The sequence below is a fragment of the Helianthus annuus genome, chromosome 4 (assembly GCF_002127325.2).
Source record: "Helianthus annuus cultivar XRQ/B chromosome 4, HanXRQr2.0-SUNRISE, whole genome shotgun sequence".
Taxonomy (NCBI): domain Eukaryota; kingdom Viridiplantae; phylum Streptophyta; class Magnoliopsida; order Asterales; family Asteraceae; genus Helianthus; species Helianthus annuus.
The window spans coordinates 149533712-149605800 of NC_035436.2; the positions used below are offsets into that span (position 1 = coordinate 149533712).

The window sequence follows — 72089 nt, forward strand, 5'->3', positions numbered from 1 at the left end:
TCGATTCGGTTATGGTGGTTATGGAAACACTGATAATCATAACCGGCCCACTACTTTTGGTTTTTAAAAAACCATTAACCGACCCACCGGCTTTTGATTTATTTCGGTTTTTTCGATTCAGTTTTGTCATTTAATTCGGTTATAGTTCGATTAATTCGGTTTTTTACACATCCCAAATAACAAGAAATGACCAAAATCCTATGTAATTTTCTATTTACTTTTTTTTATCATATGATTTCCTCATAATTTATTTGGATTTCTTTTAAAGTGTGTCTAACAGCAGTGACGGAACTAGCTCATTAAATCAGGGGTATCCAAAAAAAAAACCGTGCAATCATACATATTAAAAAAACGACAATAAATAAATAAAGTAAAACAAATACCAAATAGATATGTCCTCTCTTTTTTCATAGTTTGAAATCGTTCCATCACTTCGTCGACTTTTACTCTATGAAAAAAAATTATTTTTCAACCGCACAAACATTTAAAGAACTTCACATAAACATAAACCTATTGATTTTCATTAACAAAAAACTTACAAACAATAAGTGAAACGTAGGTGCACGTACAAACAATAACAAAAAAACATAAACTTACTGATTTTCAACGATTTCACTAGCAATAGCATCAAGAAAATGCAACGAGTTCAGGGCTTCAGGGACGAATCAAAACGCAGGTGAGGTGCGACCGTGTGAGTTCAGAGCTGCAAGATGTGAGATCGCTGGCTGCCTGGCTCTTGTTCTTTCTTTGTTCGAACTTCGACCTTTGGTTTTTCTATGTTGTTATCGTTCCACTGCCGCCCCCATAATCAGCATATAAATGGGACTGTTTTATTATTATTTTGTGTCTTGGACTAATGGTCTAGCTTAATAGGCTATTAACAATTATCTTTGTGCTTGTAAAAATAATTTGATTTACACTTTATACTATCCTATTTTTATAGTTAGGCGTATTTTTAGGGGTATCCTTTATATAAAAACGAAATTAAAAAAAATATTGCGAATACATGATTGAGCCGTATCCCATACTACGGCTACTTATTTGGTGGTTCCGCCCCTGTCTAATAGTGTCCTATTATGGTATCACTGTATCAGAAAAAACAAATCTTGATTGTGTTTTAGTTGACAAAGTCTTGAAAATATAATTTATACAAATTTTCCATACCTTTTATAACACTATAAAATTATATTATATTATATTATTATATTATACATTATATTATACATTATACATTATACAACATATACATTTCCCGTAAGGAGAATAGTGGTCTTATTTGATTGGCTAAAGTGCTGGCAATTAATTCAATTTTTTTTTTAAAATTAGTAATATAAGTTTGGGGAATAGTGTCAGGCAGCTATCTGGCACTCCCCCATAATACCAACCAGTTTATTATTTTATACCTACTTAAAATTATGTTTTTGCCCCCGATTTAAAATTACGTTCTTGTCACAAGTTAAAAATATATTTACCCTTTTGCCCCCAGCTTAAAATTACGATTGTGCCCTCGGTAAAAAAATACGACTTCACCCTCAGCCACAATTACGTTTTTGCCCCACTTCAAAATAAAAATATGTTTTCCCCTAACTAAAAATTACGATTTTACACATGTTTATTATTTTACACCCACTTTAAAATTACGTTTTTCACCTCCGGTTTAAATTTATGTTTTCGCCTCCAGTTAAAAATAAAAATAGGCTTTTGCCCCAGCTCAAAATTACAATTTTGCCCTTGGTTCAAAATTACGATTTTACCCTCCTTTCAACATTACGTTTTCGCCCGCAGTTAAAAATAAAAATATGGTTTTCCCTCGCTCAAAATTACGATTTTACTCTCGGTTAAAAATTATGATTTTACCCCCAGTTCAAAATAAAATATAGTACTGTTTTTCTAATTGATTAAGAATTATTTGGCTATCGCCCCGCAACGCGGGCGGGGCATCAACTAGTTGTATATAAAAATAGCAATAGCAATAGTAATTTTCAACATATACATTTGACGTGGCAGGGAATAGTGCTTCCCTACCATTGGTCGAAATGGGCGGATGCTCTTCTTCTATTGGACCAACCATTTTATTATTTTATATCCACGTTAAAATTACAGTTTTGTCCCCAGTTTAAAATTACGCTTTTCTCCCAACTAAAAAATACAATAACCCTTTTTGCCAGCAGCTCAAAATTACGATTTTGCCATCGGTTCAAAAATTACGATTTTACCCTCAGCTTTTTATTTTATACCCGCTTTAAAATTACGGTTTTGCCACCAGATTAAAATTACGTCTTCGCCTCCAATTCAAAATAAAATTATGTTTTTCACCCTACTCAAAATTACGATTTTTCCCTCGGTGCAAAATTACGATTTCACCCTCAGTTTAAATTTATTTTTTTGCCCCCAGCTAAAAATAAAATTATGGTTTTCCCCTACCTCAAAATTACTATTTTACCCTCGGTTGAAAATTATCATTTTCCTCCCGTTCAAAATAAAAATATAACTTTACACCTACCTAAACCGAAAATACGATTTCGCCTTCGGTAAAAAAAAATACGTTTTCACCCTCAGCCAAAATTACGTTTTCGCCCCAGTTAAAAATAAATTTTTTTCCCCGGCTCAAAATTACGATTTTACACCAGTTTAAAATTACGTCTTTGCCCCCAGTTCAAAATAAAATTATCCTTTTGCCCCCAGCTAAAATTTACGATTTTCCCCTTGGTTCAAAATTACGATATCACCCTCAATTCAAACTTACGTTTTTTGCCCCCAATGCAAAATAAAAATATGGTTTTCCCCTAGCTAAAAATTAGGATTTTACCCTCGGGAAAAAATTTTGATTTTCCCCCAAGTAAAACTAAAAATATGTCTTTGCCAACAGCTAAAAATCGTGTCAATGAGCTGTTTAACACTCTTTTTTACTTTTTCTTTCTAGCAAACGATGGTAGTTTTTTTTTAATTGATTGAGAATTATTCTGTTATCGCCCCGCAACGCGGACGGGGCAACACCTAGTTTACTTACATATACAAATTACATGAGGGCAATAGTTCACCCACCACATTGGTGAAAATGGGCGGCTGCCCATCTTTCTTTCTTTTTTTTTCATTTTTAATATTATTTTGCCCCGGTTCAAATTAAACTTATGCTTTTACCCCCAACTTAAAATTACGAATTTGCCCTCGGTTTAAAATTATGAGTTTGCTCTCGCTTAAAAAAATCATAATTTTGCCCCAGCTAAAATTTGTAGTATTTCCGTCGTTTTAGTTTTTTCCCTAGCTCAAAATTACGATTTGGCTCTCAGTTGAAAAATATGATTTTGCCCCCTTTTCAAAAATTATGATTTCGCCCTGAGTTTAAAATTACGCTTTTGCCCTTAATTCAAAATAAAATTATGCTTTTGTCCCCGGCTAAAAAATTACGATTTTACCATTCGTTCAAAATACTTACATAAACAAGTTACATGAGGGCAATAGTTCACCCACTACATTGGTGAAAATGGGCGGCTGCCCATCTTTCTTTTTTTTTTTTTTTTTTTTTTTCATTTTTAATATGATTTTGCCCCGGTTTAAATTAAACTTATGCTTTTACCCCCAACTTAAAATTACGAATTTGCCCTCGGTTTAAAATTATGAGTTTGCTCTCATTTAAAAAATCATAATTTTGCCCCAGCTAAAATTTGTAATATTTTCGTCGTTTTAGTTTTTCCCCTAGCTCAAAATTACGATTTGGCTCTCAGTTGAAAAATATGATTTTGCCCCCTTTTCAAAAATTATGATTTCGCCCTGAGTTTAAAATTACGCTTTTGACCTCAATTCAAAATAAAATTATGCTTTTGTCCCCAGCTAAAAAATTACGATTTTGCCATTCGTTCAAAACTATGATTTTGCCCCGGTTCAAAACAAAATTTTGGTTTTGCCTTCTTTTAAAAACTTCTGATTTGCCCCCAGTTAAAATCTGTAGTCTTGCCATCGTGGTTTTTTTTTTTTTTTTTTTTTTTGCAAAACTATAGTAGTTTTTATTTACTTGGTTGACTCAATCTAACTTTTTTGTCAACCAGGTGTCCAACACTCGCTCATTGTTTCTGACAATTTACTATTTTGCCCCCAGCTCATGCTTGCTATCTTTTTTTTAGCAAAACTATGACAGTGTTTTGGTTTAATTGATTGACTCGATGTAATTTTTTTGAGATCGTGTTATGAGTAATATGCACAACTAACTAAAATACATGCGTACATGTTATGAAACTAAGAAATATTTGGTTTAACGCCCCGCAACGCGGACGGGGCATCCAACTAGTTTGTATACATATGTGACATCATAGGCAGTTATTTTGTAGCAAGTAGGTGGCAGGAATAGAATTGAATAGATATGGGGTATCCTCATCATGTTAGGCGTTAGCCCCACGGAATCTGGTTTTGCGCAATCACCGGCTTCATTTTCCATATGTGTTTTAAATTATTGTGAACGTCGACTTAAGTTTTAAATAATATATAGTTTTTAGAATTTAGTGTGACAATAAGTTTCTTCCTGTGTTTATGAACATGGATAGCAGAATCGGAGATGCGTTTAATACATATAATCAATTTTAAGTAGAGAATTGTGATAATCGTGTAAACACTTTCTTGTAGTGCAAGAAAGATAATCATATGTATTTAACAAACTAAGGGTCGCAATTTCCAACAAAATCCGAAAATAATTAGGTTTTGGGTTGTGATGTCTTTTTTTGAACGACGGTGAAGAGTATATTATAAACGAACTAGCAAGCAACTAGAAAGATAAATACAAACAAAACAAGTTTAAAGTAGAGCAAAATTAAAATTACATCATTTTGACCAGTCTACATATATTTCTTTGTTTTTTTTACCAATAAAAGACAGTTCGTCGTTATCTCTTTGCTTATACTTTCTAAAGACGGTTGTTGGTTATTAAAACCTTACAATTGTGTGCTCTCCAAAGTGCCAACGTGTGACTAGGAACAATGTGTGTAGTATCTTCTTTTGAAGAGGCGAAACTGGATAATTCAAAAGAGAGCTCAACAATTCCGAGGTCGAGTTGCAGGAGGGAGAGGCAAATTTGCCCAAGAATGGATTATAGCCCGAACTACCTTTGCAAAAACCCACTAGTAAATGATCCACTGTTTTGGGCTATAACATGAAAAACATACACAATTTGGAGGGAATGCCAACCCCTCTTATCGCTAGAGCCTCTAGTGTAGAAATCTTATTCATTGATGCACGCCAAGCATAGAAATTGATCTTCATGGGACCCATTTTAACTGATGAGATTGTTGGATATTGTGGATAGTAGACACATGATCCATTGCCAACCCGAGTCTTCACTCATCCATGCCCATTTATCCTCCCGATTGTTTATCTCCACTTGATTGAGTAGGGGCAATACAATTTTGAAGTTGTTAAAAGTATAAACTATATACACTTTAAGTTTTATATTTGTATTGTTAAAATGTTATAAAGTCTTTATTTCACTTTTATAACTTTCATTATTTTTATCAATACTTATACACTTTATGTTTTGTATTCTTTTCATGTTATGGGCTCGAGAAAGTCAAACATTTGAAGCAGTGTTAGGGGCGTAAGTTTGTTGATGGTTCAAAAGAAGCTGGGCTAATTGTAATAGGCTGAGAAGAAAGCAAATGGTGGCTGATGGACTTGGGACAAGATGATGTCTTGTGGTGTATTGGTGCTATTAAAGCAAGATAACAAATCAAAAACGTCATGTACCTATTTTTAGGGTTTCTCTTATTTTGTTTGCAGTCTCTTTCTCATATCGTGTCCGTGTCTAGGGTTTGAACATATAATGTTCTGTTTTCCTGTTAGATTGATAGTTTTATGAGAGTAGATCATTATATTAATGTTCTATATGTGAGTTGTGTGTTGTTATTAAGACTTATAATTTGTTTTTGATTAGGTAAATTCTTATAAGTGTTTAGATTTGTTTGATTCTATAAAGATACCATAAATTTGACAGAAGTTCTTTAAATTTTTTATCGACCGACGGTTCCCTCATCCAATTCCATTTATATGTTAATAGTTGTTTTGATGATTAGTGTGTTACCCGATTAACCTGAAACCAAACAAGATGGAACCCTAAACTCGAAAGTAGCATTCGGTCGGTAATTAGATTAAAAAATGTTTATCAACCCGAATTTACATAAAAAATGGCAATTAGATTAATAGATACATAGTGAATAGAAAAAGTCTAGATTTCCTCTCATATGTTTTGTTTCGTTGGTTGTTTGAGTGACTAAAAGGTTTGGTATGCAGTTAACAAAAATTAAGCATTAAATGTCACAAAAAAATCCAAAAAAAATAAGTTAGAATAAAGAATTCGGAGTCGCTGGGATTAGAACCCGTGTTCTTTGTTGTTTAAGAAATGCAGTAACCACTAATACAAGGGTTCATTTGTGTTATATCTCAATTCAGTGCATATATGTTCTATCTTATATAGCGTAAATTTTATATAAAATTAATAAGATTTGAGCCCTTGGAGGGTTTGGGCCTTGTGTCATCGCCCACCCCGCACCCCGTCGGCCCGGCCCTGACAACTAGTTAGCATTGCAACCTCCACAAAGGAGGTCAAGGATTTGAACGTTGCCACATACCTCTCAACCTTTTTTTCCTTCCATTTTTTCAACCAAAAAATAAATTAATAAAAAATGACTTTTAAAATATAAAAAGCACAAAATGTCAAATACAATAAGCACAAAACCAAATACAAGTTGACATCTTCTTTTTAGCTTAAACAATTAATTAATAAGGTTTGGTTTTGTGCTTATTGGATTCAATCTCTAGAAAAAAAAAAAAAAAAAACTAATATTTTTTGTTAATATACTTGAATATCAAAAAAACTAATGTCCCAACCGTTAGACCAGTCAACTAACACCAGCAGACAACAGCTTCTCTAAGGCCCATTGGATTCAATCTCTAGAAAACAGACCCATGAACAATTACAAAGATTCGGACTTCAGGCCCAAACTTTCACCGAGCTTCCTGGATTAGAGCTTATGTGAAGCAGCTTTACCACAAAAAAAAGGGTGTCAAAGAAATAAAGTTTGACGTATTAAAAAACGTTAGTTAAAAATCATAAGATATTCATAACACTATTTTATTTTAAAGCAGATTAGGCTATGATCTTGAATTATATTGTGTTTGATTTTCTCTGTTGCGAATTTATGATTATAATAATATTTAATACAGCAAACTGCATTGAAAAGATAACTAAAAAATGTAACAGGTAGGAATGGGTCATAGGCGATTGACTTATTTATTTGAGAACACTAAAGAGATTCCCGCACGATATACAAATAAACAAAGAGGCTCAGAAGTTATTTTTCATATGTCATCATCACACACCATTCAACTACGCATACATGTTTATATTTAATTAATAATCGTATTAACAAAATTTTGTATAAATTAGAGGGTTTGTGATTAGGTTTAAACCAATAAAACTATTCAAACAAGTAATTAGTTTGGTTTCAAGACCTCCATATTTTATCTGCTTCTTTTATTTTACCTCTTCTTCTCTAAGACCGTCCGTAGTGGGACGTTATTTTTAAAAAAAATTGAAAAAAAACGCCAGGTAACGCCCCCACCACCATTACATGGGGCGTTAATAAAAAAAAATCAAAAATTGTTGTTGGGCTTTTAATAGTAACGCTGAAATGAGAATGGTTTGACCAATGGCTTTTCTTTTGCATGTGGACCAGCCAATCAGGTTGTTGTTTGCTTTTTTTTTTCTTTTTTTTAATAATTGGTAGGGGCATTATTTAGGCATTATGCCCACTACACCACTTTTGCTATAATGCCCAAGTGTGACTAGGATGCCACGTGTCGGATAATGCCCCATGGTGGGGGCATTATAAATTGTTACCACTACACATGGTCTAAGGGGTTTGTTTTTTCCCCAAAACCTCTTCTAGTCTCTTATGTCTGCGCCGGACAGACCATGCGCAGACGTTTAGCTTTTAGCAGACATTTCATTAAAAAATGTCTTCAAAGCTCTGCGTGTCTTCTTCCCCACGCAGACATGGTCTAACATCTTCTCACCTCTTCCAACCTCTTCCACAGCCACCGGTCACCACCTCCTCCTCCTCCACGCCGCCGGTCACCACCTCCACCTCCTCCACAACCACCGGCCCCCACTGCAACTCCGATTTCCTCGAAGAATTCCCCAATCACCTTCACCAACCCTAACCCTAACAGTCACGGCGATTCAGTGGTGTTGCTTTGGTTATGGGGTTTTTTTGAGGAGAGAGAAAGAGGGGGTGAGGATGAAGAAGATGATAGAGCCGTACCACCGTCCCCGCCTGCCTTCCTCGTACCTCCGACAGAATCTTCCTCGACGGATGTTTCGTTCGGTACGATAATTACAGTTTCTTTCAAGAAGTTGTGGACCCAGTTACAGATGCTAGAAATTGTAGTTCCAGTTTGGTGGGTGATAATGATAATAATAATTGGGGTGATTTTAATAGGAATGTGGGGGAATCGGTGGAGAATGTGACGAAATTAGCGATGAATAATAGTAGGTTTGCGGTTTTAGGGGTGAACGGGGTGTATGGGTTAGCACAGATTTGAAAGAGAAAGGGGAGAAGAGAAGGTTTGCAAATGTGGGGTTTTGAGATAACCAAACACTTTTTTTATTACACTTTGCAGACATTTGGTCCACCTCTTCTCGTGTAGACGTTTGCCAGTGCCGTTCCTACGTTTACGGAGGCCCTAATCGAACTACGAAGTAGTGGCCCTTTTTCTACGAGTATAAATATATTTGACATGCTGAGCCTAAATGCAGAATGTGAATGAAAGTCAAAGACAGCTAGTATAAGAAGCAAGATATGATGAGCCAAAGACTAAAAACTGATTATATCGACTTCATGTTGAAATAATCAGATCATCAGTTCCAACAAAACACTTGTTAGTTCATAATACGTAACAACTGAAAATCCTTTACTTCCGTATCATTATTTGACCCGTTAACATAACATGTTACTTTACTAACATTATCACTCTCTCTTTCGGAAACATTCATCATACTACTTTCCGATTCATTTGAAATGAATCGCTACATACCATATCTTTCACTATACTTACATCATTTGACCCGTTATGAACAAGTCAAGTTCCCAATCATTCCAATCAATCATTTTACTTATCATTCCAACCCATTAGACGGGTCATTTCAAATTTACTACAATCATGAATTATAAGGAAACTTACACTAAGTTCGTAGTACTAAATATTATCATTCATGAATCTACATGTAGAGTACATAAAGTTCATATGAACTTACCGCGATCCTGAGATGCTTGTGCCTTCGAGTGACTTGCGCCTTCTTCCTTCTTCGTGCCTATATGGCATAATCTCATACTTTAGCTTTCATAAACATTACTTTCACAATCTTTATAGTACGTTATGGCGTCTACTAATCACATACATCATTATCATAAAGAAGTTGCATCAACTTAACAAGTATTCGTGTAAAAACCATAACTAAATTCACTTAGGCATTTCATCGAACACATTGTGTGCGTAACACTAGTTTAGCACAAGTACAAGTATCCTAAACACAATTTCCATAGTTCTCTCATTGATGAACATAAACATCCTACTATTTTGAAATCTACGATTCAAATCATGACCACATATTTCTAAATCAACTATTCATAACAATTTCATCAATCAACAATCAAATTAACATATAAAACTTCACAATTGTTAAACATTACTTGACATGCAAGTGGGTTTTGTCCTAATCATGCTTATATTCGAAATTTAGCATCTATTGATGTCTAGACCTTCATAGCAACCATTAATCATACTGAATTTCGTATTACATTCACGAATTACACAAAACCCATATAATCAAACATCATCAAATCACAAATTTTCACTTACTTGAGATCAAGAACACTTAGATAATTAGGATTCTTAGTTCATGCATTCGATTCTTCAATAATTTGGCTTTCAATTGATGGGATTTTGTGATTTAGGGTTTTGAGAGGGAAGGAGTTCTCCCCCTGGACCTCACGATCGCACACACACACACACCAGACTAGTCTGGTTTATTTTTTTCTGTCATGTTCTAATTCCATATTTACATATCTAGTCCCTCATCTTTTAATCCCCATTCACTTTAGTCATTTACCTTTTAACTTAACCATCATTCTGTTACTAACTTTTATGAGAATTTGGGGTGTTACATTTTTTCACTTTTAACCCAAAGTTTTTCATCTTTTGCAATTTAATCCCAACTCTTTTTTGTCACACCCCCAAATAACCACCTAGGGCATGTCCCTATTGGAGGTGCAACGATCCAACAAAGAGCCACCAATCATATCAAACACAAGTTATAATGTATTGAAATACCCAATTGAAAGAAATGTATCGTTTGAAAAGTTAAACCAAAACCAAAGTATTGAGCGGAAGCATAAATGTATAAGTGTGTAAATATATCGAAACCAAATCAATGTAATAGTTTATCATGACCACAACCACTCCAGCAGCATCAGACGGCAAGCTCCCAAGTTCCTTCAATAATCACCTACAAGCATGTAAACAAGTGTGTCAGACTACGCTGGTGAGTTCAAGGTTTTGTTAACAAGTTATGTTACCATATGTATGTTAATGCGATTTAATGTTGCGTTACGATGTTGCTCATGTTAGATACCCTAGGGAGTGTGCCCATAAGTATCCGGGGAGTGGGTACCCCTTAACGACCGTTTGCTATGTTGCCTTCGTTAGATACCCTAGGGAGAGTGCCCATATGTATCCGAGGAGTGTGCCTCTAACAACCATAGCCATACCCAGATAATTAGTTCACGCCCGTCCTTACGGCCCGGTGTGAGGTTTCCCACCTAATAGCGCTATCAACTAATCACCCCCATTGCCCTCCAGGCAATAACCAAAACCGATTAAGTTGTTTACCCAATGTTTCCCTCCCGAATGTTTACCAGTTGTCCCAAACCACCGGGACGCATGCTTAGAGAGATGCAATGAACTCACCTTTGGTTTGCTCGGTAAGATTAAGTGCTTGTTTAACAGTTGATTAATCAAACCCTATCGTGGTTACGAAGACAGTCAGTTTACATGCACGTAAATCCCACATTCAACATTCACATTGCACAAGTAGTGTTCACATAAATCACAAATCATTATGCAGTCGTAGTAAGAGATCATGTAACACAATAATCCATAACAATGTATAACAAGTATTCGGATCTCCTGTGACGTTCACATTACACGTTCATGTTATTCACACCCCTCAAGCAAGTTATAACAGTTAACCCCATTACACATCATCCATGTTAACACAGTTTATTGTACCACATACAAACTTATTTCGCTTATCCAAGGCCCAATGTAAATTCTCTAATATATATGTGTGACCCCAAAACTAATGAAATGGTCCAAGATAATATGTGGCCCAGAGAAGTACTCGGCCCAATCCTGAATGTACAGCCTGTTACCTATCGTGTTACCCAGCCCGAACCATTACCCTGCAATTCAACCGGCCGATCTAATAACCCCAAGCCCACTCGGTTTAGCCTTAGATAAATGTGTGATTCTTTAACTAAATGGCCCAAGTAACAATCTAATGCACACAAGAATGTGGGCTTAGCTGGTGACCCGGAGTCACGCAGCCCAGCCGCATTCATGTTGCTGAACCGCCCAACAATTAAATTAATGTTACCCGTTTACCTGATTACATAATTACCATTAAATCTCATGCACTAATTCATGTTACACATAACAATTTCTATGTATAACCCTATCCTTACTCGTAACCCACTAATCAGTGAGCGGCCCATCTTAATCAGAACCGTTACCCCTTTCGACGCGGCCCACTGTCACGCCAGCCCAAACGTAAAGTGGTTACCCACACCGCCAGCCCGTTATGATGATAACCCAGTTCCCTTTTCGTGTGGCCGGTTGGGCCGTGCGATTCATTCAGCACAACAGCCCAGTTCGTGATTGTGTGAGTATATGCGGCCCATTCCTAAATCATTCTATCAAGTGTTTGTGTTAACATTATATGTTTCTCCTTATTTTTTTTCTTCAACTGTCACATGTTATCAACCAAGGTTTAATAAGGATCAATTAACATGCTACACCTAAGTCCCACTTCCAGTTCATACGTGCACCCCTTTTAACCGAGTTAGACCCTAGAACATGCAAGAACCCTAGCCCATCATTCAACTCCGTTCGTTATTAACAAACCAGCCCACAACCGATCCCTCTCCCTTAGCACATATTACGAAGCATCAACATGATCACCCACTATATAAATTCACGAACCAACATTATGATCACCAGGGTATTTAGGGTGTGTAACAAAGTCATAATAAATCAAGAATCACAATACTTATATGTTAATCAGCATCTCATAACCAATACCCATAAGTCAACAACATTGCAACTAATAAGCAGGCTAATATATACAATAATCGACAAGCATGTCCTCGGCCAGATGTGTCAAAACCTCAACTCAAAGTAACAGGTGACTATGTCACACTAATTTGATTAATTTATTTAAGCTCACAAGTAACCGCAAATATCATAATTGTTAATCAAATCGTTCACATAAGCATGAAATCTTATTAAGCATAATCCATATGTAACACAATCAAATAGTTGAGGATTTAACGAATCATGAATTCACTAACCAGAAACAATTACTGGAACGATGCTTCAAAGGAGGGAGGGGGTCTCGTCCACAGAGTTCGTGCGATCAGGGAATCAAAGATGAGGAGAGGTAGGGTTTGTTATGATTTTATACTTAATCGGAGTTTGATTTAGTTTACAATACGTGTGCCTAAATAAAAGGGGAGTTGGGCCGATTAACTAACAATAAAGAAATTGGGCCGGTTACCTTATTAACTAGACAATACAATAGGGCTTAGATTACAATACATATAGGGTGTTGGGCTGATTAGTAAATAACTAACAATAAAAGAGTCGACCTACTTACTGATATTAACAAGATGTAACATCAGGCCCATTCGAGATGCAAGTTACCAGTTTGTGACATATTTTCTATATTTTCTAATGTTAATAAGATGTAGGTTATCCAATTCTAACCGAGTTAGTTAGGTTTAACTGAGTTAAGAAAGCGATACTAACCGTGAAGGTTCGGGTTGTCACATCATCCCCAACTTGAAAGAAATTTCGTCCCGAAATTTAGCAAACGGTCACTGAGGAAGCTAGTTTTGTTAAGCGTTTTCGCGGGGTGTCACATCATCCCCAACTTGAAAGAATTTTCGTCCCGAAAATTGATCTAAAACAATGGCTTGAAGTGAACTCCGACGAACTCGATCTATAGATACTTTACAACGGTTGGGGGGGGCTAATCTTGTGATCGGTGGAAATCATGGTATAGTTGCAAGCGTTTTGTTATATCAGTTGCCAATCAAAGAAACAGGGAATTAATGAGGTTCGTACAAAGAATCGAGCGAAACAGGGGTCCATTAAACATCCGAAGGATTTGGCCAGCAAATTTGTTGTCTAGAAATAATTTCCAGTAGTGGTGCATGGCGGCATGGCACAACAGGGAGGTTCGTCACATTGCGGTCGCGCGAGTGTATCATTTGTCCAAAACAGAGTTTGGTGGGTAAAGGTTAGTGTTGCAAAACGACATACGCGTGTAACTGTGACTGCTTCACTTCTAGCGGCGATGACAAGTGAAAGTGATAAGGTTCGTTTACAGGGATGCGTGGGTATAGTTCTCCTAATCCCGTGTTCGTTCGGAAATTCCATTCTAGCGATGCCTTCACATGGTTAGCTCTATTGAGACAAGGGTGCACTGAAGGCCCTTGTGATCGGTCTAATTGCTGCCTTCGGTACCGTCCAAGCAATGCCTCCCACTTAAATCCAATGACCACGGTTCCCACCGGAGGTTGTAGGTCGTGCAGTTCCTCTCCGTAACACCATCATGGTATATCGCTGGATCATCGGTACCCTCGGATAGAAGCGATGCTTCGCGTGTTGTAGGGTTGGGTTTCAAAAGCTGTAAGGACGTTGTCCGATTTTATTTCTCAGGAATTCACAGCTCCCCGCTATGCTAAGGGGGTTGAAGCTGCAAAACCTTCTAAAATCCTATGATGAAGCTGTGATAGTATCTAGCAAACCTAAGGGATTTCTGTTTCCCATAAGGAATCTGAAATTGCATAAGGTCAATCTGAAATTCCGCCTAACGATGTGGAAGTAAACCAGCTCACTCTTCAGGAGGCATGTCAGAAAATTCATGGATAAGTGGAAGACACTCGATCTTCCTTTCTTAAAGCGGCAAATCGGTGACAAGAGTTAGTATAGCAGAGTAGCCCTTCCGTGGACACCTCTGGGCTTTTACGACTGTGACAATGCCAACAACGGCACCACTACGATGATCTTGAACAGATAAAGATTCACCACTAGCAAGGGGAATACAGACGACTTTCTCCTTGCAGAGAATTTCTGCCTGATGTTTGGATAACCAATCCATTCCTACAACTACGTCGAAGCTTCCGAGAGTGACAGGGAGTAGGTCAATGTCGAATACTTGACCCAAGAGATCTAATTTGCACCCCATGAGGACATGAGACGCTTCAATAGTTTTACCATTTGCTATTTCCACTACATGTTTCTATATATGGAAATGAACTAATTTAGGAGTCGAAAACGAGGGAAGTGTTCAGGTTCATCACATTAAGAACGATTAACTATCATGTTAATACACAACAGGGAAGAACCCCTCTTACACTCGTTAAGCCTCATTGGGATTTGCATGCACCACGCGTTATTATTATGTGTGCACCCATGATAATAAGGCGGTTTGCATGCTCCTCTCGATGCTTCTTAACTTATGTTTGAAGTTTCTCCCACCCCAATCAACACAAAGTATGCACTACCAACAAGATTAGGATTTACTAGATGCAAGCGTTATGTTACACTATCAATGTGTCATGATGTCTACCATGTCGTATAGTGTATGCTATATATATAGTTACGTTTACTAGGCATATAATGTGTAAACTAATGAGGAACGAACCTTGCAATCTGAAGCTGAGTGTCATGGTCATCATTTGGATCAATTCGGTTATAGTCTGGTTTTATGAAAACATTTTAAAACCGAGTTCTCTATAACCAGTGGCTCTGATACCAAACTGTCACACCCCCAAATAACCACCTAGGGCATGTCCCTATTGGAGGTGCAACGATCCAACAAAGAGCCACCAATCATATTAAACACAAGTTATAATGTATTGAAATACCCAATTGAAAGAAATGTATCGTTTGAAAAGTTAAACCAAAACCAAAGTATTGAGCGGAAGCATAAATGTATAAGTATGTAAATGTATCGAAACCAAATCAATGTAATAGTTTATCATGACCACAACCACTCCAGCAGCATCAGACGGCAAGCTCCCAAGTTCCTTCAATAATCACCTACAAGCATGTAAACAAGTGTGTCAGACTACGCTGGTGAGTTCAAGGTTTTGTTAACAAGTTATGTTACCATATGTATGTTAATGCGATTTAATGTTGCGTTACGATGTTGCTCATGTTAGATACCCTAGGGAGTGTGCCCATAAGTATCCGGGGAGTGGGTACCCCTTAACGACCGTTTGCTATGTTGCCTTCGTTAGATACCCTAGGGAGAGTGCCCATATGTATCCGAGGAGTGTGCCTCTAACAACCATAGCCATACCCAGATAATTAGTTCACGCCCGTCCTTACGGCCCGGTGTGAGGTTTCCCACCTAATAGCGCTATCAACTAATCACCCCCATTGCCCTCCAGGCAATAACCAAAACCGATTAAGTTGTTTACCCAATGTTTCCCTCCCGAATGTTTACCAGTTGTCCCAAACCACCGGGACGCATGCTTAGAGAGATGCAATGAACTCACCTTTGGTTTGCTCGGTAAGATTAAGTGCTTGTTTAACAGTTGATTAATCAAACCCTATCGTGGTTACGAAGACAGTCAGTTTACATGCACGTAAATCCCACATTCAACATTCACATTGCACAATTAGTGTTCACATAAATCACAAATCATTATGCAGTCGTAGTAAGAGATCATGTAACACAATAATCCATAACAATGTATAACAAGTATTCGGATCTCCTGTGACGTTCACATTACACGTTCATGTTATTCACACCCCTCAAGCAAGTTATAACAGTTAACCCCATTACACATCATCCATGTTAACACAGTTTATTGTACCACATACAAACTTATTTCGCTTATCCAAGGCCCAATGTAAATTCTCTAATATATATGTGTGACCCCAAAACTAATGAAATGGTCCAAGATAATATGTGGCCCAGAGAAGTACTCGGCCCAATCCTGAATGTACAGCCTGTTACCTATCGTGTTACCCAGCCCGAACCATTACCCTGCAATTCAACCGGCCGATCTAATAACCCCAAGCCCACTCGGTTTAGCCTTAGATAAATGTGTGATTCTTTAACTAAATGGCCCAAGTAACAATCTAATGCACACAAGAATGTGGGCTTAGCTGGTGACCCGGAGTCACGCAGCCCAGCCGCATTCATGTTGCTGAACCGCCCAACAATTAAATTAATGTTACCCGTTTACCTGATTACATAATTACCATTAAATCTCATGCACTAATTCATGTTACACATAACAATTTCTATGTATAACCCTATCCTTACTCGTAACCCACTAATCAGTGAGCGGCCCATCTTAATCAGAACCGTTACCCCTTTCGACGCGGCCCACTGTCACGCCAGCCCAAACGTAAAGTGGTTACCCACACCGCCAGCCCGTTATGATGATAACCCAGTTCCCTTTTCGTGTGGCCGGTTGGGCCGTGCGATTCATTCAGCACAACAGCCCAGTTCGTGATTGTGTGAGTATATGCGGCCCATTCCTAAATCATTCTATCAAGTGTTTGTGTTAACATTATATGTTTCTCCTTATTTTTTTTCTTCAACTGTCACATGTTATCAACCAAGGTTTAATAAGGATCAATTAACATGCTACACCTAAGTCCCACTTCCAGTTCATACGTGCACCCCTTTTAACCGAGTTAGACCCTAGAACATGCAAGAACCCTAGCCCATCATTCAACTCCGTTCGTTATTAACAAACCAGCCCACAACCGATCCCTCTCCCTTAGCACATATTACGAAGCATCAACATGATCACCCACTATATAAATTCACGAACCAACATTATGATCACCAGGGTATTTAGGGTGTGTAACAAAGTCATAATAAATCAAGAATCACAATACTTATATGTTAATCAGCATCTCATAACCAATACCCATAAGTCAACAACATTGCAACTAATAAGCAGGCTAATATATACAATAATCGACAAGCATGTCCTCGGCCAGATGTGTCAAAACCTCAACTCAAAGTAACAGGTGACTATGGCACACTAATTTGATTAATTTATTTAAGCTCACAAGTAACCGCAAATATCATAATTGTTAATCAAATCGTTCACATAAGCATGAAATCTTATTAAGCATAATCCATATGTAACACAATCAAATAGTTGAGGATTTAACGAATCATGAATTCACTAACCAGAAACAATTACTGGAACGATGCTTCAAAGGAGGGAGGGGGTCTCGTCCACAGAGTTCGTGCGATCAGGGAATCAAAGATGAGGAGAGGTAGGGTTTGTTATGATTTTATACTTAATCGGAGTTTGATTTAGTTTACAATACGTGTGCCTAAATAAAAGGGGAGTTGGGCCGATTAACTAACAATAAAGAAATTGGGCCGGTTACCTTATTAACTAGACAATACAATAGGGCTTAGATTACAATACATATAGGGTGTTGGGCTGATTAGTAAATAACTAACAATAAAAGAGTCGACCTACTTACTGATATTAACAAGATGTAACATCAGGCCCATTCGAGATGCAAGTTACCAGTTTGTGACATATTTTCTATATTTTCTAATGTTAATAAGATGTAGGTTATCCAATTCTAACCGAGTTAGTTAGGTTTAACTGAGTTAAGAAAGCGATACTAACCGTGAAGGTTCGGGTTGTCACATTTTTTATTTTCAATTTTGGTCCACCATACATTTTTCATCTTTCCCAAATTTTTCGTTTCGTTTTAAATTTTGTGAGTTAACGCACCGCAACGTGCGTGTGAGGTTCAACATTTTTCGTATATTTTTTCCCGTTTGACTGGCCCGTCGCGTCACATCTATTTTTCTTCGTTTGACAAGTTCATCCAACACGCGGTTCCTGGATGGATTTAGTTATTTTTTTTTCTATATTTTACGTTTCGGTTTAATTTCTCAGCAACGAGCGTGCGTGATTCAAAGATTTTACGTCAACTTTTCACTCGGCATTATTTTTTTCCGTTTTTATTTATTTTGTTTTTACGAGTTTTTCAAGTGTTGGTGGCCGCTGACAATGGTATACTATTGCTACTACTTAACACAGTTTTATGACAACCGCCAGCAACGTAGGGGCTTAATACTAGTACTAGTTATTAATAAATTAATAACATAAGGTTCCCTCATCCAATTCCATTTATATGTTAATAGTTGTTTTGATGATTAGTGTGTTACCCGATTAACCTGAAACCAAACAAGATGGAACCCTAAACTCGAAAGTAGCATTCGGTCGGTAATTAGATTAAAAAATGTTTATCAACCCGAATTTACATAAAAAAAATGGCAATTAGATTAATAGATACATAGTGAATAGAAAAAGTCTAGATTTCCTCTCATATGTTTTGTTTCGTTGGTTGTTTGAGTGACTAAAAGGTTTGGTATGCAGTTAACAAAAATTAAGCATTAAATGTCACAAAAAAATCCAAAAAAATAAGTTAGAATAAAGAATTCGGAGACGCTGGGATTAGAACCTGTGTTCTTTGTTGTTTAAGAAATGCAGTAACCACTAATACAAGGGTTCATTTGTGTTATATCTCAATTCAGTGCATATATGTTCTATCTTATATAGCGTAAATTTTATATAAAATTAATAAGATTTGAGCCCTCGAAGGGTTTGGGCCTTGTGTCATCGCCCACCCCGCACCCCGTCGGCCCGGCCCTGACAACTAGTTAGCATTGCAACCTCCACAAAGGAGGTCAAGGATTTGAACGTTGCCACATACCTCTCAACCTTTTTTTCCTTCCATTTTTTCAACCAAAAAATAAATTAATAAAAAATGACTTTTAAAATATAAAAAGCACAAAATGTCAAATACAATAAGCACAAAACCAAATACAAGTTGACATCTTCTTTTTAGCTTAAACAATTAATTAATAAGGTTTGGTTTTGTGCTTATTGGATTCAATCTCTAGAAAAAAAAAAAAAAACTAATATTTTTTGTTAATACTTGAATATCAAAAAAACTAATGTCCCAACCGTTAGACCAGTCAACTAACACCAGCAGACAACAGCTTCTCTAAGGCCCATTGGATTCAATCTCTAGAAAACAGACCCATGAACAATTACAAAGATTCGGACTTCAGGCCCAAACTTTCACCGAGCTTCCTGGATTAGAGCTTATGTGAAGCAGCTTTACCACAAAAAAAAGGGTGTCAAAGAAATAAAGTTTGACGTATTAAAAAACGTTAGTTAAAAATCATAAGATATTCATAACACTATTTTATTTTAAAGCAGATTAGGCTATGATCTTGAATTATATTGTGTTTGATTTTCTCTGTTGCGAATTTATGATTATAATAATATTTAATACAGCAAACTGCATTGAAAAGATAACTAAAACATGTAACAGGTAGGAATGGGTCATAGGCGATTGACTTATTTATTTGAGAACACTAAAGAGATTCCCGCACGATATACAAATAAACAAAGAGGCTCAGAAGTTATTTTTCATATGTCATCATCACACACCATTCAACTACGCATACATGTTTATATTCAATTAATAATCGTATTAACAATTGTATAAATTAGAGGGTTTGTGATTAGGTTTAAACCAATAAAACTATTCAAACAAGTAATTAGTTTGGTTTCAAGACCTCCATATTTTATCTGCTTCTTTTATTTTACCTCTTCTTCTCTAAGACCATCCGTAGTGGGCCGTTATTTTTAAAAAAAATTGAAAAAAAACGCCCGGTAACGCCCCCACCACCATTACATGGGGCGTTATTTTAAAAAAAATCAAAAATTGTTGTTGGGCGTTTTAATAGTAACGCTGAAATGAGAATGGTTTGACCAATGGCTTTTCTTTTGCATGTGGCCCAGCCAATCAGGTTGTTGTTTGCTTTTTTTTTTTTTTTTAATAATTGGTAGGGGCATTATTTAGGCATTATGCCCACTACACCACTTTTGCTATAATGCCCAAGTGTGACTAGGATGCCACGTGTCGGATAATGCCCCATGGTGGGGGCATTATAAATTGTTACAGCTACACATGGTCTAAGGGGTTTGTTTTTTCCCCAAAACCTCTTCTAGTCTCTTATGTCTGCGCCGGGCAGACCATGCGCAGACGTTTAGCTTTTAGCAGACATTTCATTAAAAAATGTCTTCAAAGCTCTGCGTGTCTTCTTCCCCACGCAGACATGGTCTAACATCTTCTCACCTCTTCCAACCTCTTCCACAGCCACCGGTCACCACCTCCTCCTCCTCCACGCCGCCGGTCACCACCTCCACCTCTTCCACAACCACCGGCCCCCACTGCAACTCCGATTTCCTCGAAGAATTCCCCAATCACCTTCACCAACCCTAACCCTAACAGTCACGGCGATTCAGTGGTGTTGCTTTGGTTATGGGGTTTTTTTAAGGAGAGAGAAAGAGGGGGTGAGGATGAAGAAGATGAGAGAGCCGTACCACCGTCCCCGCCTGCCTTCCTCGTACCTCCGACATAATCTTCCTCGACGGATGTTTCGTTCGGTACGATAATTACAGTTTCTTTCAAGAAGCTGTGGACCCAGTTACAGATGCTAGAAATTGTAGTTCCAGTTTGTTGGTGGGTGATAATGATAATAATAATTGGGGTGATTTTAATAGGAATGTGGGGGAATCGGTGGAGAATGTGACGAAATTAGCGATGAATAATAGTAGGTTTGCGGTTTTAGGGGTGAACGGGGTGTATGGGTTAGCACAGATTTGAAAGAGAAAGGGGAGAAGAGAAGGTTTGCAAATGTGGGGTTTTGAGATAACCAAACACTTTTTTTACTACACTTTGCAGACATTTGGTCCACCTCTTCTCGTGTAGACGTTTGCCAGTGCCGTTCCTACGTTTACGGAGGCCCTAATCGAACTACGAAGTAGTGGCCCTTTTTCTACGAGTATAAATATATTTGACATGCTGAGCCTAAATGCGGAATGTGAATGAAAGTCAAAGACAGCTAGTATAAGAAGCAAGATATGATGAGCCAAAGACTAAAAACTGATTATATCGACTTCATGTTGAAATAATCAGATCATCAGTTCCAACAAAACACTTGTTAGTTCATACTACGTAACAACTGAAAATCCTTTACTTCCGTATCATTATTCGACCCGTTAACATAACATGTTACTTTACTAACATTATCACTCTCTCTTTCGGAAACATTCATCATACTACTTTCCGATTCATTTGAAATGAATCGCTACATACCATATCTTTCACTATACTTACATCATTTGACCCGTTATGAACAAGTCAAGTTCCCAATCATTCCAATCAATCATTTTACTTATCATTCCAACCCATTAGACGGGTCATTTCAAATTTGCTACAACATCATCTTTTGGACATTTCTCCATATAACTCTTTGCATCTATTCAATCATGATTTATAAGGAAACTTACACTAAGTTCGTAGTACTAAATATTATCATTCATGAATCTACATGTAGAGTACATAAAGTTCATATGAACTTACCGCGATCCTGAGATGCTTGTGCCTTCGAGTGACTTGCGCCTTCTTCCTTCTTCGTGCCTATATGTCATAATCTCATACTTTAGCTTTCATAAACATTACTTTCACAATCCTTATAGTACGTTATGGCGTCTACTAATCACATACATCATTATCATAAAGAAGTTGCATCAATTTAACAAGTATTCGTGTAAAAACCATAACTAAATTCACTTAGACATTTCATCGAACACATTGTGTGCGTAACACTAGTTTAGCACAACGTACAAGTATCCTAAACACAATTTCCATAGTTCTCTCATTGATGAACATAAACATCCTACTATTTTGAAATCTATGATTCAAATCATGAGCACATATTTCTAAATCAACTATTCATAACAATTTCATCAAGCAACAATCAAATTAACATATAAAACTTCACAATTGTTAAACATTACTTGACATGCAAGTGGGTTTCGTCCTAATCATGCTTATATTCGAAATTTAGCATCTATTGATGTCTAGACCTTCATAGCAACCATTAATCATACTGAATTTCGTATTACATTCACGAATTACACAAAACCCATATAATCAAACATCATCAAATCACAAATTTTCACTTACTTGAGATCAAGAACACTTAGATAATCAGGATTCTTAGTTCATGCATTCGATTCTTCAATAATTTGGCTTTCAATTGATGGGATTTTGTGATTTAGGGTTTTGAGAGGGAAGGAGTTCTCCCCCTGGACCTCACAATCGCACACACACACACCAGACTTGTCTGGTTTATTTTTTTCTGTCATGTTCTAATTCCATATTTACATATCTAGTCCCTCATCTTTTAATCCCCATTCACTTTAGTCATTTACCTTTTAACTTAACCATCATTCTGTTACTAACTTTTATGAGAATTTGGGGTGTTACATTTTTTCACTTTTAACCCAAAGTTTTTCATCTTTTGCAATTTAATCCCAACTCTTTTTTATTTTCAATTTTGGTCCACCATACATTTTTCATCTTTCCCAAATTTTTCGTTTCGTTTTAAATTTTGTGAGTTAACGCACCGCAACGTGCGTGTGGGGTTCAACATTTTTCGTATATTTTTTCCCGTTTGACTGGCCCGTCGCGTCACATCTATTTTTCTTCGTTTGACAAGTTCGTCCAACACGCGGGTCCTGGATGGACTTAGTTATTTTTTTTCTATATTTTACGTTTCGGTTTAATTTCTCAGCAACGAGCGTGCATGATTCAAAGATTTTACGTCAACTTTTCACTCGGCATTATTTTTTTCCGTTTTTATTTATTTTGTTTTTACGAGTTTTTCAAGTGTTGGTGGCCGCTGACAATGGTATAGTATTGCTACTACTTAACACAGTTTTATGACAACCGCCACCAACGTAGGGGCTTAATACTAGTTATTAATAAATTAATAACATAAGGTGAGTTGTTTTTTTGTAAAAAATATGCAATTTATTTATGTAAAGTCTTGATTTGATTTGTTTTTGCGAAAATAGAAAAGGCTTGAAGAAAATATAAAACTGCAAAAAAAAAAAAAAAAAGGCTTCACCAATTCCGGCGTGTAAGTCATTCGGCTGCCAATAATTTTAGCGTCTGTCTTTGATTTGATTTGCTCTCAACATCAGGTTTCTTGATCTCTCTGTTGTTACTCTATATTCGATCTGTTATTCAACTCTTTTTTTCATTTTTATTTTTATTTACCAGATTTGAAATTTAGAAAGAAAAAAGAAAAAGAAAAATGGTGAGAGGATTGTTGAAGAAGCTGGCGACTAAATCGATAAAGGTTGCCGGAAACTGGCAACAGCAGCAGCTCCGCCGTCTCAACATCCATGAGTATCAGGTCGTTGATTTCTGTTGTCTTATCATCACCAAAGTCTTTAATCTAACCCTAGAATAATCTTTTTTTTTTTTTTTTTTATTTATGGTTATGATTTTGTTTACATTTTGAAATAGAACATTAGTGAAGGGTTTAAACCCTATATTTATTGTTTATGGTTGCTTCATGCTCAAGCAAAGTTCATCAATTGGTTTCATTTCCCTTGCAAATTAAGAGCATGGAAACACAATAGTATAATTAAAAGATGATAGTTTTAGTTTTAGGCGATGAATTGATCTTACGAGCGCGTTTAGCTGCTGTTACAAAAGTCTTATTATCACAAAAAATTTGCCACATTAGCAGATTCTAACGTAAGATGGATAAATTCTCATATGATATATCTTTTAGTCATTTACTCATTAAGTTTTTGAAATCAGGGAGCGGAATTGATGAGTAAATACGGTATTAACGTTCCGAAAGGTGTCGCTGTTTCTTCTGTTGAGGAAGTCAGAAAAGCCATACAAACGACATTTCCCAACGAAAAGGAGGTACATTTTGGCATAACATTTGTCTATTTGACCTTTTGTTTAGAAACAAAAAAGCGTGTGAGGCGTGTCCTACTTTAAATATTGTGAACCACCAATAGTAATGCTACTTGGTGAGCCACCTGTTTACGGGTTTGTTCATATAAAAAACACTCTTTTCTTTTTGGTTCAGTTGGTGGTTAAGAGCCAAATCCTTGCGGGTGGACGGGGCCTAGGGAAGTTCACAAGCGGTCTTCAGGGCGGTGTTCACATCGTCAAGATTGAACAAGCAGAAGAGATAGCTGGTATGATTTCATTTCTTCTCATCTTCACTAAGGCTATCATAAATACGGAAAAAAGTTAATTTCTCTTCACTGATGGATAGATTACTAATCCTTTTGCCTTATAACTTGTTCATGTAGGAAAGATGCTTGGGCAGACTCTTGTCACTAAACAAACTGGCCCCCAAGGCAAAGTTGTCAGCAAGGTTCGACATATTATATACTTAGTCATCGTAATATCTTTGTTGTCACTTGCCAGCTATGCACACATAAGATATACTCGTTGTTTACACTATACTCGGGTGCAGGTTTACTTGTGTGAAAAGGTGTCACTTGTGAATGAGATGTACTTTGCAATCACTCTTGATCGTACAACTGCTGGTCCCGTAAGCTGTTTCTTCTTACTTATACTATTATTACTCTTTAATGAAAGCTTGACAGTTGACACACACAATTCAGCTTATCATTGCATGCCGAGAGGGAGGAACCAGCATCGAAGACCTTGCTGAGAAATTCCCCGACATGATCATTAAAGTACGCCTTGTTTAGACAGTTTTTTCTTCTCGTGTTCGGTGTCATTGTTCGATGACTATCCACTTACGGATGACTGATTATACTTTCTACAGGTGCCAATTGATGTTTTTAAAGGAATTACTGATGAAGATGCTGCTAAAGTTGTAGATGGTCTTGCTCCAAAGGTAGCTGACAGAGACGCTTCGATAGAACAAGTCAAGAAGTTGTATAACCTTTTCCGTGAATGTGATTGCACACAGTTGGAGGTGAGAATTAATCATCTCTACGCAGAAATTTTGGCTTCATTTTTTTTTTTTACTTTCTAGTTTTCATATGTTGGTATTAAGTTTAAACCTCCTATTTCAGATCAATCCAATTGCGGAGACTTCTGATAACAAATTGGTAGCTGCTGATGCTAAGCTAAACTTTGATGATAATGCTGCTTTCCGTCAAAAAGAGATATTTGCTCTTCGTGATCCAACACAAGAGGATCCTCGTGAGGTATAAGTTTTCAGTTGTGTGGTGGTATATTTGGTTTTTTGTTATTCTACCGGTTTGAGATGAAACATAACCCGGATTAACCCATATCATCAACTTTAATCTTCGTTAATATTGTGACAGGTGGCAGCAGCAAAAGCGGATTTAAATTATATCGGTTTGGATGGGGAAATTGGATGCATGGTGAACGGTGCTGGATTGGCAATGGCTACAATGGATATCATTAAGTTACATGGAGGAACACCTGCCAATTTTCTAGATGTTGGTGGGAATGCTTCTGAAGGACAGGTGAGTATTTGTTTAAACGTACAACTATTTTTCAAAAATTCTCATGGGGTATTTAATATTTATAGCCCCGTTGACTCATAATAACTTAGGGGTGTAAACGAGCCGGGCTGAGCCCGAGCTCGGCTGAGTTCGAGCTCGGACGTCATGTTTTTATGAAGCTTGAGCTCGGCTCGGTTCGAGCCTACTTATTTGAGCTCGAGCTCGGCTCGCGAGTACAACCCAAAGCTCAGCTCGAGCTCGGCTCGCCAATGTTATCATTATTATTATAATATATATAAAATAAATAAATTTTTGTTTGGGCTTGTTTAGGCTCGCGAGCCCTAAACGAGCTTTGTATTTCAGGCTCAAGATCGGGCTTGATAACTAAACGAGCTCTATTTCAGGCTTGAGCTCGGGCTCGTTAAAGCTTGGCTCATTCGAGCTTTTAACTGAGCCGATAACGAGTAGCTCTCGAGCCTCTGGGCTTGTTCACACCCCTAATAATAAGTTTTTAAAAAATGGTGCAGGTTGTTGAGGCTTTCAAGATCTTGACATCAGATGACAAAGTGAAGGCAATATTAGTTAACATTTTTGGAGGAATAATGAAGTGTGATGTGATAGCGAGTGGGATCGTTAATGCTGCTAAACATGTGAGTCAATATCACATTTATTGCAACGTCAATAAAATAACTTGCGGGGTTTCATTATTAAAGCGCTAAGAATACTTTTTGGGCAACCTTCTAATGTAAAGATCCGACTTTTTTCATTGTTTTCAGGTTGCATTAAAGGTGCCCGTTGTGGTTCGTCTTGAAGGCACAAATGTTGATCAAGGAAAGAGGATTCTTAAGGTATATATTTTCAATTTATAAAATGGAAGTTCCCATGATTAGTTATGTAATGTTAATGGGACACGCTTCGTGGCGGGATAAACAGGAAAGCGGGATGACGTTGATTACAGCTGAGGATTTGGATGATGCAGCCGAGAAAGCGGTTAAAGCACTTAAATCAGCTTAAAAGATACCACTTGCCATGTTTTAATTCCTTTTTTGTCAGTTTTGATATTGTACTTTGATTACGAAGTGAAGGCGGGCTTTTAATTTTATTATCACTCTTCTGGAAAATAATTTTGAGATATTTTAATTTCCCACATGTTAATCTCGGTAAGACGATTCAAATGTCATTTAACCTTTAGATTTCAAATGTCATTTAACCTTTTAAATTTAAACTATTATATCTGCTTCTTTATTGTGTGAAAATCATCAATTCTTGTAAGGCCAGTTGTGATGGGCTAACGCCCCTGTCTATGTGGCCGTGATAAAGGGTGGGGCGTTTGGGGCTTAATGCTCGTGAAGGGATAAAGGGTGAGGGCCCATTTCAACAGTCATGAGATCGTTTACTTCAAAAATAATCTTATTTTAACTTTCTCTACACGTACAGTTTTACCTTTTTACCGCACTACCTCACTCTCGAACCATAAAAATCCAATATGTTTCCATGGAACCACAATGACCCAAACAACCTCTATAACCAAAACCAAAGCTCACCAATATCCCGAACGCCCAACCCAACAATTTACTCGTTGCTCCGAGTCTATTCATCTGGTGTTATCGGCCAGGTGCCCCCGAATCTCAACCTAATGCACAAGCGGCCAGTTCTTATCATCATTACGCCCAAAACACCCAATATCCACAAATACCATGCCCCAAGCTCAACCCTACTTTGTACTACCAACACAAACGGGTCCCTCACGACAAAAATCGTGATAGACAAAGCGGTGCTAGCTAATCCATAAAATCTAAAAACAAGATAAACTCCATTCGTTAACAATGGGGAAACCGTTGCTAAAGTTATAGCACCAAGTGGCATCTCGTCCTGCTTATGGACGTGCGGGACACGGTCCAAAAGGTCGAAGAGCACATCTTCCCAAGATGTAACATCCTCACAAGCCGCTTCGGATGCACGGTCGCAATTTAATTTAGACCGACAAGGAGGATAAGTTTGAGCTCCCGGATGAACTGCTCGCTCCGGTGATGCGGAGAGATCGCACAAAAGCGAGAAACAAAGGTGTCGTTCATCTTCAACCAATCTCGACATCCAAGCCCAAGTTGATAATCTCAACGAGAATATCAAAAGGTTGTTAGTCCTCAAGGAACAAAAGACAGTTGCATGTGATCTTGTGGTGCTTCGGATGAACACTTACGATATGTCGGATTTGGACAACCAAATGTTCAAAAACAATCAAACAAGATTCACCAACGGTTAGATTGATTTATAGGTTTCTAATTTTATTGTACTTTTTTTTTAAATTTTATTGTAGTTTTGTATTTGGATTTTTAACATTAGTGTACCTTTTTTATATAATTGCACTTTTTATCTTATTTATCAAATTTATTTAGTTAAAATAAAAAATAACATTTAAATAAATAAGTAATTAGTACAAAATGATTGAGTTGTAGTGAAAACTTGTAAAACCAAAACTGTGTTAGGGGCTGTTTGGTAGCTTCTTAATGACCATTCAGATGCTACCTCTTAATAGTTTAAAACCTCTGAATGAATAAGAGGTAACCTCAAGTCTGAATAGTTAAGAGGTAACCTCTGAATGGTAAATCATCACATGTCACATTCTTCTACCTTCTCATTGGTAAAATTCTTAATGGTTCCATTAAAAGGTAGCCTCTTAATGACCATTCAGAGGCTTAGTGAAAAAAAAAGTGAAAGCGCTAAGGTAATGTGTCATGATGTGGCAGTCGCTTTACAATGTGGCAATGAAAAACTATGAAACCATAACGGATAGCCTAAAAAAACAAAAACAAAAATTGGTATTTAGAGTTCCACCTATTATATAAAAAGAAAGATTGCAAAATTTACTTTTATGTATTCTATTTACTTCTGGAAAACAAATTAAAATAGTAATGTGAACTTACTTGTTGCACAAATTACCTACAATCATAGCCTAGTAACAATAACACCTATAATACCCTTAACGAGATAAATAATTAAGAGAAAATATAGACCTTGAACCCATGTTTGGTGTATAAGCAATTGGTTTAGGCCATGTAATAACGCGCTTGATCCCACCCGAAAGCCGATCTGGCCTTTCAAATCTCTCAAAAAATCTGCTACAGCAATCATGGGCTCGTTGTTGTTGTCCTAGTGATGACAAACCTTGATTATGCAAGTTTGACCCGTGTAGGAACAAAGTTGACTTGTTACTAACCGGATCTGATCTCCTGAAAACATGTCTTGTTTCTTGATGATTGACCTAAAACACAGAGGGAATAGATATGGATATAGCATTTTGCTTAAGAGTTTTAAGTTAACATATCATATTCTGCCTTTCTCAGTGGTTTATGTTTAATATTATTACAAGAAAAATAGATATACAGAGGATATTTAAGATGCTAAAATGAAGGTGCGGAAAGATCCTTCTCTACCTCATCGTCATTGCATCTCTTGAGAACGTTCATCTGTCCACGCAAGTGCATAATCTGCAACAAGTTGACTTTTTTCACTAAACCAATTTGACCCGTTTACCCAAATCGACCCATTAATAAGTAACCGTGTTAAAATTGTACCTCTTCTTGAAGCAAATCGGGAAGGTTATCCATAGAAACAAGCGTATTAATCTCCTGCAACAGGGTATCATCTTTGATACCAGACCACGTTTGTAACGGTAAAGCCAGTAAAAGTGCGGTAAGAACATCATTGCTAGCTGGATGCATTCCGATGCAATTAGTTACTTCTGGGCTGGACGAATTTAAATTTTTCGGAGATGAAGGAACCAGCATATCCACGTGTTGTTCAACAACGCCGTTTGTCACGGTCCCAGACACTACTGTAACAGGTGGCATGTCTCCGTTGGACTTTATGCAATGTACACGTGTTTCCCCGCAACAAAACCCGTTAGAGGATTCAGTGTTTCCTTCCAGAACCCCTGCTCCTTGACAACACACACTAGCTGCAATATCGGTCAAACTGGTTTCTTTACCCAAACACTGTGAGCCCCCGCAACCTGATTTCTCGGTGAAGAGAAAATCGGTGACGTGCTTGTATAATTGAGTGCCCTGAACTTGTTTCAATATCCCCCCCTACATCAAACACCAAGAAACCGTTAACATAACCCGAATCAACCCATTGATAAGTAGATGGGTCGAATAAGATACCTTGATAGAAAGCCTTTCTTGCTCTTCTGGACTTAAACTTTGACCGCCTTCTTCGGTTCTTCTAACTTCCGCAACCCACTTAATAAATTCGAGAAACTTTGAAGGAAGAGAATTGAAAACAATGGAAAGAACATCCTTCACATCTTTCACGTTCTTAGAACTCAACAATACGGGAACATCTTCCATCAAGTACTTTGCGATATTAGCCCAACTCTCGTGCTTACAACTCTGCAACAATTGGCAACATACAAAATCAAAATGGGTATAAAAATCGCAATAAGCACTTCTTCCAATATTATGCTTGATGTATGTGCTTGTCAGCAATGATACTGAAATTGAAAAAAAAAAAATCTAAAGCATGACACATGTGAACACATATGAGTAATTCTTAGAGGGGGCAATCTTGACCCAAAGCCTTCTAATGGGTTAGTTTGGGTTGCTTTTAAAATTATATGGGTTGGTTTGGGTAAGATATTTTAACTAAATGGGTCACAATGGGTCACTTGAAATTCCATCTTGTTATTTTCGGGTCAAAGCGGGTCTACAACATTAAAGATATGGGTCGATGTGGGTTAGTGTCTTAAAGAAACGTGGCAGGTTTCGGGTCGGGACGGGTTTCGTACCGTTTCGACACGAACCGTTTTGACGTGAATCGTTTCGACCCGTACCAGTTCGACCAATACCGTTTCGACCCGTACTGTTTCGACCAATACCGTTTCGACCCGTACTGTTTCGACGCGAACCGTTCAAAATGTTTTTTAACGTGTATATTATAGTAAACAAAGTAACATAAAATGTGGTTAAAGGACTCAATGCGACAAAAATAGGTGATCTAACAGACTTTGTTAATCTGGTTGATATGATTCATTTTATCATTTATATTCCCAGTTAGTATTGGCAGTTAATTAACTGTTCAAACAGTGGTATCCTGTGATGTTTTCAGGTGACTGTATCCAGTTTGTGGCTTTTCGTTGCTTGGTGATGTTGTCAATGTTCATGGATTTCTATTTTTCTTTTGTAGCTTGGTGCTGAATTTACTGGTAGTTTCGACCCGTACCGTTTGACGCAAACCGTTTCGGCCCGTACCATTTCAAAGCGAACCGTTTTGATGCGAACCTTTTCGACGCGTACCGTTTCGACGCGAATCGTTTCGACCAGTACCGTTTTGAACCGGACACCCCTTGATGTACAATCTCTTTAAAAAAACATTTTTAACCAACCCGACCCGAAACCCGTTCTGACCCGAACCCGTTCTGACCCGAACCCGTTTCGACCAGAACCCGTTTTGACCCATGACCCGACCCGTTTGCCAGGTCTAGTAATGCTTGAATATGGATGTACCAGGGTATAGAGTAATGCTGGTGGCCGTTGAAGTCTGGATATTAGCATGAAACTGAAACAAAAGAATACAAGTAAATAACCGAATCAGATTGAACGTATTTAACCTAGGGCTGTTCAAAAAGCTCATGGCTCGGAGCTCGATTTAGCTAGGAAAAAGCTCACTCGATACAGCTCGGTTTGAATCTGAGCCGAGCTGGCTCAACTCGGTTAGAAAGCGAGCCTAGCGCTGCTCGGTTCGTAACAAGCTAGATTGGCTTGGTTTGGCTCATATTATTTTACTGTTGATATATATTATTAATTTTAAACAAATACAACATATTATAAAAAATTGGTTATTATTTGCGGGTATTTAGGTGTGCAGTTGGATATTTATGGCATAGTTGGGGGTTTATTAGGATGCTGATGAGCTTGATTTTAGCTTGTAATGTATTAGGTTTAACTTATTTTAAGTATGTTCATTTGAACAATTGAAATATATTTTAGAGCACTGAGCTTTAAAGGCCATATATTAATTTTCTTTTTAAATCTAAAAGCCTACCCAAACCGAGCTAGAGTTTATATTTTCAGCTCGGTTTCAAATCTGAGCCGAGCCAGTGCTTGCCCTAGCTCAGCTCGGCTCGTGAACAGCCCGAAACACACACACACACACACACACAGAGAGAGATTGCAGGAATTTACCCTCTGCGAAATCCACTGGCGTCATCAACGGTATCCATAGCTTCCCAAAGTAATTTAAGCGGCACCCAATGAGGAGGATATTTAAAACGTGCAACATCTAAAATTAAGGCCATATCCCTTCCGGCATGGTACCCACCAATAGGCGAAAAGTGACCCGTACCCGTCTGCAATAGAATAAGAAAAGTAACAAAGCACTTACATCAGCTCCTCCAATCGATGAGATTACTCATGCCAAATGTGGTTTGACAAAATACATAATTTTCATTAATAAACAATTATCAGAAGTAGTTTCTTGGAGGGTAAATTCAATACACGGCCAAGGTGAGAACATGCCTGTTTAAAAGTGGCTCTGTTATACGATGAGATTACATGACGATCATCAGAAGTAGAGCAGGCAATAACATGCTTTCTAAAATCGTCAATACTGGTTTGATTTGTGCGAAAAGCTTCAACCTTTGCTCCAGCACAATGAGCCAAACACACAACTTTCCCAAAAGAAATGCCTTTGGCTTTAACCTTTTCTAACGGCTCGCAACAATCCAGCATAGATTCATCAAACCACCTCCAGGGACCTGCAAACATTTAACGCTTTACGTAGGTTCCAGACATTGTTATATACTTAACACTGACCAGATAACATCATCATAACCGATATTATCTTCCATGATCAAAGATAACTAAAGGTACCTTTCCATTTTCTACCAGGATCAATGGAAAGCGCGTTCAAGACCATGGCAAGGGTAGCTAATCCACAGTAAGCAGGTTCAGATTGTGTCTGAAAGTACGAGATTAACTTAAAGAAGCCTTCCATGGTCCCACCTTGAGTGGCTTCCATGAACAATTGCTGCAAATTCAGAACACATATATATCCAAGTTAAAAGAAGAAATTCAAGACCTTTGTTCAGTGAAAAACATATTCTTATGATAATTTCCATATGACTCACTCTATTACAACAAAAAAAATAGGCAAATTGGATTTAAATAATCCCAGCTTTCTCAATTTGGCCGATAATAATCCCAACTCAGTTATTGGCTGATAATAATCCGAACTGATCCACTTTTGCCCGATAATAGTCTGTGTTAAATATAGCTTAACGGAGTTAAGTTTTTTTTCCGAATTACAAACTGATGTTTTAGGGTTTTTTATTAGAACGAGGATACGAGTTGATTGATGTAAAATTTACCTCGAAATACTGCCCCAAACGACGAAAACGGTGCTTCAATTCGGGTGTTTAAACTTCTAATTAACAAAAATCAAGCCGTTTGAAGCATCGTTTCAAGGTAAGTTTTACATAAATCGACTTGTATCCTCGTTCTGATCAAAATCCATAAAACATCAGCTTTTAATTCGGAAAAAAGCTTAACTCCGTTAAGCTATTTTTAACGGCGGACTATTATGAGCCAAAAGTTGACCAGTGTAACTGAGTTGGGATTATTATCGGCCAAATTGAGAAAGCTGAGATTATTTATATCCAATTTGCCAAAAAAATATGATTTTTATTTCAAACATAATAGTTCCTAGTGCAAACTTAACATAAATATTGCAAAATAAAATCAAAAGTATCCAATTTGTATAAATTACCATAACTCTGAATCAAAAGATCACTCATAATTCATAAACACATCTATAAAAGTAGTAAACTTTCTACAGTCATCACTCAGATGCACCAATTTGATCATCACAAATAGTACAAATACAAATCTAGCATCAACCCAAAACCCAAAAAAATCAATCCCAACAAAAATAAGATTCACCCAAAAGTAACACAAAAAGAAGTAGAAATAACCATAAAATCAGTGAGATGAAAAACCTAAATTGAAAAGCATAATAATAGGAATTGAGGGTAAAGAAAGGGTTGACCTTTCCTTCAGAAGAAGCGAAATCAATGGCAGGAGGAGAAGGAAGAACTCTTCTGTAAATACTTGGCATCGCCATTGTTATTGAATTTGATGAGAGTGGGTTTCTAGGGTTCGATGGAACAGGAAGACCCGCTGAAGCTAATGGGTTTCAAAAGGAATGAATATTATTGAATAGTAGTAAGTAATAGTAATATGCAGCGTTGAAAACACGAAACCGGATTCTTTCTTGTATAAAAAGGTGAGGGTTGGGGTGAATATATGGATCTGACAGGATTGGGTGCACAATTCGACATAAATGTTAATTACGTTATACTTATTTTTTTCTTTTCAAAACCGCTTTCTTCTTGACAAGCCGTGTCATAAACACTATTGTTTTTTTGACGTGAGTGATCTTTTACCATTAGGTTTACTCGGGTTTTACTGATTATTAAAAAGACAATTGAAAGTGATTGGATATGTAGGGGCTATTTGTTTACCTTTTAATGAGCCTCTTAATGGTTTAGACCTTTTACTGGTTCAACACTTAATGGTTCAGACTGTTTGTTTCATGAGCAAATGTCTGAATGGTTCAGACATTTGTCTCTGAATGGTTAAGTTTTTTACAGAGTCTGAATGGTTAAGACCTCTAATCTGAATTGGTCAGAAATTTGACTCTGAACAGTTAAGCATTATACATCTCTTAATGGTTTAGACGTCTTGCTGGTTCAGCACTTAATGATTCAGACATCTTATTGATTCAACATTTAACCATTTAGATGTTGCCAAACAGCTCCGTAGATTTTTTTTTAAGTGGCCGGATAAACTTTTTCTAGAATAACTTTTAATACTAATTTACTTTTATTAACCATCTATACATATATAACATTTACTTTTATTAACCATCTATAGATATATAACAAAATTTGAATCTTCCACCTATTGAAAAGAGGACATCTTACCAAAATTTGTACAATTCGCCAATTAGACAAAATAAGACTTCAGATTTTTTGTAATTTATCATAAGAATTTGGCAAACCAATTTTTTTTAAATATATATATATATATATATGTATATATATATATATATATATATATATATATATATAGGATCGCTAAAATGAAAACCACCTCTAGTTGTAAGAACCATAGGAATCACTTTTTAGCCCTTAGGGTGAAGGGGGTGCACACCTAATAGGTGAGTGCACTCTCTTACGCCAAACCAATCCCCGTGTGCCACGTCAACTCCCCTCTTAAACTCCCCTAACACCCCCATTTGATGGCGCCACTCCCCTCTTAACTCCCCTTATTTTTTTATTCAAAAAAAAAAAAAAAAAAAAACAAAGAAAATCTGGGATTGGTTGAAACTGGCATGGCCCCACACAATCAGCCTCTCCTCCATCGGTGAACCCACGCCCAAGTTCAACCCCGAATCGGGATCCCGCTTTGATGGCGGCGGTGTTCCCGATCGGGGAATGCCATCACCGAACACCCTCCCCGAAGGCGCCCCGGACACCCTTAGATCAACTAAATGGATGGATGAGATTAAAAGTAATTAATATTAAAAGGTTTTTGTCTTATTATGTATTTAATATTTTAATCAAAAAGGGTATTTAAGTAATTTTGTTTTTTTTGTCTTATTAGTTTTATTGTTTTTTAATACACTTTTTTCCTAATGCATTAAATGTTTCTTTTTTTTTTTCCTAAAATCAGTTTTTTTTATTAAACAAACATATTGAAATCAGATTTTTTGATAAAAAAAATTTACGCGCGTTTTTTTACGGCCCGTTTTTTACGCGCGTTTTTTACGATCCGTTTTACGCTCGTTTTTTCACGCCGTTTTACGACCCGTTTATTAGTTCCCGTTTTTTACGACCCGTTTTACGCCCGACTTTTTCACGCGTCGTTTTTTCAACACGCCGTTTTTACGTTAACGTTTTTTACGTTTTACGCGCCGGTTTCTTACGTTAACGTTTTTCTACGTTTTACGCGTCGGTTTTTTACGTTTTACGTTTTTATGTTTTACGTAAAACTGTTTACGTTTTACGTAAAACTTTTTACGTTTTACGTAAAACATTTTACGTTTTATGTTAAAATTTTTACGTTTTACGTTTTTACGTAAAAAGTTTTACGTTTTACGTTTCACGTAAAAAGTTTTACGTTTTACGTTCGGCGTAAACCTTTTTACGTTTTACGTTTTACGTAAAACTTTTTATGTTTTATGTTTTAGGTAAAAAAGTTTACGGTTTACTTAAAAAAGTTTACGGTTTAAGTTTTTTTCTTTTACAAAGACTTTTTTACACAAAAACGAACGCACCCAGGAAATCGTTACTCGGTAGGTGTCTCGGATACTTTGCTATCATCATCGACGCCTAAAAAAATATAAAAACCCAACAAAAAAAATCAAAAAGAACGAGTGGATTCTTGAAAAAAAAAAGAAGTTTTGGCTCAGATTTTCCGAACATCAGAGGCTGCAAAAGTGGGGTTGCGGGTTCAAAAACCTACCCTCCACCATCCTTGCCGCGCCATCGTCCTTTTTTTTTTGCATCATCACCGTCGATTCAACATGAACAACATTCAAACCCAGATTCAACATGAACATCATTCAAAAACAGAATATCATTCAAACGCAGATTCAAACAGGATCAAAAAAGGTCCCTATAACATCATTCAAACCCAGATTCAACATGAACAACATTCAAACCCAGATTCAACAGAATCAAACCCAGAAAGTCAACCCCCCCAAGATTCAAAACCATATTCAACAGAATCAAACCTGCAACAAAAACACAAAGATTCAAACCCAGATTCGAACACCCACCACCAGAATTCAACAAAAATTAAAACCCAGAATCAACAAAATTCAAACCCAGATTCAACCAAAAAAAACCCCAGATTCGAACACCCACCACCGGATTCAACAAAATTAAAACACAAAGATTCAAACCCAGATTCGAACATCAAACCCACATAGATCATCAGACCCACATACCAAATCAAAATCCCCAACATATCAAAACAGAGATAAAAAAAATACCAAAGAAATCAACAAAACATGCCAAGGAACTCGTCGGGAGGAGACCGGGACCTCCGCTGCTCACGGCGGCGCTGCCGCCGGTCCACCACCCAGTCGTCGAACCGCCACCACCCACCGTCGAACCGCCACCACTAACCTGCTGTTAGAACCACCGCCGCCGACCAACCACCACCGTAACATCATAGATCGGGACAACAACAACCACAACATCATACATCGGGCACCAAACGTCATAGATCGGGACACCAACAACCGTAGATCGGGACACCAACAACCACAACATCAAATCAGAGCTCACTACCCCCCATCGGAGCGGCGATGATGGCGGCGGTGGTGATCTCGTCGGACGGGAAACGAGCCTCGATAAGAAAGGGGGCAGCGAATGGGGGCGGCGTGTATAGTTTTCTCCGGCCCTGCCATCGCTGTGTGCCGTCACCACTACAGTGGTGGCCGTTCGTTTAGTTGAGCAGGGGGAGTAAAACTGTACAAAGGGGGGAGGGGGAATTCAAAAGAGAGAAATGAGAGATGGTTTCGAGAGAGAGAAATGAGAAGACAGAAAACATTAAATAGAGAGAGAGAGGGTGAGGAGAGAGACAAACATTAAATGGAGAGAGAGAGTGGTGACTTGACATATGGGGTAAATGACCAATATGCCCTTTATGTTGGCACAATGTGATTGGTTGATTTTGGTTCTCACAGTTCTTACAACTGGAGGTGGTTTTCATTTTAGCGGCTCATATATATATATATATATATATATATATATATATATATATATATATATATATATATATATATATATATATATATAGGGAGGGGCTCATGCGAGAACCACCCTTATTGTGAGAACCAATGTGAACACAACCTAAAATAGCTAAAAAAACCTAACCCCCACCCCCCCAAAAAAAAAAAAACCTAAACACCCCCTCCCCTCTAAAGCTAAATGCTAAAAATTAAAACCCCCAAAAAACCTAAAAAAGACCTAAACCCCACCCCCCAAGCTAAAATGCTAAAAACTAAACCCCCAAAAAACCTAAAAAAATCTTAAAAAATCTAAAAAAATTAAAAAAAATCTAAATTATTATTATTTTTTTTTTAATATTTTTATGCTTAAATCGCTACTTTTAGTGGTAAATTTTTTTTTTTTTTGCTTCGAAAAGTAGCGATTTTTATATAAAAAATATTAAAAAAAAAATTTGTGTGATTTTTAGCTATTTTTAGGCATTTTTGGTGTGTTCACATTGGTTCTCGCGGTTCTCACAATAAGAGGTGGTTCTCGCATGATCTTCTCCCTATATATATATATATATATATATATATATATATATATATATATATATATATATATATATATATATATATATATTCAACCTTTTTTAAACCATTAAGGGTATCAATATCTTTTGTCAATTTACTATATAAAGTTTTGGTTTTCTATCCATTTGAAGATTATTGTTGCCTTTTTTGGGGGAAAAATTTCTAATTTCTTTTGGTATAAATACTTTCCTTTTAAGAATCTTAAATGGAACAAAAAAAGAAAAGTTCTTTCTTAAAAGAATCTTAAATGAACAAAAAAGAAAAGTTCGAAACGTATTATGTTTCTTTGTACCCAAGCACTATCTTAAATGGAATGGGCCAGTCACTCAAATCGAAAACCGACTACATTAGCGATGTGATTAAGTACTTTTGAATCGTCTCAAGTATAATTAGCGAATATGATTAAGTATTATTGAGTCGTCTCCGGTATAACTGGCGAATAGTATAATAAGTGGTTTGCGGATTTAAACCCTTTTCCTTTATAAAGTCTTATTTGATGATTAATTTACTAATTTCAGCTTCATTTATTATTTATTTTAAACTTTATATCAGAATATAATTTAGTATCATATATTATTACAAGTTTTATATACACACAAAAAATGTTAAACACAAAGGGTTGTTAGCGTGCAAAGCGAGCAAATGATTAATGTATATCATGTAGTTATTAACATAAGTTGCATAACTATTTTTTTATAAGTTGCTTAATTTTGTTATGTTAAACTATGCGATACCGTACTCAAATAATAAGAATAAAATGTTCAATCTTTGTTGTATAGTATTTTTTAAAAAAATAGTGAAGCATATAAAAGTTATTTATGTTTAAAGACCTTAGAGGATTTAGGTGCTCTGTCCGAGTTGTTTAAAAATATTCCCCTAAGCCTTAATGAATTAAATAATGTAAACTATTTTTTAAACGACGACTAAAGTTATAGCAAACATAACAATTAGCAAAATCATAGTATTCAAATGAGTGAAATTACATACGGTAATAGGCTAATATCTAATTGATAATTCATAAAAATCTCCTAGCATTTTTAATAGCAAGTTAGTGGATCAACTCTTCGAAGTTTATACCATCTAAGATTTCGTTCTCAATAGCTATCATCGACAACCCACTAAGTCTTTCTTATGGTGGGGATGGTTGTGGGTGTCAATGGGGTGGGGTTGTTGTGGTCGAGAGTCTAGACGTCGCCAATGTTGCCGTGTGTTGTTAGCGCTAGTTTTATTTTGTTTTTTTAGTAATTTAAGTGGGAATGGGCTAATTAATGTGCTAATAACTAGGGGTGTTCACGAGCCGAACAGAACCGATCAGACCTTTGCTCGTGCTCGGTTCGTTTACAAACCGATCTGAACCGAACCGAGCGTTTTTTCAACCGAGCCAATATCGAGCGAGCGTCTTTCGATCCGATCATTTTTCAAACGAACGTCGAGCGAGTATCGAGCGCCGCAGAACAAACAATGAAAATGACGATGGGAGTGCTAGTTATTAGAATAAAGTGCAGTTTTCGTCTCTTATTGGGTGTGTGCCCTTCTTACATAGTGTGTTTATATGTTTTTTGTGTGCCTTCTTGTATGCCCTTATTGGGTGTGTGCCCTTCTTGTATGCCCTTCTTACATAGTGTGTTTATATGTTTTTTGTGTTCGTGCTTACATAGTAACTTATTGGGTGTTTGTTTGTTTGACTTATTGGGTGCGTGTGTGTCATTTACCTATATAGTGGTGTGTTGCAACCATAGACAATAGGAGTCATGGTTTTACCTTGAGATCGTGTCCAAGGACGAGGGGTGCAAGAAGGGATGATGTGTATAGTTTGCGAGTAGCCTCTTGGAATGTAGGAACTTTAAATAGTAAATTGTTAGAGGTGATAGATGCACTTAAAAGACGTAGGATACAGATAGCGTGCCTTCAGGAGACTAGGTGGAGGGGGCATAGAGGGGATGAACGCAGTGGGTATAAATTGTTGTATTCGGGAACTGATGGGGTCAAAAATGGAGTAGGATTTCTAGTGGATATAGAATTGCACAAGAATGTGATTGAGGTGATACGACACAATGATAGGATTATGGTGTTAAGGTTAGTACTAGGTAAAGAGCTAGTGGCAGTAGTTTGTGCTTACGCACCACAACTAGGATTAGGGGATCAAGAGAAAAGAGAGTTTTGGGACTGTTTAGACGTTGTAGTGGGAGCCATACCTAGGGAGGAAAGGATTGTTATAGGGGGTGATTTTAATGATCACATCGATAAGGACAGTGATGGTTTCCCATCAGTACATGGGGGTTTTGGTTTTGATGATAGGAATGAGCCTGGCAAGGATCTCCTAGAGTTTGCGGTGGCCCATGATTTAGGTATCTTGAACTCATTTTTTTAGGAAGAGGGAATCACATTTAATCACTTTTAGTAGTGGGGGACATAACACGCAGGTCGATTATATCTTGATGAGGCGAGGTGACCGAAGATGGTGGATGGACTGCAAGGTTATACCAGGGGAGCAAGTAATGGCTCAACATCGTTTACTGGTGGCAGATATAGTCCTAAAACATAAGCTTACAAACACAAAGATGTATATTCGACCTAGGATACGATGGGTGGATTTGAAGGGGGAAAAGATTACCGTGTTTAGAGATAAAGTCATATCCACGACATCAATGCGAGTAGGAGGGGATACAAACCAGACTTGGGAGGGTATGGCGACTAACATTATACATGTAGCGAAGGAGATTCTAGGGGTCACATCAGGAAAGGTGTGAGGATGTGCATACCAAAATAAGGGATAAGCAAAAATGTTTTAGGGACCTTTTGAGTTGCTCAAACGATGAGGATCGAGTGAGGTTGAGGGAGAAATACAAAACGGCCAAGAGGGAGACGAAGAAGGCTGTAACGGAGGCAAAGAACACAGCTTACAAAATGACGTATGAAAGCCTAGAAACAAAGGAGGGTGAACATCATATGTTCAAGATCGCTAAAGCTAGGGAGCGTAGGAGGCAGGATCTAGGGGTAGTGAAGTTTATAAAGGGAGACCCTACTATCCAAAGGCGACAACGTCATAGCGGTTACGATCAGAGTATCACACATGGGGAAGTTAGAACAGCACTTAGGAAGATGGGAAGGGCTAAGGCGATTGGTCTTGACAACATACCAATTGAGACGTGGTTGTGTTTGGGAGAGGAAGGAGTTCAATGGCTAACGTCCCTATTCAACCTTATTTTCAGTTCGGGAAAAATGCCAGATCGGTGGAGGCGTAGTGTTGTAGTGCCCTTATATAAGAATAAAGGCGACGCTCAATGCTGCGAGAACTACAGAGGGATTAAGTTTTTAAGTCATACTATGAAATTATGGGAAAGGATAATTGAGACTAGGATTAGAAGAGAAACGCAAGTGACGGTAAACCAATTTGGTTTTATGCCAGGGAGGTCAACTACAGAAGCGATACACATTCTAAGGAGATTGATAGAAAAGTATAGGGAGAAGAAACGAGATCTACATATGGTGTTCATTGACCTAGAAAAAGCATATGACAGTGTACCACGTGGACTGATTTGGGATAGTTTGGAGAGTAGAGGGTTACCTGGGAAATATATAGACATAATTAAGGATATGTATGATGGGACCGAAACTAGTGTTCGTGCACCAGTAGGGGATACTGGTTTTTTCCCGGTGGAGATAGGACTCCACCAAGGGTTGGTGTTGAGTCCGTTTCTCTTTGCAGTTGTGCTGGATGAGTTGTCAAAGTCGATACAGGAGCCGATACCATGGTGCATGCTTTTTGCAGATGATATTGTGTTAGTCGCGGAGACTAAACAGCGACTAAACGAGAGGTTAGAAGAGTGGCGAGTTGCTTTAGAAGGCAAAGGTTTAAGAATTAGTCGTTCAAAGACCGAGTACCTTCACTGTGATTTTAGTGGAACAGTCGACCGCGAAGATACTCAAATCACCATTGATAGCCAAGCGGTGCCACAGGTTACCAAGTTTAAATATTTAGGATCGTTTGTACAAAAGGATGGGGAGATAGATAGTGACGTTGCCCATCGTATACAAGCTGGTTGGTGTAGGTGGAGAGCAGCCGCTGGGGTATTGTGTGACAGGAGGTTCCCAACTAAATTAAAGAGAAAATTTTATAAGGTTGCAGCTAGACCTGCTATGTTATATGGAACAGATTGTTGGGCTATCAAAAAGATGCAGACACGCAAGATGGAGGTGGCAGAAATGAGGATGTTACGGTGGATGTGTGGGCACACAAGGCTAGAGCGTATGAGAAATGAGGTTTTTAGGGAAAGGCTAGGGGTGGCTAGTATATCGAGTAAGATTAAGGAGGGGAGATTGAGATGGTTTGGTGTCACACCCCGATTTCCACGTGTCACCGGTGGGCCCGGTGTGGGGTACAGTGACGTAGTTGGCATCGTCATAGACAATCAACACAATATAATAATGCACAGGGGAAGCAGAATAGATACATTTCAACTTTTAAATAAATTGCAATAATAAATATCACAGTAGTTGAAACGGATCCACAGGCGGATCAAATGAAATAAAATAAAAATTGTTCAACAGATATTTTGTCGTCCGAGCTTGCGAGGCTATAGTGGACGCTCTTAGGAAACAGCCAGCCTATTTCGTATAGTACCTGCACTTAACCTTTTGGGAAAAATACGTCAGTTTACACTGGTAAATACAAATCGACTGAATCATTTTGAAAATGATTGAAAATTGATTTAAATGCACAAGGCATAAATATTTTTATTAACTTGGGATATTTATGCAATATAAACTTGTGAACGAATTACATGCACTCGCATCTTTGGTGGCCCGGGATCTACTGTCCGGGCTAAAGATTAAATGACACACCGCATTAAAGAGTTATACACGCCGAGTGTACGCCTACACCCCATGCTCTGGTCGTGGCCATCTCGTAAGATAATGCCAAGGATATCCGGGACACGGTCAATAACCCCCCAAAGCCTAAAGTAAGACAAGATTGTTTAAACGAGTCGCACAAGCTATTCAAGACTGTACACCCATAAGGTGCAGGACTTGTGCGCCCGATCAAGCGGTATTTTAAATACCGTACCCCAAGCCCGTATAGGGAAAATAAGTCAAAATGTATTTACCTGAGCAAGTATGAATCACAACAGTAAGTGTAGGTAGCTTTTACTGGGCCTCCTAATCTGGAACAAAGGTTTATAATAACCTATTAGATTCCTAACGGGTCTTTTATTTAAGCCTAAGCTTTGACCGGTTAGTTTTAAGGACGATACGGTACAAGCGCACGATTAAGCGAAAGACCGGATAGAATGTGATTTAGACCCGACAAGTTTGAATACTTGTATATTATGGGTATACTAAATACATTCTGGATTTTGAGTTAAAAATGATAACGTTTGACCCGTTTCGGTCAATTTACGCAAACTAGTTACGTAAACCGAACCGAACGCAAAAAGGGCGTTACGGGTAGCCAAAAGAGTCAAATGCAAGTTTCCTGAGATAATATGCTTTAAATATGATATAATATCAGTAAGTTATGTTCTATATTGCCCGGAAAAATTTTAAACTCAATTTATGCCTTATAAGGGCATTTTGGTCATTTGAAAGATTATAAAAGAGTCAAATTAGAAATCTGAGTTTCGGGTCTGGTTTATACAGTAAATATACTTCATTTAACATGTTATAACAGTAGGGTATGACCCATATACCAAACTTAACATTTAAAATCAAACTATGCACCGTAGGGGTATTTTAGTAAATTCACAAGGGCTAAAAATGCCAAAACTGGAAATCTGAGTTCATATACTTATACTTACTGTTATTATATGAAAATATGCTAATTACATCAGTAGGTATAAGTCTTATATGTTAAAAATAGGTACAACGCTTACTATGCGCTAAAAACGCTTAAAATACAATTTAACGCCGTTTCCGGGTTTTCAAAAGAAAGCTGGGATTTTTATATTTCCAGAATGCTTAAAATAATTTATTTAACATATAAGATCAGTAGAAAAAGGTTTCGGGTCAAAAGAATGTATAACACTCATTTTATGGCTTAAACGGTCAAAACTGACATAAACCGAATCGACTAAGCGATTTAAGAAACGATCAGCCAAAAATTAAATAAAAATCATCAAAAATCCCAAAATATTATATAACATCAGTGGGTAAAAAGTTTTGTATCAAAACGTGGCCTGAAATGGGTTATATGCGAAATGTGTCGTTTATGTAACTTAAGAACATAGTTTTACGCTAATGGCCATAACTCAAAATCTGGACCACCAACTGATCCGAAATTTTTGGTGCAAGTTTATATATTAGAAATAAAGATTTCTACTCTTTCACTTTTCCAAAAATCACGTTTTATATCAAAAAGGGCAAAATAGTCAACTTTAAGCATAATCGGAAACATGCAAATGAATCGGCTAAGTATAGACTCAAGCAACAAAATTCCAGAGAGTTTTACCAAAATAAAAATGATCAAAAATAGGCTCCAATACAGATCTCAAACATGCATGTACGGATCCGAATCGATAGTCTACGAAAAAGTCTTTTTACAAGACTTTCGGTTCCGATTCGTATCTATACTAAAGATTTGTCGAGTTTATTATGATAAAACATATTCTTACATGTATTATAAGTTGTTTATGATGATCAAACAGATTGCATGTCCTTTACATTATCATTTAAGCTTATTTTTCACAAAAACCATTTCTGTTGACTTTTTAAGAATGCCTTTGACTCGACAATTAGCATGCAATAAGTGGGAATCAGAGAATACCCTCTTGAGGGTTTGTTTCCCACATAAATACCAACATATATGTGGTTTCAATTTGAGAAATGACTGAGTAAAACTCGTTTAATCAGAAAGTCAAAGTATAAGAACAACAGTTTGACTTTTAGCAATTAACCTATGCTAGAACGAATTAGAGACTGAATTAGAAGCTTACAAAGGTCCTATTGATGCTTAGCTAACACTAGGATGCTGCCTTGTCGTTCAGATTTGCTCCAGAAGTGCCTTGAGAGTTATTGAGAGTTGAGAGCTTCTTGTTACTAAATGCAAATGCCCAAGAAAATGAACTATGATCTGATTTAAAGATGAAATCAGAGGTTTGAGAGAGGTTACTGTTACCATAGGCATGCATGAGGTTTTATTGGAGCAAAGAGAGGTGGAATGAGCTGTTACACACTTCAAATTCGGGCCAAAAATGCAAAATTCGCGAAATTCTGATGCTGGTAGTCCCACGCGGCCCGCTTGGGTCTGTCCAGGCGGGTCGCCTGACCTGCTGATCAGCCAAACACTTTCAAACTTGGCAGCTTTGGTCCCTGGTCTTGCATGCGATGTTTCGGCTGCTTATTTTGACTCGTAAACCCCCAAACTTGGTTTCTAAGAACCTTAGGACATTTACCAACATGGTAATGTCCTCGGATAACTTTGCGCTCAACCGAAAAGCCATGAAATTCGACGTTGACGCTTTTAACCCCTCAAGTACGGTTTTGGCCATAACTTTCTCATACGTTGACGAGACTTCACGAAATTTTAACCACACATTCTAGTGAGTATATTTTAGCTTCTCAAAGCTTCGGGTCTGCCAAAAGTTCACTCAGAGGTATAAATTAAACATGTTGACACTTTTGGCCCCTATAGTTTGCAATTCCTCACTTTTGTGCAATTTCCGCGTCGTATGATCCATGAACCACCCGTTTAAGGTTATGAACATTATGTAGGGTTATCATAGAGTCTATCTATCCATTGTTGACACTTTGGACCCTTACGTTCCATAGTTTTCACCGTTTGTCACTTTTAGTCCCTCTAAAGTTTGTTTTCACATACCGGAACCTTATGACACGTGTCAAGACATTATTGGATGAAATTTTTCGAGGTGTTATATCCTCACCCCCTTAAAAGAAATCTCGCCCTCGAGATTTATTGAAACAAATGGGGATATTTCTCTTGCATCGTGGATTCCACTTCCCACGTGTATTCGGGACCTCTACGGGCATCCCATTTAACCTTTACAATAGGTATGTACTTCCTTCGAAGCTTTTTCACCTGTCGATCCTCAATCGACAAAGGTTTTTCCACGAACTTCAAACTCTCATCTATGTGTATATCTGTATGCGATATAACCAGTAATTCGTCCGCGAAACACTTCTTCAAATTACAGATGTGGAACACATTGTGAATAGCACTAAGCTCTTCAGGCAAGTTTAACTTATAAGCGACTGACCCGACACGTTCAATAATCTCGAAAGGTCCTATATATCTCGGGCTTAGCTTGCCTTTCTTTCCAAATCGCATCACACCCTTCCAGGGCGATACTTTAAGCAATACTTTGTCACCTACATTGAAGTGAAAGTCTTTGCGCTTAGGATCCGCATAACTTTTCTGCCTATCCCTGGAAGCTTTCAAACGATCGCGTATCTGCACGATCTTGTCCTTCGTTTCAAAAACGATATCTGGTCCTGACAACTGGACATCCCCAACTTCTGCCCAACAAATGGGCGATCTACACTTTCTACCGTATAAGGCCTCAAAAGGCGCAGCCTTTATGCTGGAATGGTAGCTATTGTTGTAGGAGAATTCAATCAGTGGTAGGTTCTTATCCCAACTACCACCCAAGTCGATCGCACATGCACGAAGCATGTCTTCCAAAGTTTGAATAGTACGCTCACTCTGACCATCGGTCTAAGGATGATAAGCCGTACTAAAATTCAAACGAGTGCCCAACGATTGTTGGAAACTCTTCCAAAAATGCGATGTATATCTAGTATCTCTATCGGAGATAATAGATATAGGTATACCATGTAGCGCTACAATCTTATCGACGTATAATTGAGCTAACATATCGGAGCTATACGTCTCCTTGATGGGTAGAAAATGAGCTGACTTAGTCAGTCTATCCACTATGACCCATATGGTATCATTTCCCTTTTTCGTCTTCGGCAACTTGGTGATGAAATCCATTGTCACCATTTCCCATTTCCATTTGGGAATTTCAGGTTGTTGAAGCAAACCTGACGGCTTCTGATGCTCAGCTTTGACTTGCGCACAAGTCAAACATTTTGCTACATGTTCAGCTACTGACTTTTTCAAACCAATTCACCAGTAGTTTGCTTTCACATCCTGGTACATCTTATCAGCTCCAGGATGAACGGAATATTTAGAGCTGTGGGCTTCCTGGAGGATAACATCCCGAAGTCCTCCATAAACTGGAACCCATATTCGTCCGTTTAGTCGTAGCATTCCATCTTTGTCGTAGGATAACTGCTCCTCAGTTACTCCTAACTTCTCTGCAGGATAGTTAGCTTCCAACACAGCTTCCTTCTGTGCAGCTAACACTCTTTCATTCAAATTATTTCTTATTTCAATGCGCTTGGCATTGATTCTGATTGGTTTCACCCTTTCCTTTCTGCTTAAGGCGTCGGCAACTACATTTGCCTTGCCTGGATGGTATCTTATCTCGCAGTCATAATCATTTAAAGTTTCCATCCATCGCCTTTGACGCATGTTCAATTCCTTCTGATTGAACAAGTGTTGAAGACTCTTGTGATCCGAATAAATTATACACTTGGTTCCGTACAAGTAATGTCTCCATAGCTTCAAAGCAAATACAACCGCACCCAATTCCAAATCGTGGGTGGTGTAGTTCTTCTCGTGCACCTTTAGCTGGCGAGAAGCGTAGGCAATGACTTTGCCTCTCTGCATGAGCACACAGCCCATACCAGTGTGCGATGCATCGCAATACACTACAAATTCTTCAATTCCATCAGGCAATGTCAACACTGGCGCATTGCTCAACTTCTTCTTCAAAATGTCGAAGGATTCCTGCTGCTTAGGGCCCCAATCAAACTTAATCTTCTTACGAGTCAACGAAGTTAGGGGCGCAGCAATTCTTGAAAAGTTCTCAATAAATCGCCTATAATATCCTGCCAATCCGAGGAAACTGCGAATCTCGGTAGGAGTCTTCGGCTCCTGCCAGTTCATGACTGCTTCTACTTTAGCGGGATCTACTTGGATACCACGCTCACTTACTACATGTCCAAGGAATTGGACTTCTCGAAGCCAAAATTCACACTTCGAAAATTTGGCATAAAGCTTCTCCTGATGCAGAAGTTTGAGAATACAACGAAGGTGTTTCTCATGGTCAGCTTGGCTCTTCGAGTAGATAAGGATGTCGTCAATAAAGACGATAACGAACTTATCTAAATAGGGTTTGCAGACACGATTCATGAGATCCATGAATGCGGCTGGTGCGTTTGTGAGCCCAAAAGGCATCACTAGGAACTCGTAATGTCCGTAACGAGTCCTAAACGCTGTCTTGTGTACGTCTTCCTCCTTAACCTTCAACTGATGATAACCTGATCTCAGGTCAATCTTGGAGAAATAGCTTGCTCCTTGCAACTGATCGAACAGATCGTCGATCCTGGGTAACGGATACCTATTCTTAATAGTGACTTTATTAAGCTCACGGTAATCGATGCACAGACGCATCGATCCATCCTTCTTTTTGACGAACAAGATTGGCGCTCCCCAAGGAGACGAGCTAGGTCTAATAAAACCTTTAGCTAACAAATCATCCAACTGCGTCCTCAACTCCTTCATCTCCGTTGGTGCCAATCTGTATGGTGCTCTTGCTACAGGCGCAGCGCCTGGAATGATGTCTATCCGAAACTCCACTTGCCTATCTGGTGGCAAACCGGGTAGTTCTTCAGGAAATACTTCAGGATATTCCGAGATAACAGGGATATCCTCAATCTTCGGCTTCGGCTCATCAATGGTAACTTGTGCCATATAAATGACACATCCTTTCTGCATGCACCTGGATGCCTTGAGCATGGACACTTGCTCCGGCAATCCATGCTGGGTGTCTCCTTGAATAGTAAGTGACTCACCAGACGGAGTCTTAACTATTACTTGCTTTCTATTGCACAGAATCTGGGCTTGGTTACTCGATAACCAATCCATGCCTATCACTATGTCGAATCCAGCTAGCTTAAAGGGAAGCAAGGATAACGGGAAAGAATGATTCCTAATGGATATAACACATCCATCTAGAACAGTCGAGGTGGTTTCTATGGTTCCATCGGCTAATTCCACCTCATATTTCACGCTTAAGGTTTTAACAGGAAGGTTTAACAATTTACAAAACTTATCATCTACAAACGACTTATCAGCTCCTGAATCAAACAAGACTCTAGCAAAAACATCATTTACAAGAAACGTACCTGTAATGACGTTGTCGTCAAGAACTGCTTCCTTGGCGTCCATTCTGAAGACTCTCGCATTAGTCTTCTTCCCTTCATCAGCCTTCTTTGCATTCTTTGGGCAATTTGGCCGAATGTGCCCTTTCTCGTTGCAACCAAAACAAGTTGCATCCTTCATCTTCTTGCAATCTAGAGCTTTATGGTCTGTGGACTTGCAGATTCCACATCGCTTTTCGTGAGATTGGGAATTCGCTTCCAAACGACATTTCCCAAATTGGCGTCTCTTGCAGTTCTTGCATCTGGGTTTTTCACCCGACTGATCTCCTTTCTTGAACCCCGACCCTTTCCTATGGTCGTTGTTTCCCTTGTGTCGTTTCTCAGATCTTCGTGAGGTGTCATCCTCACGTTTCCTCTTGTTTTCCTCTGAGCTCTTCATAGCTCTCAGTCTGACTACATCTTGAGTGAGGGAGAGGGATAGATCAGCTACGGATCTAAATGTCGTAGGCCTTGAAGCCTTAACACTCGCCTTTATCTCCGGTGCCAAGCCCCCAATAAAACGGGCGATCCTTCGTGGCTCAGGGGTCACCAAATACGGCACCAAACGAGATAAGGTGTTGAATGTAGTAAGATACGCTTGACAATCGAGGTTTTTCATCACTAGGGATACAAAATCCGACTCAATTCTTTCGACCTCATGCTGCGGGCAGAAATTCTCCTTGATCAGGGCCACAAACTGTTCCCATGACAAACCGTACAGTGTGGCCTTACCGGCAGCTTGTAGGAGTGACTTCCACCATGCTAACGCATCTCCCTTGAACGACTGGGACACGTACTTCACGACGTCCCTATCAGCACACCCGCTGATATCAACCACAGTATCCATCTCATCAATCCACGTCATGCAATCAACTGCTCCTTTTTCCCCAGTAAAATCCCTGGGTTTGCAAGATACGAAATATTTGTACGTACAGGACTTGCTGTGCGTATCATGCTTCAGCTTGACTTCTTGCTTAGGAATACTGCAGTGGTTGGAGGAGTGATTATCCTCCTCATCCTTCTTCGGCTCACTCTTTTTTGAAGGTGGCTTACTATGAGCCTCAGAATGAGTCTTGGGCTTTACGTGTGTTACAGTTCGGGTCCTACTCCGAGTACCGCTAGATTCCCTGAATTGCCTATCCATAGCTTTGGCAACAGCGTTATCTATCAGTGCTTGCAATTCTTCACCAGTGACGTGAATCCTGGTATTATCTGGGTGTTCTCCAGAATGACTGTTGGTCTCCTCCGATTTAGCCATGTAGCTTTAAGCTACATAAAAGGACAAGGTCTTATTTAGAAACCTAACAGTATTATCGTTCTAGACGATTTATTAACCATGATATTAAGAATCATAATAGTTAATTTATTTAATTTCATTCAAGGCTTTCATTAGCAACTATATTATGGAATGAAATATATATTGGCACAATAGGCCTAGTCACTTCGGACAGCTTACTAAATTATAAATTTAGATTTTTATAGGATTAGCATTGTATAATCAAACAAATAATCCTTTACTAGACAGAGAGTCATAAACCACAACTGCCACTATATGACATAGTCATAACCCGTAGGTATCAAGTCATAAACAGACTTGTGTACAGATATAATCTGTAGATAATTTTATTAAAAAGGGTGGCTTGTGTGATTTTACAGATCACGCTTGGCCAGGAATGTTAACATGTTTTCAGATGTTAACAGAGATTTGAATCTTTTCAACCAGGTTTTACCATATTGGCTAGGCCTGTAAATAAGGCATTCAAGCTAGGTTCTACCTTACTAAGATTCTTATTAAAATGGCAAATCAAATAAAAATTGATATTTTCCATTTATTTTAATATTATATTCATGCACATAAATAAAAGGAGAAATTCAAATTAACCATTTCAAATTTTAAATAAAGTACTAGTACATCTTTGCCCTAAACGGGACTTTAATTCAAATAACATGAATAACATGCCCGCGCAGGGGCTAAACCTAATAACAACAACAAAAATAAAACAAAACAAACCCACGCAGGGGTTAACAGAACAACATACCCACGCAGGGGTAGAATAAGAGAAATATACCCACGCAGGGGTAGAATACAGGAATAAATGTCCACGCAGGGACATGAGTAAAAGAGCTAACAACACAGGATTTAATAATCCTTCTTACTCTTACCCTTAATCAAGTCAACCATCTTTTTGAACATACCGCGGTTGTGTCGGCGATCATTTTGCAACTCCCGTCGCACGTCGTGTATCCCTTGCAGGATTTCTTGGACTTGTGGTGGCGACATCATTGGCGCCGGCGGCGGTGGCTGATACTGCTGTGGCTGTGGAGGCTGCGGCTGCTGGTATCCCTGTGGTGGGAATCCAAAAGCTGATGGTCCCGTAGCCCAGGGACCTCCAAAAGTGCTCTCCTGATTGAGAGGGTTGTAGCCTGAAGCTAACCAGTAGGGGTCTCCCGTATAATCATAACCGGGAGGAAAAGTCGGCTCGAACGGGTTGAACTGCGCTGCGCTAGCATACGCAGGAATGGGCTCTCCAAAGTTCTGCGGCGGTAGTGGCGCAATAGTCGCAGAAGTAACCTCTGAGACGGGATGCTGAGACTCTCCCGTCTCGGACTCCTCGTGGAGCGGCGAGTAGCGGCCGCTACCTGAATGTCGAGGGGTGGCAATGCGAATCCCTCCTCGCGTAGACATACGCGGGTTCCTCCTTGGCCTCTGAGGCGGAGGAGGCAAAACTGGTGGTGGTGGTGGCGACGGAGTAATCACGTCGCGCCAGAGGGCCTCAGATAGGTCATGCTGCAAGGGCGGCTGCTGAAGCTGCTGCTGCTGAGAGTGGTGCTGCGAGTGCACCGGAGAACCATGGTGAGACTGGAGCATCGGAGAGTTGTGGTGGCTGGGTGTGTAATACCAATCGTGCTGCCTGAACCTCTCCTCATAGCTATCAACACCATTGAATGGTGATCCCCTGTATGGTGACCCATCCGATATCTCAATGGGATGGTTAGGTGTGCCGGACGGTGGCAGGGAAGGGTCAGTGTCCTCGTCAACCTCCATCTCGTTACCACCAGAGAAGTGGTCTTCTGGTCCTAGTGGGTTATGACCCACTGGTTCATCCAAGTAAGCATCAGGTGTCACGGCCCCCGACCTGGTTTGACCCGTTTCCGGAGCCGCGGGACAGAAACCCCGTGATATTTGTTTAATTGAGTTTTGCAGCGGAAAATTTTGAACATCAGGATCGTTGTAAAGCTAAATTTTTTCCCGATTATTTTTATTTCACAATTCGGGATAATACCCCGATAATTTACAATACATAAGTTTAGTGATAAATTCTTATTTTAAAACATCTTTATTCATTTTATATTGAGCCACTATTTTAAGCTTGAAATGCTCCTCAGCACTTTTCCTGATTTACAGCAGATCACCTGAAACATGTTTGAAAAAGATTTTGTCAGCGGGGAAATACTGAGTGAATCATTCATTTTACTGAAAATGACACATTTGTTATAATTCACAGTATTAAGAGTTTTTACATATGTTTATTATCAACCAACATTTCAAGAATAGGTATTTGTCACAGACCAGCTCTGTGACTGTGGTCATATCACCATTGGCTGGCCCAATGAGTGACGTATATCACTTACTTTTAGGCTCGCCCACCTAATGTGATTAAAACAATAATAATACTGTGCACAATACCCCACATACCGGCTGTAATTTGGTGATTACATAAACTTAATCACTGTAATTATAACTTTGAAAAATGATTTGGAGTATTGTAAAACAGTTAATAAAAAGAGAATGACTCACATTGCAGATTTAGTACTGACAGAATATGATTTTATCCCTGTTAACCTAATTTCACAATAATGCACACAAAACAGAGTTAGTGATCAATACAGCAGTTACGATAATTTCCCGAGATCAAATACTCGCAATGAATGACCAAGTGCAATACTTCAACTCATTTATCAAAATGACAAACGACAAAGTATAGTACTTCAACTCATTATCGAATTATCGACAACGACAAAGTACAATGCTTCAACTCATTTATCGGATTACCGACAAACGACAAAGCATAGCCCAATGTGGGCGGCACTTAGACATTCTTTGGGTATATTGATCCCGGAAACTGAATCGTAATAGCGATCGAGTAATTACCCTGTTCTGCGGCAGCGATTCGATATTAGTGTGTGTGTGAACGATTTCTATTATAACTCAGTGTATAATTCGAATTTTAACGTCGAATCTTCAGCAAAATTCAAGTGCCACTGCCCCCTATTTATACCTGGATTTTGCTCTCCCTCGCGCCACGCGAAAGAAATAGGTGCACCCGTCGCGTGGCGCGACGGGTCTAGTTTCTAGCCTAGGTTGTTTCGTGTCCCGTAGCTTTGCTGAGTAATTTTGAACGAATTAATTTCAATTCTACAGCAAATTTAGATGATAATCATCCACTAGGGTTTAACCCCCCTGAGTTTTAGGGGCCCTAATCCTGATTCCGATTGTTATGAAAATTTTAGGGTTAGTGCAGAATTACTTGGGTGTCTCAACTAGGGTTTTCTTAATAGCTAATTACCATTCTAATTATTAATTTTAATGAGAGTTGTTACATCCTCCCCACCTTAGGAAAAATCTCGTCCTCGAGATTCACTGGAATAGATGAGGATACTTGCGCTTCATTTCTGACTCTAATTCCCAAGTGTATTCCGGTCCTCTCTTGGAATTCCATTTGACTTTTACCAACACCAGTCGCTTGTGTTTGAGGAATTTGACTTTCCGGTCTTCTATTTGTAAAGGTTTTTCTATGAATTTCAGTTTTTCATTTACCTCTATGTCTTGAAGAGGTACTACCAGAGATTCATCTGATAAACATTTCTTAAGGTTGGATACATGAAATACATCATGTACTCCAGCTAGTTCTTCTGGTAGTTGTAAGCGATAAGCAACTGGTCCGATTCGTTGAATCACTGGAAATGGTCCAACATATCGGGGACTCAGTTTCCCTTTCTTACCGAATCTTACAACACCTTTCCAAGGAGATGCTTTTAAAAGTACCTTGTCTCCTATTTGGAATTCAAGCGGTTTGCGACGATTGTCTGCATAACTCTTCTGGCGATCTCTCGCTGTTTTCAGTCTTTCCTTGATCTGAGTTATCTTGTCAGTAGTTTCTTGTACAATCTCAGGACCTGATAATTGACTTTCTCCGATTTCTGCTCAACATACTGGAGTTCTGCACTTACGTCCGTACAGTGCTTCGAATGGTGCAGCTTCGATACTTGAATGATAACTATTGTTATAGGAGAATTCAATTAATGGTAAATGGTTATCCCAATTACCTCCAAAGTCAATTACACATGCTCGGAGCATGTCTTCCAGAGTTTGGATTGTCCTTTCACTTTGTCCGTCAGTCTGTGGATGATATGCGGTACTTAGATTAAGTCGGGTTCCCATTGATTCTTGGAAACTTGTCCAAAATCGGGAGGTAAAACGACTATCTCTATCCGATACAATGGAGAGCGGGACTCCATGTAAGGATACTATCTCATCCACATACAGCTTGGCTAATCTTTCCATGCTAAAGGTTTCTTTTATTGGTAGAAAATGAGCGGATTTGGTTAATCGGTCCACGATTACCCAAATAGCATCATTACCTTTTCTGGTTTTGGGCAACTTAGTAACAAAGTCCATTGTTATAAGTTCCCATTTCCATACAGGCATTTCTAACTGTTGTAGTAAACCTGAGGGTTTCTGGTGTTCGGCTTTAACTTGTGAACAGGTTAAACACTTAGATACGTATTCAGCTATATCCTTTTTCATTCCTATCCACCAGAAGTTCTTTCTTAAATCTTGGTACATCTTATTGTTTCCTGGGTGTACAGCATACCTAGATTTATGAGCTTCTTCTAAGATTTTCGATCTTAAATTTCCTTGTTTAGGTACCCAAATTCTGCTTTGGTGAAATTTCCAAATTCCATCATTTCCTTGTTCTAATTCTTTTAGGTAACCTTTCATTCCTTCGGCATCGTCCTTGATTTCCGTTTTCTGGATTTCTTTCACTTGTTCCCGTAAATCTACTTGTAGATTTATTCTAAGAGCACGAACTCGCCTTTGTTTTTCATGATACTTACGACTTAAGGCATCTGCTACTACGTTGGCTTTTCCTTCGTGATATTGAATATCACAGTCGTAATCACCCAGGACTTCCATCCATCTTCTTTGCCTCATGTTTAACTCTTTTTGTCCGAATATATACCTTAAACTCTTGTGGTCGGTATAAACAGTAAACTTACTTCCATACAGATAATGTCTCCAAATCTTAAGGGAAAAAACTATGGCTCCTAGTTCTAAATCATGAGTCGTATAGTTTTCTTCGTGCTTTTTCAATTGTCTAGAGGCATACGCAATTACCTTCTTGCGTTGCATCAACACACATCCGTATCCTAATTTTGAAGCATCACAGTATACTTCAAAATCTTCCGTTCCTTCTGGTAAGGCTAAGATTGGCGCATTGGTTAATTTCTGCTTTAAGATTCTAAAGGCTTCTTCTTGCTTTGGCCCCCATTCAAACTTAGTGGCTTTACAGGTTAGCTTAGTTAATGGTACAGCTATCTTGGAGAAATCCTTAATAAACCGTCTATAATAACCGGCTAAACCTATAAAACTTCTAATTTCCATTGCAGTTTGTGGAACCTTCCAGTTGGTAATTGCTTCGATCTTAGCAGGATCTACGTGAATACCTTCGTGATTCACCATGTGGCCCAAGAATTGTACTTCTTGTAACCAAAATTCACATTTTGAGAATTTAGCGTACAGCTTTTCTTTTCTTAACAAAGTTAAGAGTGCATGTAAATGCTGACAATGCTCGGCTTGACTTTTGGAATAAATAAGTATATCGTCAATAAACACGATCACAAATTTATCCAAATATGGTTTACAGATTCTGTTCATCATGTCCATGAATGCAGCTGGGGCATTGGTTAATCCGAAGGGCATGACTGTAAACTCATAATGACCATACCTAGTTCTGAAAGCAGTTTTAGGTATGTCTTCTTCTTGAACTTTCAACTGATGATATCCGGATCTTAAATCTATCTTAGAGAAATACCTAGCTCCTTGTAATTGATCGAAAAGATCATCAATCCTAGGTAATGGGTACCGATTCTTAATTGTGACCTTATTCAATTCTCTATAATCAATACACATTCTCATTGATCCATCTTTCTTCTTCACAAACAACACTGGTGCACCCCAAGGGGATGAACTAGGTTGTATAAATCCTTTACTTAGTAATTCATCTAATTGCTTTTTTAATTCTAGCATTTCGGTAGGAGCTAATCGATATGGTGTCTTGGCTATTGGTGTAGTTCCTGGGATTAGATGAATCCTAAATTCTACTTCTCTGTCTGGTGGTAACCCAGGTAAATCTTCTGGAAATACATCTGGGTATTCTGAGACGACAGGAATTTCCTTGAGTTCTTTGCCTTTAGTACAAATGATTACTGAAATCATATATACTATTCCTTGGTTCCGTTCATAATTAGCAATTTTCATTACTGATATGAACTTCAATGGTTTCCGAGGTTTATCTCCTGAAATCTTAATTACCTCTCCAGTAGGTGCTTGAATTTCTATAGAATTTCTATCACATATGATTTGAGCATGGTTGGCTATTAACCAATCCATTCCTAACACAACATCAAACTCAGCTAATTTCATAGGCAATAGGTTTGCAACAAACTTATGACCTGAAAGTTCTATTTCTACTTTTTGCAAAACCTGATTAATTTCTATGGAATTCCCATCTGCAGTTTCGACTGTAAAGATCTGCCTAACTGTAGTTAATGGTAACTTAAGAGCTTGACAAAATGAAGTATTTATAAAACTTTGGTTCGCACCAGAGTCAAATAATACTTTTGCATAGACGTTGTGGACTAAAAACGTACCGGCGATCACATCCGGAATGAGTTCTGCTTCTTGAGTAGTCAGCTGAAATGCTCTAACATTCTTCTTAGTAATTCCTTCAGCTGCCTTGGGTTTGTTGTCTGCTGGGTTGATTAACTTAGGACACTCTGGTTTGATATGTCCAGCTTCTCCACAATTATAACAAATTATGGTTTTCTTTCTGCAGTTTTCTTCCCGATGTCCGGTTGTTTTGCAAAAATTGCAAATTCTATTACATTTTCCAAAATGTCTCTTTTTGCAAAATTTGCATAATGGCACATTTGAAGATTGCCCTGTTCCTCTTTTCTTGAAATTACTACTATTACCTACCCTAAATCCTTGGGTAATTTTCTGAGCCAATTCTTTCTTCCTATCTTCATCTCTTGTACGGATTAGTTCATCGGTTAAGGTATTAGCTAATTCCACTGCATCGTCAATAGTGCGAGGTCTCGCAGCTTTAACGATATTGCGAATTTCACTAATTAATCCCCAAATATATCGAGAAATGAGTACTGGTTCTGGCGAAGCCAGGTTAGGTACCACTCTCGCATATTCGAAGAATGTCGAAGTATAACCACGACAATTTACTCCGGTCATTCGATGATTTAGGAATTTATTTGCCATTTGTTCCTTTTCATATTCAGGACAGAATTTTCTTTCGACAAGATTCTTAAATTCTTCCCAAGTCATAGCATAAGCCTTTCGTCTTCATTTTGCTTGTAGCACTGTGTTCCACCATTCTAGTGCTCCTTCCTTAAACAGATTTGAGGCATACATGACTTGATCTTCGTCAGCACATTTACTTATTGCAATTACTGCTTCGGTATTCTCTAACCATCGCAGTGTTGCAGTTGCTCCTTCGTTGCCTGCAAATTCAGCGGGTTTACAAGCAAGAAATTCTTTGAAAGTGCAACCAGGTGTTGCAGCCTTTCGTTTCTTAGGGCGCTGCGTGTGCTGAGATTCATTGTCATGATTTATATGATCATTGCCCACGTTTATACTATTACTGAAATTATCTTCAATAGTATGTTTGCTAGGTATGATATGTTGTGGATCGGTTGGATTTTTCATAGCAGCAACGAACATTGGAATTGCGTTGGCTATTCCTTGGGCAATCATATTTTCAATATCTTGTTTGGTCATATATTGATCTTCTGGGTGTTGCTCCGATTGATTAACTTCATTTACTGGTTCGTTATCGTTATTTGCCATCTGATGATAAGTTATTATGAATAATTAGCAATTAACAATTTATACAAATCGTTAAACAAGTTATAACACATAAATCCAAAATTATCGATTTCTCGATTGCATTTCATATCAGTATAGTATGCATCAATACACACCGATATTTTACAACGTTTTATTCGTTATGTTACAACTGGTTTCACTATTTACTTTTACTATTATACAAAGATAACTTTCCCATCCTCCTAGTTGTTATTCTAGAAACGTAATTCCCTCTCGTCATATTTCCAGGCAATCTGTCCCCCTATTTCCCTAATTCTATTCCCTGCATCCATCAACTCTTCACCGAAATGGCGAAGTTCAGCCAAATTCTCATTGCTCATTGGTGGATTGGGTAGGGGTTCTGGGTCGAACTGTGGAAGAAATGAGTAAGCGTTATTGACAATATTTTGAAATTGCCAATCGTTGGTCCACCATTCTTCCATTTCTACAGGTTGGTTATGGACTATTGGTTCAGTGATGGTTGGTGCAAAATTCATAGGAATTGGGTTTTCGATAGGATAAGTAAAAATACCCGGACTGGCAGGTTGCATAGTCTCACATTTTTCTAGTAAAATATCTATCTGATCCTGAAAAGTAACTCTTTTGGTTTGATTAGAACTTTCTCCAACTTCTACCTGGGTTGGGTTAGAACCTTGCCCTATTTCTATTTCTATTTCCTGAGAATACTGATCGAACTGCTCCTCCATTTGCCTAACCTCATTATTAGCTTCAGTTTCTTGTTCTTGCGGATTAGGGTTTTCCTGGATTACAATCGCTTTTCCTTTGTCTAAAGGTTTACTAGTTTTAGGGGTTTTTGTAACTGACTTTCTCTTACGTATACGGCTTCCCCATACATAATTTTTCTTTGGTCTCCTTTTTGGTTTGGTCACTGGTGGAGTAGGGAGTTTTACAGGTTGGTCCACATCAGCAAGATATCCTGTGAATTCATGAGAAACTTCTATGTTCACTGGGTACAGATTGAGGTTCTGAAAAGCTTCAGATATCTCGTTCATGCTGTGTAGCATATATGCAAAATGCATAAAATATCAAGTTAAAACTTTGGAGCAAAGTTTAACAAATTACATGAAAGTTTTATTGCACACTATTTGTACAAAATACAGGAAAACACACTCAAATTTTATTTTACTAACTTTTATTTATTTACTTATTGGGAAGTACTGCTTGCTAAATTTAGGGCTTTTAGAGATTTGCATGTTCTGCCACAGTGGCTAGCATATATAAATTTGCTCATTTTTCATCTAGTTTATCTTCCCAAGGTGATTTATCGATTAAATCCTGGCTTTCCTTTTTAATTTTCCTTTCTCTGATTTGCTCCTTACCTTTCTTAATAATCATACTCCTTTTTCTAGGAGAAAGCGGATTTTCATAGTTCGCTTTTTGCACAAATATTCCTTCCTCAGGAATCGTAGGGAGCTTTGAAATTTTAGTTTTAGACGAACTTCCTTTCTCGTAAATTGATCTATCTAATTTAAGATAGATATCTTGCAACTTTTGTTTACCCATACTGTAACTAACAAATAATCAGTTAAAAGCACATAATCACATAATAGTAATCAGGAAAAATTAAGTATCGGTTAAATACTTAATTAGCTTAACTCAGTGGCTCTGATACCACCTTGTTTCTGTCACGGCCCCCGACCCGGTTTGACCCGTTCCCGGAGCCGCGGGACAGAAACCCCGTGATATTTGTTTAATTGAGTTTTGAAGCGGAAAATTTTGAACATCAGGATCGTTGTAAAGCTAAATTTTTTCCCGATTATTTTTGTTTCACAATTCGGGATAATACCCCGATAATTTACAATACATAAGTTTAGTGATAAATTCTTATTTTAAAACATCTTTATTCATTTTATATTGAGCCACTATTTTAAGCTTGAAATGCTCCTCAGCACTTTTCCTGATTTACAGCAGATCACCTGAAACATGTTTGAAAAAGATTTTGTCAGCGGGGAAATACTGAGTGAATCATTCATTTTACTGAAAATGACACATTTGTTATAATTCACAGTATTAAGAGTTTTTACATATGTTTATTATCAACCAACATTTCAAGAATAGGTATTTGTCACAGACCAGCTCTGTGACTGTGGTCATATCACCATTGGCTGGCCCAATGAGTGACGTATATCACTTACTTTTAGGCTCGCCCACCTAATGTGATTAAAACAATAATAATACTGTGCACAATACCCCACATACCGGCTGTAATTTGGTGATTACATAAACTTAATCACTGTAATTATAACTTTGAAAAATGATTTGGAGTATTGTAAAACAGTTAATAAAAAGAGAATGACTCACATTGCAGATTTAGTACTGACAGAATATGATTTTATCCCTGTTAACCTAATTTCACAATAATGCACACAAAACAGAGTTAGTGATCAATACAGCAGTTACGATAATTTCCCGAGATCAAATACTCGCAATGAATGACCAAGTGCAATACTTCAACTCATTTATCAAAATGACAAACGACAAAGTATAGTACCTCAACTCATTATCGAATTATCGACAACGACAAAGTACAATGCTTCAACTCATTTATCGGATTACCGACAAACGACAAAGCATAGCCCAATGTGGGCGGCACTTAGACATTCTTTGGGTATATTGATCCCGGAAACTGAATCGTAATAGCGATCGAGTAATTACCCTGTTCTGCGGCAGCGATTCGATATTAGTGTGTGTGTGAACGATTTCTATTATAACTCAGTGTATAATTCGAATTTTAACGTCGAATCTTCAGCAAAATTCAAGTGCCACTGCCCCCTATTTATACCTGGATTTTGCTCTCCCTCGCGCCACGCGAAAGAAATAGGTGCACCCGTCGCGTGGCGCGACGGGTCTAGTTTCTAGCCTAGGTTGTTTCGTGTCCCGTAGCTTTGCTGAGTAATTTTGAACGAATTAATTTCAATTCTACAGCAAATTTAGATGATAATCATCCACTAGGGTTTAACCCCCCTGAGTTTTAGGGGCCCTGATCCTGATTCCGATTGTTATGAAAATTTTAGGGTTAGTGCAGAATTACTTGGGTGTCTCAACTAGGGTTTTCTTAATAGCTAATTACCATTCTAATTATTAATTTTAATGAGAATTGTTACATCAGGGTTGTATAGGCCCTGATAAGCTGGTGCTGGGTAGTGGTGAGGTGACTGGTGTAGTGGAATAAAAGATCCATGAGAGTCGTGGGGCCCAATTTCAGAATGGGGCCCAAATGAGTGGGGTAGGGATGGCGAGGTGCTCAAAGATACCGAGTGCCTGGCTGGCTCGGCGAATGATCTCCAAAGATCATGGGCTGCAGTGTTGTGCGAAGCTGATGGGGCTCGCCTGTGTGAGGGTCCTGCCTCGTGGTCATGTGATGTGGCGAATCCTCCTCGTCCTCGCATACGTGGCGGCATGATGAACCTGTCAAAAATTAAACACGTTGCACAACAAAATATATAAGACAAAGCTAATAATAAAAATAAAGGTAAAATAAACGAAATGTCGAACATTTCCTAAGTTCTTTGTCTAGACTCGAAAATCGAGGATTGTGCAATTGTGTAACTGAGATTAGACACAAAGGACTAGTGTTTAATTCACTCAGCGTTGGCTCTGATACCAACCTGTCACACCCCGATTTCCACGTGTCACCGGTGGGCCTGGTGTGGGGTACAGTGACGTAGTTGGCATCGTCATAGACAATCAACACAATATAATAATGCACAGCGGAAGCAGAATAGATACATTTCAACTTTTAAATAAATTGCAATAATAAATATCACAGTAGTTGAAACGGATCCACAGCCGGATCAAATGAAATAAAATAAAAATTGTTCAACAGATATTTTGTCGTCCGAGCTTGCGAGACTATAGTGGACGCTCTTAGGAAACAGCCAGCCTATTTCGTATAGTACCTGCACTTAACCTTTTGGGAAAAATACGTCAGTTTACACTGGTAAATACAAATCGACTGACTCATTTTGAAAATGATTGAAAATTGATTTAAATGCACAAGGCATAAATATTTTTATTAACTTGGGATATTTATGCAATATAAACTTGTGAACGAATTACATGCACTCGCATCTTTGGTGGCCCGGGATCTACTGTCCGGGCTAAAGATTAAATGACACACCACATTAAAGAGTTATACACGCCGAGTGTACGCCTACACCCCGTGCTCTGGTCGTGGCCATCTCGTAAGATAATGCCAAGGATATCCGGGACACGGTCAATAACCCCCCAAAGCCTAAAGTAAGACAAGACTGTTTAAACGAGTCGCACAAGCTATTCAAGACTGTACACCCATAAGGTGCAGGACTTGTGCGCCCGATCAAGCGGTATTTTAAATACCGTACCCCAAGCCCGTATAGGGAAAATAAGTCAAAATGTATTTACCTGAGCAAGTATGAATCACAACAGTAAGTGTAGGTAGCTTTTACTGGGCCTCCTAATCTGGAACAAAGGTTTATAATAACCTATTAGATTCCTAACGGGTCTTTTATTTAAGCCTAAGCTTTGACCGGTTAGTTTTAAGGACGATACGGTACAAGCGCACGATTAAGCGAAAGACCGGATAGAATGTGATTTAGACCCGACAAGTTTGAATACTTGTATATTATGGGTATACTAAATACATTCTGGATTTTGAGTTAAAAATGATAACGTTTGACCCGTTTCGGTCAATTTACGCAAACTAGTTACGTAAACCGAACCGAACGCAAAAAGGGCGTTACGGGTAGCCAAAAGAGTCAAATGCAAGTTTCCTGAGATAATATGCTTTAAATATGATATAATATCAGTAAGTTATGTTCTATATTGCCCGGAAAAATTTTAAACTCAATTTATGCCTTATAAGGGCATTTTGGTCATTTGAAAGATTATAAAAGAGTCAAATTAGGAATCTGAGTTTCGGGTCTGGTTTATACAGTAAATATACTTCATTTAACATGTTATAACAGTAGGGTATGACCCATATACCAAACTTAACATTTAAAATCAAACTATGCACCGTAGGGGTATTTTAGTAAATTCACAAGGGCTAAAAATGCCAAAACTGGAAATCTGAGTTCATATACTTATACTTACTGTTATTATATGAAAATATGCTAATTACATCAGTAGGTATAAGTTTTATATGTTAAAAATAGGTACAACGCTTACTATGCGCTAAAAACGCTTAAAATACAATTTAACGCCGTTTCCGGGTTTTCAAAAGAAAGCTGGGATTTTTATATTTCCAGAATGCTTAAAATAATTTATTTAACATATAAGATCAGTAGAAAAAGGTTTCGGGTCAAAAGAATGTATAAAACTCATTTTATGGCTTAAACGGTCAAAACTGACATAAACCGAATCGACTAAGCGATTTAAGAAACGATCAGCCAAAAATTAAATAAAAATCATCAAAAATCCCAAAATATTATATAACATCAGTGGGTAAAAAGTTTTGTATCAAAACGTGGCCTGAAATGGGTTATATGCGAAATGTGCCGTTTATGTAACTTAAGAACATAGTTTTACGCTAATGGCCATAACTCAAAATCTGGACCACCAACTGATCCGAAATTTTCGGTGCAAGTTTATATATTATAAATAAAGATTTCTACTCTTTCACTTTTCCAAAAATCACGTTTTATATCAAAAAGGGCAAAATAGTCAACTTTAAGCATAATCGGAAACATGCAAATGAATCGGCTAAGTATAGACTCAAGCAACAAAATTCCAGAGAGTTTTACCAAAATAAAAATGGTCAAAAATAGGCTCCAATACAGATCTCAAACATGCATGTACGGATCCGAATCGATAGTCTACGAAAAAGTCTTTTTACAAGACTTTCGGTTCCGATTCGTATCTATACTAAAGATTTGTCGAGTTTATTATGATAAAACATATTCTTACATGTATTATAAGTTGTTTATGATGATCAAACAGATTGCATGTCCTTTACATTATCATTTAAGCTTATTTTTCACAAAAACCATTTCTGTTGACTTTTTAAGAATGCCTTTGACTCGACAATTAGCATGCAATAAGTGGGAATCAGAGAATACCCTCTTGAGGGTTTGTTTCCCACATAAATACCAACATATATGTGGTTTCAATTTGAGAAATGACTGAGTAAAACTCGTTTAATCAGAAAGTCAAAGTATAAGAACAACAGTTTGACTTTTAGCAATTAACCTATGCTAGAACGAATTAGAGACTGAATTAGAAGCTTACAAAGGTCCTATTGATGCTTAGCTAACACTAGGATGCTGCCTTGTCGTTCAGATTTGCTCCAGAAGTGCCTTGAGAGTTCTTGAGAGTTGAGAGCTTCTTGTTACTAAATGCAAATGCCCAAGAAAATGAACTATGATCTGATTTAAAGATGAAATCAGAGGTTTGAGAGAGGTTACTGTTACCATAGGCATGCATGAGGTTTTATTGGAGCAAAGAGAGGTGGAATGAGCTGTTACACACTTCAAATTCGGGCCAAAAATGCAAAATTCGCGAAATTCTGATGCTGGTAGTCCCACGCGGCCCGCTTGGGTCTGTCCAGGCGGGTCGCCTGACCTGCTGATCAGCCAAACACTTTCAAACTTGGCAGCTTTGGTCCCTGGTCTTGCATGCGATGTTTCGGCTGCTTATTTTGACTCGTAAACCCCCAAACTTGGTTTCTAAGAACCTTAGGACATTTACCAACATGGTAATGTCCTCGGATAACTTTGCGCTCAACCGAAAAGCCATGAAATTCGACGTTGACGCTTTTAACCCCTCAAGTACGGTTTTGGCCATAACTTTCTCATACGTTGACGAGACTTCACGAAATTTTAACCACACATTCTAGTGAGTATATTTTAGCTTCTCAAAGCTTCGGGTCTGCCAAAAGTTCACTCAGAGGTATAAATTAAACATGTTGACACTTTTGGCCCCTATAGTTTGCAATTCCTCACTTTTGTGCAATTTCCGCGTCGTATGATCCATGAACCACCCGTTTAAGGTTATGAACATTATGTAGGGTTATCATAGAGTCTATCTATCCATTGTTGACACATTGGACCCTTACGTTCCATAGTTTTCACCGTTTGTCACTTTTAGTCCCTCTAAAGTTTGTTTTCACATACCGGAACCTTATGACACGTGTCAAGACATTATTGGACGAAATTTTTCGAGGTGTTACATTTGGGCATGTGAAGAGGAGGCCATTGACGGCAACGGTTAGAGTAGTAGACACCCTTTGTGTGGAGGGTAGGAGGAGTAGAGGAAAGCCCAAACTGACTTGGGAGGAGCGAATTAGACAAGATTTGCTATAGTTGCATTTTTCTGAGGACATGGTCCAGGATAGGAGTTCGTGGAGACGTAGGATTAAGGTTAAAGATTTTTAAGAGAGAGTAATGAGGTGTCTGAGATTTTTGGGTTAGGGGTTAATATTTTCTACTTTTCGGGTGGACCTTACATGTGTTTATCATCTTGTGTGTATGTGTGTGTGTATATATATATATATTGTTTTAGGGGCTATAGTTGTGTCTATTCTACTATATTAGTCGGTTACCACTTACTATGTGATTGGTGGATTTCTATTGTTATATCTGTAGTTTGCATTGTTTGCATGATGTTTGGTTTCGAGCCGGGGGTCTTTTTGGAAGCAGCCTCTTTATCCATATGGATAGAGGTAAGGTTTGTCTACATCCCACCCTCCCCAGATCCCACCGATAGCTTCGCTATTTGTGGGACTTGTTGGGTACTGTTGTTGTTGTTGTTGTTGCAGTCTTCGTCTCTGATGTTTTGTCCAATAGAACACAAGTAAAAAATTTAACAAATAACAAGGAATACAAAAATACTCAACTAGTTCTATCGAGATTTGCTAGGCGGGAAGATAAATTGTCGACCGATTGAAACATACCCTTGTTTTATCGGAAGTTTGAAATTGAATGAACCGATTGAAGCAAAACCCTAGCGAGTTGCCATCTTGGCGAGTGACGATGGAGAAATCGAATAACGATGACCAATAGGGGTTTTGATTAGGGCGTTGTACTTCTGAATCGAATGGTGGGTTGAGACTTAAGTATTGATCGACGCTTCACATTCTAGTATTTGAAATTTTGACTCAATTACTCAAATGGACATTTAAGTATTGGATAATAGACTATTGGTATTAGATTTCAATTCTAATTACTTAAATGAGCTCTATTTGGATCTTGGACCAAACATTGTTGATGTTGGTCTCTAGTCATTTCATTAAACATGATACACACACAAATATATATATATATATATATATATATATATATATATATTAGAAAATAAAATCGAGCTAACCGAGCCGAACCGAACTGAGCGGACCTTTGCTCATGCTCGGTTCGTTTACAAACCGAACCGATCCGAACCGAGCATTTTTTTCAATCGAGCTAAATCGAACGAGCAAATCCGAGCATTTTTCGAGCGAGCATCGAACGAGCGTCGAGCGCCGAGCAATTTGAACAGCCCTACTAATAACTAATAAGTTTTGAGAATGGGCCTAATTAAGTATAATACTTTAGGTTTTAATGGGCCTGTATGTTATGTTTTAAATGAGGCTATATCTTATACAGGAATTTAATAACATGTGCCCAGGCTGGGGGTCCGCCTCGGCCACCCCAAGAACCTCTCTTGCTAACCACAATCATCTTAACAATTAATTGTCTTGATCAATGGTCTAAATCACTGTATACGCTTCTTAGCTTAATTACACGTTGTAAATTTTAAATTCCTAATTATATGTGTGTTGTAAATAAAAAATTTCTAATTATATGTGTGTTGTAAATTTTAAATTATTTGTGTCATTATCCGATTTTTTAAACCTATTCGACTGATAAAGCGGTTGGTTCGATAAGTTGTTTGGTTTTAAAAAACATTCTTCACAAGAATAAGGTTATAACAAAACCATGTGATAAAATAAATAAATAAATAAGCTTTAAAAAACAATTACCACCCATTTATATCACGAAAAATTAATCATATTAACCATTTAAGTTATCACTAACATTATCATAGAAGCCAACAATCACATTCATATAAAATAATATCAAAGAGACAAATGGCACAAGAAGATGACTCATTTTAAACCGAATAAACCATCATTTACTTATGGATTCATCTTACAATAAAATTCGACCCCAATTCTCACATGAAACTAGAAGTGCATAATTAGATTGGAAAAGGGAGGATTTTACAAATTGGTGAAGATCCAAAGCCCAAAGTGTCCTAATTTCCAAGCTAAGTTGTGGAATTTTGTTGTAAGATGATCCACCCTAGTTCTGGTTTAAAGATCAAAATGGGGTTCACGGCTCAAAGATTCACTATCTTTTGATCTTGTTGACCCATCATCGTCCTTTGATTTCTTTCGCCTTGATCTCTTGGGGATGTCTGGCAAGTTCCCTTTCTCGCGGGACCTTCGGATCCTGTGTCTCCTAGGATTCGATTTGGTTGATGACTGGGAATCAGAAGAATCTGAAGAATTGTCCATTGAGCGACGACGACGATGTCTAGATGTTTTGGACACATCTGGAACGTCTCTTGTGAATATTTCACTTCGAGTGCTCCTATGGTTTTTTATACCTACACATGTTAAGAGGTGCATACAATTAATTCATTACTAGTGATGACAAAGACTTGTAAATTGGATTCTTGGGTAACAGATAAGGTGTAGCAAGCCAAGTTAATTGACCCCAAATCCCTTTTTCTTTATAATAACAATACTGATTTAATAAGATATTTCACATGTACACATTAATAGTACGGTTTTCAACTTGTATTATCATTTGACCCATTTATTGTTTTGCTTATGTAAGCCCTCCTATTGTACTTACACCATGTGTAGTGGTGAACAAACATAATGCCCCCACCATGGGGCATTATCCGACACGTGGCATCCTAGTCATCGTTGGGCATTATAGCAAAAGTGGCGTAGTGGGGCATTATCCAATAACGCCCCTTCCAATTAGAAAAAAAAAAACAAACAAAATGGGCATGTCCCTGTGCATATTTCGGTCACTGTGTAGGGTTATATCAAAAGTTGTCAGAGGCATAAAGCAATTTGATTGGTGGGTCAAAAGGTGGTACAAACCAATTTGAGCGTTTTAAATAAAACACCACCAACAAAACTTTTCAAAAATAACGCCGGCTAACGCCGGGTGTAGTGGGGGTAGGGGCGTTTTGGGGCGTTTTTTTTCAATTTTTTTTAAAAATCACACCCCACTACGGGTGGTCTTGCATCTTGTTCTCTATACCAAATGAGTCACATCATGTCTCTACTTTTTTTATGTGTTAATCAGCCTGAACAAAATGTTTCTTAAAATTCAGTTTTTCTTAAAAAAAGAAAGAAAAATATTGATAACCTTCTTTGTTACCAGAGCTCTCCATTGGTCCTGATTGACTTCGTCCTCCGTTAAAATCCTTCATCTACGGAAAAAAAAATATGCAAATTTATATACATTCGATCATCAAACAAAAGGACGTTGTTGATATAATAGAAGCTAGAAAGATCGATAAAGCGGGTACCCAGCTGGGAGATTCAGTGGCAGGTCCATCAGCACCGATATGAGCAACATGCTTCACATCCGTGGGCATACCGATCTGTATTTCTGGTTCCTCTTCTTCATCTTCATTTCCCCATACAGTATCATGCACAACAAACAATATGCACAAAATGTTAGTTATAATGTGTGAGGGTGGTCTCGTCACCAACATATGATATAATTAACATAGTTGTCATGAAAAGATCAGAGAGGTTGATTACGTACCGAAAATATCTGAGATGTTTTTGAGGCCTTTAAAGAAGCCTTTGACCTTGGTAGCCATCTTCACAGAATCGGTATGCTCCGGATGTGAATGGGGTCAAGCGACCCCGTAATATGTAGTAACAACTCTGGAGAGAAGAATTTACCAAACCAGAAGACATGGAGGTGGACAGATGAGGAGAAATAAATACAGATATGGAGAAAGGTGGGTGAGAAAGAGAGATGATAGGAGAACCACCTTTGATTTCAGTTACTTTTTACCAATTCAGACTAGTTACTAAATTAAAGCAGAAGTTACTTCCAAAGGTTATGATATAATTCCTCAATTTTAGGGTTAAACCTTGAACTTACATCTAGTTAAACCGTACATATACAACATTTTATATTATTTTATCTCAACATGTTAAAAGCATTTCCATCCTATTATGTGGATACAAAATCAACATTCTTTGTTTTATCACATTTTCCAGCTATGACCCATCTCCCATTTTATGAGTTTATTCCACACCATACTTCACTTGTTCTCATCCCTTTGGGACTGTGTGATCCCAATTTTACTCCACAATATTTCTTTGAGATTCAAGATCTAAGTTAAGCAATCATTTCTTTTTTGACATTTATGATCTGAATTTAGTGTTATTTTTCTTTCAGACTGTTGTCTCAATTTAGTGCTCATTGTTCCTTTGAAGTTCATGACTTCAATCTACCACTGTGCTTATTTATGCTCATTGGTTGTAAGTTTATGTATTTAAGACCTAATTGATAGAAACCCACCCCATTTTGTTATCTAAGACCTCGTTTGAAAAGCATGGAGATTATATTAGTTATATATATATATAAACATAATTATATTTATTTGTATGTATTAAACTTATACTCATTAGATATGTATGTAGATGGACGGATAGAATCGCATGGGTATGATGGTCGGATAATACCGTTTCAAACAAGCGGTTATTCCCGCCAAACATAACTACTCGTATAACCGTTCTAGTGAAGACATATATATAGTGTTTACCGGCAATAATTACCGGTACCAAGACATTCATAATTCAGTTTATTGTTTGTCCATTTGTCTCTCAATTCCACCGTTACAATCATGTCTTCAAATCATGCGAGTAACCCCCTGTTTCGTGTCAAAACACCAAAACCTCATCATAATGAAGAGAATAATCAACGACTTCCGCTAACAAGTGGTATCAGAGCCGGTTATGTAAGTGATGATGATTTAAAGCCATCTTCAACCATGATGCCATGCATGCACTGCACTGAAGAAAAACGTGAACGGAAATGGATGCAGCGATGTTGTTACTATTGTAACAGACCAGGCCATAAAATTTCTACATGTCAAGAGAAGGAGAAGGATGAAGAAAGCCAGTTACTTCGTCTAGCGGTTAATACGGGTACGCAGAAAGATCAAGAAGCCGAAAAGGATACACAATCCGATCAGAGACAAGAATTCGTGGTGATCGGAACCGACGGCGGATACTGGTCGGAAATATGGCATGTAAGTAAAACTTTCAAACATCACTTTTCTGGTAATTTAGACATGTTTAAGCGTATGAAGAATATGTCGTGTGTTGAAACGGAGACGGGGGGAAACAATTTCCTCTTCATTAGAGGAATCGGTGTTGTTGATATAATAACTGGGTCAGAAAAAATTCGAGTACAAAGTGTGTTCTACGCACCCGACATTGAAAGAAATGTCTTAAGTCTCGATCAACTAATGATTCAAGGATTTACGGTGAAGTTTATGGGTGATGTATGTAAAATATTTCCAACATTTAGTGTTCCTATATACAATAAAAGGAACAATCATACCGGTTTAACGAAGGAGGAAGAGATCGGAGAATTAGAAAAACAATATGTGGTTAGTAAGAATTCCGATCATGAGAAATTCAAAACAGAATTTCTAAATGAATACTTCGAAAATTTGAATATTTCAACCAACGAACCGGACTGGAATATTCTGATTTTACAAGCAATGGTCTTCAAAGATTTTCAAGATTGCAAGGCCTTATTACACATGCTTGAAGATGAAGACTATGTCTTCAAGTATAAATGCTATCTTGAAACTGTTTTTGAAAACATGATAGAGTGGTTTATTAAAGAAAAACTGGAGATTCAATCAAGACCGTTACCGGCATATGCAACAAACAATCGGAAAGTGGGATTATTAGACCTGTATATGGTAGTAAAGAGAGAAGGGGGCCACCGGCGAATCACAGAGAATGGTATGTGGTCGATGATAGCAAAAGACATAGGATTCGAGTATGAGGATGGTGAATACATGCGTCTGATATACGCTATGTATTTGGACGTACTTGTATACTACTACAAGTTCAAGTTAACACAGGAAAAAGCAATCGGAATAGAGGAAGAAAAGGTGGTGGATCCCCGGCAGTGCATGAGTGAAGGCGATAAGAACGATATAACTGGTGCAGGTCAATCGGAAATGGCTGAATGTTCGAGTAGTTCTGGAGCGGTGGAGAAGGAAGTAAAACAATATGCCTTGTTTACAAATCAGACAGATGCAGGATTACAAGAACAATCGGAAGCCACTCAAGACATTGCTGAAGATCATTATGCATTTTATGGTGGCGGTGACTGGCATGGAATCAAGAAACTGAAACAAAGAAAAAGGTTCGATTTCACAAGGGCAAAGAAAGCAATCACTGAAGCTAATTACAGTGTCATCAAGACCTCCCTTAAACCTAATTATGTTTAGGGGAGAGTATTAGTTATATATATATATAAACATAATTATATTTATTTGTATGTATTAAACTTATACTTATTAGATATGTATGTAGATGGACGGATAGAATC

At 38.0% G+C, this 72089-nt stretch overlaps 3 protein-coding genes and 1 long non-coding RNA gene across 4 annotated transcripts; 1 reads left to right on the top strand and 3 right to left on the bottom strand.

Annotated features, from left to right (window-relative positions):
• Positions 1–19148: 19148 nt before the first annotated feature.
• LOC110934824 lies at positions 19149–22570 on the bottom strand. The gene is made up of 3 exons (XR_002588659.2): positions 22438–22570; positions 21832–21888; positions 19149–19512 (listed from the first exon to the last, which is right to left on the bottom strand). It is a non-coding gene; the product is annotated as an uncharacterized LOC110934824 (long non-coding RNA).
• Positions 22571–23323: 753 nt separating this feature from the next.
• LOC110936786 (succinate--CoA ligase [ADP-forming] subunit beta, mitochondrial) lies at positions 23324–26964 on the top strand. Its single transcript, XM_022179186.2, has 13 exons — positions 23324–23459; positions 23539–23674; positions 24088–24198; positions 24368–24479; positions 24597–24661; positions 24764–24841; positions 24915–24989; positions 25082–25234; positions 25335–25469; positions 25590–25754; positions 26261–26383; positions 26510–26581; positions 26667–26964. The coding sequence occupies exons 2-13, from the start codon at positions 23573–23575 to the stop codon at positions 26745–26747; spliced, it is 1272 nt and encodes a 423-aa protein (XP_022034878.1). The 5' UTR covers positions 23324–23459; positions 23539–23572; the 3' UTR covers positions 26748–26964.
• A 1622-nt stretch (positions 26965–28586) lies between these two features.
• Positions 28587–34090, bottom strand: LOC110936785 (glutathione gamma-glutamylcysteinyltransferase 1). The gene is made up of 9 exons (XM_022179185.2): positions 33777–34090; positions 32603–32759; positions 32249–32487; positions 31916–32079; positions 31238–31289; positions 29897–30124; positions 29309–29821; positions 29168–29221; positions 28587–28995 (listed from the first exon to the last, which is right to left on the bottom strand). The coding sequence occupies exons 1-9, from the start codon at positions 33849–33851 to the stop codon at positions 28714–28716; spliced, it is 1764 nt and encodes a 587-aa protein (XP_022034877.1). The 5' UTR covers positions 33852–34090; the 3' UTR covers positions 28587–28713.
• A 33489-nt stretch (positions 34091–67579) lies between these two features.
• LOC110936784 (CRIB domain-containing protein RIC3) lies at positions 67580–69419 on the bottom strand. Its single transcript, XM_022179184.2, has 4 exons — positions 69264–69419; positions 69022–69122; positions 68859–68922; positions 67580–68079 (listed from the first exon to the last, which is right to left on the bottom strand). The coding sequence occupies exons 1-4, from the start codon at positions 69319–69321 to the stop codon at positions 67784–67786; spliced, it is 519 nt and encodes a 172-aa protein (XP_022034876.1). The 5' UTR covers positions 69322–69419; the 3' UTR covers positions 67580–67783.
• Between the last annotated feature and the right edge of the window lie 2670 nt (positions 69420–72089).

Bases quoted from the DNA above. Each gene is read 5' to 3' on its own strand.
- LOC110936786 (XM_022179186.2), top strand. From the start codon at position 23,573: ATGGTGAGAGGATTGTTGAAGAAGCTGGCGACTAAATCGATAAAGGTT. The intron at 24,842-24,914 runs GTAAGCTGTTTC...CACACAATTCAG, and splicing joins ATCGTACAACTGCTGGTCCC to CTTATCATTGCATGCCGAGA. The intron at 26,384-26,509 runs GTGAGTCAATAT...CATTGTTTTCAG, and splicing joins TCGTTAATGCTGCTAAACAT to GTTGCATTAAAGGTGCCCGT.
- LOC110936785 (XM_022179185.2), bottom strand. From the start codon at position 33,851: ATGGCGATGCCAAGTATTTACAGAAGAGTTCTTCCTTCTCCTCCTGCC. The intron at 32,760-33,776 runs GTCAACCCTTTC...CTGAATTTGCAG, and splicing joins TCGCTTCTTCTGAAGGAAAG to CAATTGTTCATGGAAGCCAC. The intron at 28,996-29,167 runs GTAGAGAAGGAT...TCTGTGTTTTAG, and splicing joins AGAGATGCAATGACGATGAG to GTCAATCATCAAGAAACAAG.
- LOC110936784 (XM_022179184.2), bottom strand. From the start codon at position 69,321: ATGGCTACCAAGGTCAAAGGCTTCTTTAAAGGCCTCAAAAACATCTCA. The intron at 68,923-69,021 runs GTACCCGCTTTA...TTTTTTCCGTAG, and splicing joins CCACTGAATCTCCCAGCTGG to ATGAAGGATTTTAACGGAGG. The intron at 68,080-68,858 runs GTTATCAATATT...TAACATGTGTAG, and splicing joins GAGCTCTGGTAACAAAGAAG to GTATAAAAAACCATAGGAGC.